The sequence below is a fragment of the Adiantum capillus-veneris genome, chromosome 5 (assembly GCF_014529385.1).
Source record: "Adiantum capillus-veneris isolate H3 chromosome 5, ASM1452938v2, whole genome shotgun sequence".
NCBI classification, from domain to species: Eukaryota; Viridiplantae; Streptophyta; class Polypodiopsida; order Polypodiales; family Pteridaceae; genus Adiantum; species Adiantum capillus-veneris.
The window spans coordinates 69,090,272-69,162,360 of record NC_140935.1 but is presented as its reverse complement, the minus strand read 5'-3'; the positions used below and the strand labels follow the sequence as shown (position 1 = coordinate 69,162,360).

At 44.0% G+C, this 72,089-nt stretch overlaps 1 protein-coding gene and 3 pseudogenes across 1 annotated transcript; all 4 read left to right on the top strand.

Annotated features, from left to right (window-relative positions):
* Nucleotides 1-17,434: 17,434 nt before the first annotated feature.
* Nucleotides 17,435-17,812, top strand: LOC147457495 (non-specific lipid-transfer protein Lac s 1-like). The gene has a single exon (XM_086513326.1). It carries the CDS (start codon nt 17,435-17,437, stop codon nt 17,810-17,812), a length of 378 nt encoding a protein of 125 aa, XP_086369452.1.
* Nucleotides 17,813-18,316: 504 nt separating this feature from the next.
* LOC147457494 (large ribosomal subunit protein eL32z pseudogene) lies at nt 18,317-18,765 on the top strand (annotated as a pseudogene).
* A 13,216-nt stretch (nt 18,766-31,981) lies between these two features.
* LOC147457493 (uncharacterized) lies at nt 31,982-44,421 on the top strand (annotated as a pseudogene).
* A 306-nt stretch (nt 44,422-44,727) lies between these two features.
* LOC147457492 (uncharacterized) lies at nt 44,728-46,083 on the top strand (annotated as a pseudogene).
* Nucleotides 46,084-72,089: the final 26,006 nt, after the last annotated feature.

Genomic DNA, 72,089 nt, shown 5'->3' with positions numbered 1-72,089 from the left:
AGGTGACTTGTGTATTTTGAGTTTCTATCATTTGATCTTGTTTTAGAAAGTGTTTCAGTGTGTTTCCATTGCCCATTTTGTGTACATTGTAAGAGGGTACTGTGGTGAGAGGTCTCCCACACCCTAAGATAGTATGTGTGTTTTGGCAATGTTTAACATTCACTAAGCATTGAGTTAGTTTTGTACAAGCTCAATGATAGTATCATAAAAGACCATCTCCATTTCCAAGTCACAAATAAGGTATATGGGACGCATATCTAACCTCAACATCCTATCTTATTGTAGTATTAGCGAGAACCACAATTAATTTTTTAAACCATGGGAAGAAGCTGACTCGACTAGTGCATAGAGGATACAAGAGGTTGTCAATCTCTTGGAAAATAACTACCAACTCGCATCTAACTCAAGCTACACTTAAGTGACTGAAATCACCAAAAGCCAATCGCTCATCGGCAAGAAAATCACATCCGTTACAGCATCAAATGACATCCAAATGTAACGAAACTTCTAGGACAAGTTTACAAGACCTAAGCACACATGCCTATAGCCTCAAATCCCAATTTAGCTCAAGTTCCAAAATCACGATTATTAACAACAGTGGATTTTTGACCTAGTCATTGTTGACCCAAAATACATATAAATGCTTAGCAATGATGCCCCAATATCCTGCCTATGCTTAGTTTTCAATTAAAAAGTGTAAATTCCTAATTATTATGAAATTAGGCCGCGGGTCGGCGACGCCAAAAGCTACGAAATATGGTGAATGGCTTACGTCAATGCTAGAGCTCTTACCTGCGGTTGCAGTGCAACAAACGCATTCGCAGTGTGACAATCGGGGAGGGAGTAGGAAGCAGGAGAAGGAGAGAAGTGAGCGCCGTTAGCTCACGCTGTGTATTTCTTATCCAAAAACTTGTAAAAAACTTACAAAAATTGGCTTTTATACCTTAGCCAAGGTTTTTGGGTGGTCAAAAGTAATAATCTGGAGTTCTACCACAGCTGGGAATTGATTGGTTGATACAATCTGGAAGCTTGTAGCCCCAGCTCATTAATTACAAAGTTTAACAAGAAAATAGGAGTTACAATACTCCCAATTTATCAAAATAATAATTGGTTTACAAGGAGAACTCCGAAAAATGGTGTCCGCGTTAGCTTGCTTCTAACATTCCCCCCCTCCTCACGTGTGTCGTCCCTTGATACAGCTTTATGGGCTGAAGTAGTCTTCGGGTTGACGGCGGGCAAAGCGGTCTTTCAGTGCTTTCAATGCCTTTTGTTATTTGATTTTGCGTTCTTTTTCTGGCACTTGCAAAAATTGCATGGTAACTTTGTTTTTTAGTTCCATCGCCGAGTATCCTATAAATCTTTACGTGAGGTTTCTTATCACCGACACAAATATCTTAATTCGCCAGGTGAAGAAGCCAGTGTAGAATGCCTCTTCAAAAGCAAGCATATTATGCGAGGGCAAGAACATGCAACGTGCATAGAATCCATAAATAATTTCCTATGAGGGTTTCCCACTTAGATCATAGCAAAGGCCTTTGTTCCCTTCCAAGAATGAGAGCCAGGGGGCTCCTCTCTACTCAGGATCATTGAAAACATGTATGCAAGTGAGTAGCATCGTGCAGATCTTATATAGCATTGCACATGAGAGATATGGCAAAATCTTGAAGAATGTCATGGCACCCGTTAGGGTTTTCACGATGTATTCTTCTATTGCTTGGCCTCTCTTTGGAGCTGGCAGCCTAGGAAAATTGAGCCATGTTGGCCTTTTCTTCTGCAGTGCTTCATGTGCTTTCCATGTCCTTACTTGAGGTACAAGAAAGAATGTCGAATCTTTCTGGTAGGCCGCAGGTGCTCTTGTGAACTGAATCAGGTATCTTGGATTCTTGTTCAGGCAGCTTAGCCTCCACTTTGGGTGGTCTTTATCTATGCCATCTTCTTGCATATCTTTGTATAATCTTTCCTTTACCTGTAAGAGTTCTACCTTGATGAGAGGGTATGGCAGGGATTGTTGGTGCCATTGAGCATTGATTTGATTGGGAGTGAGTTGAGTGACGTTGACAGAGTGTAAAACTCTCAACTCCCAATCCATAGCGTCCTTCCACTGTTCATATTCCTCTAAGGTGATCTTCTCTTTCACTGCGTCCTCTTCAGCCTTTGACAGCTGGACCATTGGCACTATATCTTTGTTTGTAATTTGGACCTGAAAGTCTTCGTCACCACTCGGCTCTGCTGTAGACTGCATCTCAAAGTCAGAAAATGAGACCGAGGGGATGTCCATTTGGGGCGTCTCTGAAGTGCCTGCCTCTTCTTGTGTATCAGGATTTCCATCTCTGAGGAGTTAATTCATCCTTTTCAGTTCTGCAATTTCCTTAAGGAGTTCCTCCTGTCTTTGGACCCGCATCAGTGCCAGGTCTCTGCATTGTGACTGTTCAAGATTCAACTCCAATTCTAAATCTCTGTTTTTATTTTCAAGTGCCTTGTACACTTCATCTGTTCCCTTGATCGAGGCCACGGCTGGATTTTCTCTTATTTGCCGCAAGAAAGTGGCCTGACCATTGATTCTTTGTTCGGAATAATGGAGAGAAGCGTTAGCGACATCTAACTGTACTTGAATTTTTTGAGCTGATAGAGAGGTGGTAAGAAGTTCGTTTGTCACTTCTGTTAGCTGCTCATCTTTCACTTTGCATACATCAGCTAACTTAGTAAGGAGGTCACCCAACTCCTCCATTTCCTTTTGTTGTTTTTGTCCCTGGCTATCTGATGCTGTTCTGCTTCAGTCTTTAGCTCTTGTACTTGCCTAAGGAGATCAGTGATAGTAGCCATCCTGTCGTCGAGCTCTCCTTGAAGAGCATCAATGACCATTTCTAATTTTTTGGCTTTTCTACTGCGGTCGAAAGCTGTTGAGCAATGTTTCTCCGTCATGACTTGCATCTGCCTTGCATACTCGTTTACTTATAAAACCACTTCGTCATTGGACTGCCACTCCTCCTGTCTTGCGAGTTGTGATGTGCCGGCAGCCTCCTGTGTTGCTTCTTGCTGTGATGGTGGTGATGGTGGTTCTGTAGTGGTGGATGGTTGCTCTTCTCTTTGCCCATCCTGAGGCTTTGATACCTCGGCAGTTTCTGGTTGAGTGAAAATAACATGTGTGGTCTCAACCCTTACCCTTGATTGCAGGCCTTTCTGCCTTCTCAGTCTCGATTTCTTTTTCATGTGCAGTGGTTTGCTCTTTTTCTGTATCTTCCTTTTTTTCAGTTTCATCCGCTGGCTTGTGAGTTTCCTTGGCTGTCTGCTCTGGTTTTGGTTCAACTTCGTTTTCCTCATGTTTTTCGACGTGGTCAGCTTGTTGTGTAGCTTCCGTTTGGTGGGTGAATTCATAATCTTTTTCCTTGCCAGTCTCGGCTTCTTCATTGGTCTCGTGGCCTGGCGGTGATGATGATGGACTAGGCATGGGTTGGTCTTGTTGTTCTGGCGGAGGTGAGGTGGGTCGGGGAGATGCCTCGCTTTGCTCTTGAGTAGCCACTTCCTCAACTTTCTTTGCCGCTTCTTCTACCTCTTTTAGCCTTAAGGCTTCGGCCTCTTGGTACATCCTTTCTAAATAATCTTTGGGATCCTTGGCCTCTTTTCTTGAATGATGCTTCGTTCGAATTCCTTTCAAGCCGATGAGTACCCACTTTTCTGGGTCTTTTCCCTATGCTTGCCTAGTGCGCTGATACGTCCGTTTTTCTCTTTCAAATCTTGCTTGTCTCTGAGTTGGCTCCTCTTGGTGGGATTCCATAGCTTTTATCTTCATCTCTTCCCTCCTAGCTCTTTTTTCTTCGTTGTCAGAGCTTTCACTACTGTGATGCTCTGATGAGCTTTCACTACTGTGATGCTCTGAGGAGCTGTCATCTGATTCATCACCTGATTTAAATGATCTTTTACCTGATCTTATAGCTCTTGGAGAGGGTTGTGCTGCCAAGATCCATGTATTTTGATTCAGGGCAGGCGGTAGGTTGTCAACCATGCCGATGGCATGATAGGCTATTCTTATTAATACTTCTGGCATGCACAAGTATGTTATTTTCCCCTCCTTTTTGGTGGCCTTCAATGTTGTCAAAACATACTACACATGATCCACAGGCTGCCTTGTTGTTGAATTCAGAACTAGTGTAAAAGTGGTGGCCACGGCATGATTTGGTGTCGTGTACCTTGGTGGCCTTTTTGCCAAGAAATGGAAGTGTTCATGGTACAAACGGGCTGGCTCTTCCACCTGTTTCACTACAAGAGGTTGTGTGCTCTTGTGACACTGTTAGCGACGGAAATACACTGGGTTTTTATAACCCCCGGCGTCGCTAAAACCGTCGCTACGAGCGTCGCTAAGAGAGCATCGCTATCTGCGTCGCTATAGGCGTCTCTATATGCGCTGCTATATGCGTCGCTATATAGCGATGCCCATAGAGACGCTCATAGCGACGCATATAGCGACGGTTACACAGAAGACTATAGCGACGCTACAGAGCCATAAATAGCGACGCCCGAGAGAAATTTTTTTTGGTGGCAGGACATTGAATGCCCTGCCACCCATCAACCATATTGTACTTGATTCACTTTTTAAAAAAAGTGCAAGGATAGATAATAGACCCAAAACAATCACCCACAAGACGCATTGTTTGCTAAATTGACAATTGTACACATCATAGGCAAAATGAATTGATTGGCAAATGTAATAATGACAATTGTACAACATCATAGGCATAAAGAATTGATTGGCAAAAGGAACTGCGGTGACAAATGTAATAATATACATGTTCAAAAAGACGTATAAAATCCGTCTCATGATACATAAGCTATGAGAAACCCTAAACTAATGCTATCTAGCTACGGCTAAACTGACGTCGTCTAGTCAGACGTCTCATCGCGTCCAAGCGGCGTATCTGTCGGATTCTGCAAAAAAAGACAATAAGACAGCTTTCAGTAAGTATAAACATATAACAACATTTATAAAACAATACAAAAAATAAAAAAGAGTAAACCCTAATACTAACCATGCTGCTGCGAGAACTGAGAATGTCCATCAGGGCGTTTAAGCCCTTCCTGCCTGCGTACTCGCGCTCGTACGGTGTGGGATCACGTCCTGTCATCGACCACTGTCAAAACATACAAAGATTTCATTATGTTAGATTAAAAAAACTCATAAACCCTAAACTATCGAACATAAAGAGCAATGCGGAAACACTTACAAAATCGGCCTCAAATGATGCCCATCCACCGCTCCCCAAGTGGTGCGAGCTCCTTGCCTCTACTCGCGCTCTGGCTGCATCCTTTTGTTGCTTCCACTTGTCGGGATTCTCGCGCGCTGCTTTCTTCGCATTCTTCCAATCTTATAAAAGAACCTTTCCATACCATCAGATGATCATTCGACTGGGTCAAGGGGGTCCCCAGTAGAGAAATTAGGGTTTTTGAAAAAGGCCATAATTCCGACCTGACTCCACAGATGGCTTGCTAATGAGGTTCATATACAATGTATATGATTGGTTTGGTGAAATCCATCAAGTAAAACCCTCGAAAAGCAAAAGACGGCTCAAAGGTTACAAAGCGTCAAATTCGACATATGAGGCCAAACTGACTCCAAATGAGCTAGAATTGGACAGGTAGCTTCACGACTATGTTACGGACAAGTCCAAAGCCTCACGGTTGACCGACCAACCCAACAGACAAAGTAATCACAAAAAACGGTGATTTCAGAGTCGATAGAGCACAAAGTGATGCCGGCATGACCAAACTTGACCAAATTCAATTTAGGACTTGTATTAGGTGTATGAAACATGTTTATGTCAAAATTTGTGAGATTTGCAAAGTTTTTGTCACTGTAGTAAATAATCGCGATTATTTACTTTTGCATCAATTTTTCTTGGAAATTGTCAATTCACCTCACCTATCATGTGTACACGCCTATTACATGCCAAAAATAAAGTATGAGCCAAAATGACCACCCATTACTTGCAAAATTGCCAAAAAATGCAAAGAAGTCTATGTAAGTCAAAATTTGGGTTATGAAAAAATTTTCTTGATCCAAATCACCTCATAATTCATACCCAAGCTCTATACCATGCCTAGAACGAATGCATGCCAAAAAATGTCAACTTTGGAAGAAAAGTTAATAATCATGATTATTTACTTTTTGATCAAAATTGGGGAATCATGATATTTGGCCATCATACATCCAAAGCACATGTTGTGATAAGCCTACTAGCCAATTTTGAGTCAATTTGGAGTTCAAAATCTCAAATTTCCGTTATATCTACTGTTTCAGAGACCTAAAGCCAAAATCTGGTACCATTTTCAACCTGTGCATCCAAATGAGCCCATATTTTCCTCAAAGCATGTAATTGGCATATACTTCAAGCCTATAAAGCCAAGTTTGCAAAAAAGTTGAAATTTTTCCCAACTGTAAATAATCGCGATTATTTACTTTGGTTGCAAATTTTTGTTTTGACCATACAGTTTTGTTCCTTGCATGATTTTATGCATCTTTGCTTGTTCAAAACTTGATTTGAAGCAATTTGGACCAGATTATCAGCATTTCAGTCTCAAAGGACATTCCAAAGAAAAATCCGACAAATTGGCAACTTTGCACTCTATTCACTGAATAGGAGCAATGCAAACCGCCGAGAAGGCCAAGAAGAAGTTAAACCAAAAGGAGAAACTCCAAGAACTGCCCCCGTATCAAATGGACCCCGAGTCAGTAAAGGTGGCAAAAGCATCCTACCTTTCTAAAGAACAGTTGGAAGAGCACCACACCACGGTCTTCACTAGGAAGATTCAAGAGTGAAGACGGGCATCAGGTGGAGTTGCAGCTCTTGCCGAAAGAGGTCTATGATGTAGCTGCAAAGCCAGAAATCAAAGAGGCTAACCGCAGGTTGGGGCTCCGACATTTTTATGAACAAGAGCCTTGCGGAGTGGACTTTCAGAAAGATTACAAGCTTCTGTCCACAATCAAAGAAGAGGGAACCGCCCAAATATTAGACAACCAAGGAAACAAGGTCGAGGTTGTAATTACAAAAGATATTGTAGCAGAGGCACTTAGACTGCCCACTGAAGGGATGACCATGCGGGCAAGAGACAGGAAGACAACGGGCACATTTACCAAGGAAACAAGTACGGCTACATTTGTCGATCTCATCCACAAACACTACAAGAGGCTATTCATATTAGCGACGCTCACACAGCGACGCTCAAAAAAAAGTTTCCCGGCGTCGCTATGAGCGTCGCAAATTTACAAAGAAATTTGCGACGCTCATAGCGACGCCGGCTGGGCTAAAAAAATAACCGAGCGCGCCCAAAAACTCAGATCTCAGATCTGAGTTTTTCGGCGCCCTCAAGCAAGGAGCAGGTAATGCTCTCCCTCTCTCTCTCTCTCTCTCTCTCTCTCTCTTTTTCTTCTCCACACACACACACACACACGAGGAGAGGAAGGAGAGCCAGGTATGCTCCTTCCCTCTCCTCATTCTCATGTTCCCTTCCCCTCTTTCTCTCTCTCCCTCTCTCTCTCTCTCTCTCTCTCTTTTTCTTCTCCACACACACACACACACACACGAGGAGAGGAAGGAGAGCCAGGTATGCTCCTTCCCTCTCCTCATTCTCATGTTCCCTTCCCCTCTTTCTCTCTCCCTCTCTCTCTCTCTCACACACACACACATACACACACACACATAGTGTTTTTGAGAGAGAGAGAGAGAGAGAGAGAGAGAGAGAGAGAGAGAGTACAAACAAAAACAAAAACGCACACACACATACATAAACAAAGAATGCACACACACATTGAGAGAGAAAAAGAGAGAGAGAGCATGCATAAACAAAAAACGCACGCATTGAGAGAGGAAAAGAGAGAGAGAACATGCATAAACAAAAAACGCACACATTGAGAGAGGAAAAGAGAGAGAAAACATGCATACAATCCAAAAAAACGCACACACATTGAGAGAGAAAGAGAGAGAAACTAATTTAACGTCGTAGGAAACTAATTAAAATTAAAAGAACTAAAGATCTAGCCGACGAGGAGTTGAACTCAAGACTTATTATTCAAGAGGGAAATGGCATAATCAATCTATCATACTTGGCATGGGTGATAGAAAGGTTATACCATTTATCTCTTTTTATTGGCACACACATCCACACACGCGCACACACACAAGAAGAAGAGAGTTATAACGTCGTAGGAAACTATCTTAAAAGACGTTAAACATTAGGTTATATGTAGACTTACATTAAATTAGATTTAGGTTTATTTTTAACTAGATTTACGTTTATTTACGCTAGATTTAGATTACGTTATATTAGATTAGATTTAGGTCTCCATAGACTGCGATGCGTGCATGAAGCGGGTGAAGAAAGCCCTCAATGGAATATAGGGTATTGTTGCCTTCACTCATGGTGGGCTCCGTCGATCCAAAAGTACTGGTGAAATGTCTTCAGAAGATAGGGAAGAAGGTGGATCTTCAGGGCGGCAAGAGTCACTACATCCCCGACACAATGACCATCTAGACAACCTCTAGTCATTCAACAGCAACTTCAAAGTTAGTAACAAGAGCAAGAACGGTCTAAAGGGCCAATTGCTGTCGTCAGATGTGGATGGAGATGAGGCAACGTCACCGCCGGAAGTTAACTCTCACATGTTCAGTGATGAGAATGCCAACTCTTGCCGAGTTATGTGAAAAATTATGTGTTAAATCAGTTTTAAGGTTCTTATAATCCGTGTTAGTTTAGTTCTTTGTTTTTAATATAACATAATATATTTATGTTAGATTTAGATTTATGTTATATTAGATTAGACTTAGGTTTATTTAGGTTTACCCACACACACACACACACACACACACACAAGAAGAAGAGAGTTTTAACGTCGTAGGAAACTATCCCAAAAGACGTTAAAGATTAGGTTAGATGTAGACTTACGTTAAATTAGATTTAGGTTTATTTTTAGTTAGATTTACGTTTATTTCGATTTACGCTTATTTACGTTAGATCGAGTCCATGCAAGAATTACTTAAGGTTTAGGGTTTAGAGTTAGACGAACAGTGAAAAGATCTACTGTGAAAAGATGTTAAGATGCTGTGAAGTGCTACAGCTAGAGAAGAGGCAAAGGGGTTTTGTCCACTACATGCAGTATCATGTAGACGTGGGTGTGTAGATTTCTTGTACCCACAAATATAGGTATTGACCAATAAAGACGAGATTATAACCCGGTGGTTCTAATCTCCGTGCACCTCTAGACCGAGGTGTGCGGGGATTGGACATGACTAGAGAATGTGAGGTAAAGAGAGAGAGAGAGAGAGAGAGAGAGAGAGAGAGAGAAAGAGAGAGAGACACAGAGAGAGAGAGAGATAAGACGAAGAATGCCAATAGAATATTAAATTTGTTGTCCAGGTTATAAGTTTTTTATCCTCATTATGAGTAGCGACGAGGATGTGGGACCGTCCAACCGAAACACCTATCTCTCAACGAGGGTCTTATGTCCTTGTAATCAATGCAAGCATGCTGTGCGACGGACAAGACGTGTTTCTTTGCAGCACGTTCGTGAATTTGGCGAGTTCGATCCATCTATTATAGATCGAGTTGTTGCCAATTATAACTCGTCGGACTCTGACGCTGGCCAACAAGCAGCAATCTTGCAACCCAATAGACGTGTTCGTAGGCGCTTTGGTCAAGCAGCATATGTGAGGCCACAAGATGTAGCCTCTGACAGCTCGGGGGATGATCATGCAGAGCACATTCCCAACGAGGCAATGTTTGAGCCCGAGATTGATGAAATGATCGAGACGATCATGGATTCAGAAAGGCTTATCTATGATGATATGAAAAGTGAAGCCGATATGCCATTGTATAATGGAGCACGTATGTCTAGATTGAAAGCACTCCTGGTTCTTCTCAACATGCAGGCAAAGTTTGGATGGAGTGACACTAGCGTCACAGCGCTTTTCAGGTGATCTATTACAATTAGTTTACTTTAATAAAACTCTAAATGTATAATGATCTGATAGATTTTTACACGACTGTATCATATTTTTATGTTGTGTAGATTGCTGAAAGAGCACATACTACGAGCTGACAATGTGATGCCAGATTCCCGAGATGAAGCAAGAAAGATTTTGCGAAACTTGGGGATGGATTACAATTCTATCCACGCTTGTCCTAATGACTGCATTCTTTTCAGAGGGGAATACATAGACATGGAGAAGTGTCCGAAATGTGATTCCGAAAGATATCGAGTAGATCTCCACGGGACAAAAATTCCACAAAAGGTTTTGCGACATTTCCCTCTGCTTCCTCGCATCAAGCATTTCTTCGAATGTAAGTCCATGGCCGCCCTAGCATCATGGCATGAGGAGAATAAATCTTCGGATGGTGTGCTACGAATTCCTGCAGATTGCGTAGCGTGGAAACATCTTACAGTGTATGGCCCGTTGTCATCGTCAACTACAACATTCCCTCGTGGTTGACTACGAAGAAGGGGCACCTATGTCTAAGCTTGATTGTGCCAGGGCGATATAAAGTGGGGAATATGGATGTGTATCTTCGTCCACTATTGGAAGAGCTACAACAATTGTGGATTGGCATAGAGGTGGTGGATATGAGCCGATACACAGGACGACGGAATGCTTTGATTAGAGGCATTCTAATGTGGACCATGCATGACTATCCCGGGCTAACAGAATGCTCAGGTGATCTATTGACACTCCTCACTCAGACAATGTAAATCTTGTTTTTTCCCATAGTTGATCTATTATCATGTGTATACATGCAGGGCTTCAAACAAGCGGATACAGAGCATGTGTCACATGTGGACCTAGACTGAATGCACGTAGGGCACCCTCACTGAAGAAGCAAATCTACGAAGGTCATCAAGCGTATCTTCCAGAGAATCATGTGTTACGCGACGGCTTTTTGGGAAGAGAGCCACCAAGGATGTCTGCACAAGCATGGTTAGAGCAGAAGGAGATGTGCGATGACGGATTGCCTCCAGGGATGAAGAGACTATCTCTATGGTACGAGTTACCATACTGGCCCCGACTCATGATCAATCACTTGCTCGATCCAATGCACATATTCAAGAATGTGGGTAATCTACTATGGGACCATCTGACTGGCAAGAAAGATACTTTGGGAGCCAGAGTTGACCTTAGAAATGTGGATCGTATGGAGCAATATTGGCCGCAAACAGCGTCTGATGGATCGATAAAACTCCCTAAAGCACCATGGATTTTCACAGGAGCCCAAGAACGCAAAGTAAAAGAGACCATTCGATCTTTGCGGACCCCCACTGGCGTAATGCACTCGCTCCGAACGTGTTTTACTAAAGAAGGAAAGCTTACCGGTTTGAAGTCACACGATTGGCATAAAATGTGTCAGGTACGTTCATAGTGGACTTTAATATCATTGCATAAAATGTGGACTTTAATATCATTGCTGCACATACTTTACAGTTTATTTTACCGGTTGCCATTGAGGGATGTTTGTCTCTCGACATCCGTAACACAATCTACAAACTTGCAACGCTGGTGCAATGGATCTCACAAAAGGAGATCAACGTAGACTCCATACCTTTCGCCAAACTAAATGCTGCGGAGCTTGTGTGCATGTTTGAGAAACATTTTCCTACTACAATGCTAACCATTCAGGTGCATCTTCTTGTTCACATAGTTGATGAGGTGGAAATAGCTGATGAGGTGCATCTTCTTGTTCACATAGTTGATGAGGTGGAAATAGCTGATGAGGTGCATCTTCTTGTTCACATAGTTGATGAGGTGGAAATAGCTGATGAGGTGCATCTTCTTGTTCACATAGTTGATGAGGTGGAAATAGCTGGCACAGTTCATTCCAGATGGATGTTCTTCTTAGAGAGTTTCATGAAAACGCTTAAGGGATATGTGCTTCAAAAGGCACGTCCGGAGGGTAGCATGGCAGAAGGTTGGTTGGTATCAGAGTCCCTAGTGTACATTGGAGAGTGGCTAGACGGATTTGATAAATCCCGGGACACGCTATGGCGAACCATAGATGATGAGCGCATATCAGGGATTGTCATGGGCAATCTCGGTGTTGAGAAGAAGATGACGGAAGATCTAGAGGCTAAAATCAACCGATTTTGCATGCTTCACAATCCAGTGATGCAAAAGTGGATTTCACAATATGAGGATGCAAAGCAAGAGCGACAAAGGGCACGGATCGAGTGGAGACGGGGAAGACGACCACCGATGCACTATCCAACGGTTCTGGAGAGCCTACCAACCTTCATGAGCTTAAGATGGTTGCACAACCAATTGAAAAGCGCACAACAATGCGGTGACGAAGTGACTGAAGAAGAGTGGGAGTACTCTCGGGGTTGCGCGACCAAGGTAAGTTTGCAATGTACGACTAGCAAGTGACTTTATTTATAAACGTTTGAACGGCCACTCATAATCTTTGTTCGTTGTAGTATAAGTCATACACAACAGCATGGTGTAAAGGTCGATATTTTAGGGTGGAACGAATCGACAAAAAGCGTTTTACTCAAGATTGTGGAATCATGGCAAAATTTGAACAGTCTAGTCGACGACGTTCCTCTGATGCAGATCCTGTGGTGGCAGAACTCACTTACTTCGGCACGCTGCAAGAGATTTTGAGGATCGATTACAGAGGATTTTTTGTCGACTTGTTTGACGTGCAATGGTTCAAGATAATCATGGAGGGTCGCAACGCTACTGTGCGTAGAGGAGAGTCTGGTTTTCTTGAGGTGGATTCTACTAAGAAATGGACTGACCTAAGAGACACTTTCGTACTACCCGAGCATTGTGAACAAGTAAGTATGTAAATAGTTAACATCCCCCTTTTACAAGTTATGTGCTTGAAAGCTCTCATGTAAGTTATGTGGCTCTGGCAGGTAATATTTCATCCTACAAAGTCTACATCAAACTGGTGGTACGTCATAGAGGTAGCCCCTCGTAGTGCAAGGATGTATGAAGGCTACCATGTGCCAATCACAACGACATCAATGGAGGAGATCAGAGAAGATGCTCAATCAGAAGCCGCTGCGATGGTGCCAGACGAGCATCAAGATGCTACTACTCTATATGGGGTGCATGCAGAGGAGCTACAAAATGAAACAGAGGATATGTGTTTAAACGGAGAGCTCTATATAGATATAGGAAGTTATGCTGAGTTATGCGAGGATGAGAGAGAGATCTCTTAAAGCCACAAATATTGTATTTGAACAATTTTGCTTCGTGTTGTAAAAGCTCTGGCTCTCTAAGTACCTTCCATGGTGTATAACGCTCTTTTCTACTCGCGCTCACATCTTTTGATTGAAAATTCTGAGTTTTCGACTTGCCTCTTCTATCACTCAATTCATTGCGTCATTGTATTTATATGCATCATTACGTCATTGTATTTAATGGTCTTTGCGTCATTGTCTACTCTATTCATTCAATATTAAGTTTAAATATTCGTGTGTTTAATGCAGGTATGGATGATGAGGAGTTTCTTTCTTCTTTGTCACCGCAGCAGAGACAGTGGTACGTGGAGCGTCATCGCTCTGGCGCATCATCGCGCGTTCCTACTCCATCCGCATCTCCCTCTCTTTCGGAGCATTCGGCGTGCTCCGAAGCTTCGGCGTCGACGAGACGAGCTTCACACTCGTCTAGACACCGGCGCTCTAGTGGTGGCGGTGGCGGTTGTTGTGGGGATTCCGCCACCGATGCCTCCACACCGCCTCGTGTTCGACGAGGCTCTTTACCCTCCCCTTCTTTGCCCACCCCCACACCAGCCACAGCATCGCCATCTACGCCAGGTTTTGCACGGCTGACTGTTCCTAGAAGCTACACACCTCTACCTACTCCGCCAGGAGCCACCCCACTCGACACTCCTCGCTTCGGGGCCCAGACGCCGGTGGAGACACCTGACGTCCGTACCCCCATCGACACGCCGCTAGAGACCCCTGCCGGGACACCCAGGTTCACGCGTCACCGGCCAGAGGGCTTGCCTTACTCCGTCGACATCAGCGGCGGCATCATCATGGATGATGACGGCAAGAAGGTGATCTCGTGCATGCGTGGTCTTTGCTCTCAGCTGTTTAGACACTACATACTAAACAAATGGAGTGAAGTACCAAGTGATTTAAAAAACAGAGTCATCAGCATACTTCATGATGAGTTTCTCGTTCCAACACGGGATCAGCGCTTCAATGAAGACCTGATGAAGATTCGAATGCGCGAATACTACAAACACAAGCGTTCCGAAGTGCAAAAAGCAATCAAGAATGGGTGGAACACGCCAGATTGGCTGGCCAAAGGGCATGCTATGGTTCAAATCCCCTCCGATTTGGTCAAGCTGGCAATCCGCTATGGTCAGTTTTACGTCGTAGGTCTTTGTGCACTGCTCGATTTGTAGAATTTTTTCTAGGGCTTTAGACTAGCTACCGGCCGTACAAAATGGATCATTGATTAGTAAAGAATTTACCCCTCATGTCTCGTGTGAGACGGCGCTGAAAAAGTTCAACTGTGGGTCCAAAAATGTCGCGCGAAAGAGGCCGAAATGCTCTCTTTGCAAAGGCTCCAAGTGGAAATGAGGTGGTTTTAGCCTAGGCTGGATCTATACCTGGACTTCCTTAACCAATTTTCCCTAGATTCTCCCGTTAGTCCTATGGCCGTGAATCTATGTTACGCTCAAAAATTTCCAAAATCAGATTCCTTAGCTCATTCTGCAAGAATTTTGCAAAAGTAGGCTTGGTCGCCTCATTTGGGCTTCCCGTTTCCATCTTCTGATTTTGTTGAAAATTTTTGTGCTTGTCCGCCTTGTCTTTCTGATCACCATCATGTCTTCCATATTTCCATCTGAGCTTCCCTGCTGTTTATTATTAATTTTTGACCTTTTTATTTGAAAAATCAAAGAAAATAGAAAAATGCTCTAAAAGTAAAGTGAAAATCCAATAATTAAGAAAATCCCTTGAAAAACACAGCTTTATTGTTTTTTTGTTGGATTTCTCCATTTTTAAGCCTCCTTATCAACAAAAATGATGAAAAATACCACAAGAGGACTATTTTTTATGATTTTTTGATAGTATATACACTATTTACACTCATCGGGAAGATATTATCAGTGAATTTTCCCTTGTTGATGATTTATAAGGGCATTATTAGGTAATTTTGCAAAAAATCACACATTAACATGGAACTTTTTCCTCCCTCTCCAACCATTGCCCTTAATTACTTAGTACTTAGTACCCTTCCACCCCTCCTAGATGGCGTTCTCTGGGACGACTGTGCGTATGGGTTGAACAGTTGTGTCTATACATAGCCGTGATTGGCTCTACCATGATATGAAGATCAATGCAATTCAACTCAATATGCTGTGCAAGAGCTGGGTCATGAGTAAATAACTCAAGGGTTTCCAATGTCGAGGTTTGCTGATGATGTCTTCCAAAGAGCAAATCTTGTAGCTTATGTGCTCTCTCTTTGATAGTACCATCAGGGTGTTTTAGGACACTGATTGCTTGAGTTGTTGGTAGCACATTAGATGGTTGCCGAGCTTTTTCTCGCCATTGGTATCTCGGTCTGCTTGGTGCATGGTGTTTTAGAGTCTGTTGAGATTTAACTCGCCACTATTTGTTTGGTGTCGTGATGTGTGAAAAAGATAAGTGCTCCTTTTGCTTCCAAACCTTTTCATGTTAAGTTCCTTGTTCATAGATGCCTGATTTTGTGCTTGAATCCTTGGAACTGTCTTCTGTTTCTTTGATGAAGTTTTAGGCACCTAGATCTAATTTGGTTTATCCATAAGTTGTGCTTTTGGTACCCAAATTTTCTTGACTCTTTGCATGCTATTTGTAGCATTTGTTTGTCGAGGGGATGGACAAGATTTGCTTCGTGGATTGGTCGTCTGATTGCATCTTTTCCATTCCTCTTTGCTTGGTGCAATAGGAACAATGAGTTGCCCTCCTTTAAGTGATAGCTTTAGCTGATTCGTATCCCAATATGGTACTGCTTTGTATGTACGCATCCAAGGAATGCCAAGAATCATCGTCTCATTCATGTGTTCATCTGGCAAGCATACAAATTGATGTGGATATGAGCATCCATGTACTACCACGTTCAACTTGACTATGCCCAATGTTGGAGTTGGATTCTTGTTGCATCCTTTGATTGTCATTTTGGCCACTTGAAGACGCTAATATATCATTTCATCTCTCTCTCTCTCTCTCTCTCTCTCTCTCCCATTGTATGAGTGATCACACAGATCCCACAAAATACTAGCTAGTAGCACTCCCAAATTCATTTTTTAGCATCTCTTTTTGTACCAAGACATCGTATTAGATTCACAAGTTTGTGTCCCTTTGGTCTCATAGGTCATTTTGGCCAGTTGCAGATGCTATCATTTCATCTCTCTCTCTCTCTCTCTCTCTCTCTCTCTCTCTCTCTCTCTCTCTCTCTCTCTCTCTCTCTCTCCTCTCTCTCTCTCTCTCTCTCTCTCTCTCTCTCTCTCTCTCTCTATCTCCCATTGTATGAGTGATCACACAGATCCCACAAAATACTAGCTAGTAGCACTCCCAAATTCATTTTTTAGCATCTCTTTTTGTACCGAGACATCGTATTAGATTCACAAGTTTGTGTCCGTTTGGTCTCATAGGTCATTTTGGCCACTTGAAGACGCTAATATATCATTTCATCTCTCTCTCTATCTCTCTCTCTCTCTCTCTCTCTCTCTCTCTCTGTCTCTCTCTCTCTCTCTTTTCGCTTACCAGGCTTAGGGTGGGTCGACAAACTTGCCTCTATGCGCAGGAGATCAGAGCACCGGACTTCGTGCACCTTCGATCGCGCATGCTGATTTTAAAACGCCACGCTGAAGCTGCAGCCTGCTGACCCTAATCGTTACTAAATTATTGAGTTTTTAAAACTCTTCAAAAGCTCAAAAGCAGCAAGCTGCGCCAGTATAAGTGATACCCGTTTTTAAAAATCTTCAAAAACAAAGCAGTAGCACCCGACGCTACTGCTAAAGAAAGAAACGTAATCTCTTTTTGGCGGGTCCCTCACTCCCCTCGTGCATAATGATCACACGGACGTTCAATTAGATTTGCAGCGGGCTCAAAAAAATCTCACTCTCAACTGGCCGCCCTGGCGAACTGCAGCACCAATTAGCTGGTCTTCTCGCGAGCGCAACCTCTGCTTATACGTCGTCATCCTGCAGTGGAGGCCATCGACCTTGCAGCGCAGTGGCCATCGATCACGGGTACACGCCATGTTCGTTTTTTCTGTGCGCAACTAGCTAACTCAACACGTGAAATGAAATGTTATATTAACGTCTTCAACAGGCCATAGTGACCTATGAGAGAGAGAGAGAGAGAGAGAGAGAGAGAGAGAGAGGTGGGCATTCGTGTGTGTGTGTGTGTGTGTGTGTTAGAGAGAGAGGGGAGTGGAGAGCCTCAGCGAGGATGGCAAGGTGTTGGATGGTAGTTGGGGTATTCCTGGTAGGGTTGCTGATGATAATAGGGAATAGGGGCCAGGTGGAGGGAGCCGTCGATTGTAACCAAGTAATAGGAAACATCGCTGGCTGCTTGGGCTACGTCAAGTTCAAAGGTGCTGCCCCTTCTCGCACTTCTATGTGTTGTACGGGAGTCAAGAAAATTGACGCCATGGCCACCACGCAGCCCATCCGTCGAGAAATCTGCACCTGGCTTCAAAAGACCGCTGCAACCATCTGTGGTGCCAAGCATGCCTTCAGTGCTCCCAGGTTCCTTGAGCTATCATTCTGCTGGGCTTGTCTCATACTAGAAATAGTGGATTTCGCCTGGCTTGTGTTGCCCGGCTAGATCCCTTTGATGTAATGAGACGCTTTCTAATCTACTTTGTCTCCAAAAAAAAAAAAGAGAGAGAGAGAGAGTACCCTAAACAGGACTTGGAGAGAGAGAGAGAAAGAAATGAAATGAAAGGATATATTAACGTTTTCAACAGGGGATAGAGAGAGAGAGAGAGAGAAATGAAATGAAATGATATATTGTACTCTTCAATAGGCGCGCGCGCACGCGAGAGAGAGAGAGAGAGAGAGAGAGAGAGAGAGAGAGAGAGAGAGAGAGAGAGAGAGAGAGAGAGAGAGAGAGAGAGAGAGAGAGAGAGAAATGAAATGAAAGGATATATTAACATCTTCAATAGGCGAAAGAGAGAGAGAGAGAGAGAGAGAAATGAAATGAAATGTTATATTAACGTTTTCAAAAGGCCATAGTGACCTATGAGACCAGAAAGTTACAAGGTGGTGGATCTGATACAAAGTCAGAGTAACAAAGAGAGAGGAGGTGTGAGAGGTGGGAGGTGACAACGCTAACAGCGGCAGCCATGGTGACCCCCCTCGTCAAGCCCAGGATTGTGAAGAAGTGTGTAAAGAAGTTCAAGCGCGCCCAGAGTGATCGCAAGATCTATGTCAAGCCAAGCTGGCATAGACCAAAGGGTATTGATTCACGTGTCAGGAGGAAATTCAAAGGGTGCATTTTGATGCCTAACATTGGGTATGGCTCAAACAAGAAGACAAGGCATGTGCTACCCAATGGTTTCACGAAGTTTTTGCTGGACCTTCTTATGATGCAAAACAGGAAGTTTTGTGCTGAGATTGCTCACAATGTTTCCACTTTGAAGCGGAAATCAATTGTGGAGCGAGCCGCTCAGCTCAACATTCCAGTTACCAATGGTTCTGCCAGGCTTCGTAGTCAGGAGGACGAGTAGGTGATGCCCGGTCCTAATGATCACAGCATTAAGGATGCGATAGTTTAAGAAATTTTAGAATTGTAATTTTGTGTTTATGATAGCCATGCTCTGTTGTATTGGTTTTGGAATATTCAATATCAATGATCATGTTCTCGAAAAAGAGAGAGAGAGAGAGAGAGAGAGAGAGAGAGAGAGAGAGAGAGAGAGAAAGAGAGAGAGAGAGAGAGAGAGAGAGAGAGAGAGGGAGAGAGAGAGAGAGATGAAAATGAAATGAAATGTTATATTAACGTCTTCAAAAGCCCAAAGTAACCTATGAGACCTCCTCTGTTTTGAGCTTTCTCATTCACCAGGTCGTCTCAATGTCATTATCATCTTCACACAGAACTCAGACGAGGAGTCAAAACGATGTGTATCATATGCATATCAAACTGTCCAGAGAATACAAGCCCCTCTAGAAGAAGAATAAGCGAGGCATCCTTTCCAAATCTTCAAAAGAGAACTTCAGACTTCAAGGTAAAAAAAGCGTCGATCTTTGGGTGGATGGCAGGATGTATCCTGAGCATCTTGTCACCAACTCAACTCCACTGTTCAGAAACATAACGTCATTGCTGAACTACGTAGGAGACGGTTATTCTGGTTTATATGGCTACACCAAGCATTTGGCGGCCAGAAATGATATTCTTAAGCTTGAGAGAGACCTTGCACACAAAGAAAACATTTTCTTGAAGCAAACTGTGACAGAGTATGCTCAGCAATTGAAAGGCAAGGACAAAAGCATCACGCAGCTCACGCAGGATCTCAGAGAAAAAAAAACTCTCTTGGATCCTCGGTTAAGAGAATGACGCTTACGAGACATTGAACAGCTGAAGGTTGTTTCTGGGGGTTTGAAGAAGAGGGTTAAAGCAATCAAGTAAGATTATCATTCAAGCAGGTTTAATTCATCTTTACATTTATAGTTTTATATCTTACTTTTCATATTTATGCGTAGATCGTTGCTACATCCTCAGTCAAATATTGACAACAACACACCAACTTCTCCAATTCCTTATGGTCTCATACTAAAACGCAAAGATGTCGCCGGACTTTTGGACGATAAGCGCTACTGCAAGATTGTTGCTAAGCAACTTGACAATCTTTTGAAACAGAATCAACTCCAAGCACGTGATGTTCAGTCAATTCTGGATGAAGCTGGAATATCCAACAAAGGTTATTCTGCAATTTTTAGGTATGTCTGGTGTTTGAATCAATTGTCTTCACCTGTCAAATCAAATGCCTGCAAGTTTTAGGTAAACTTGGAAATCGTCCATTTACTTAATTTTTTGTTTACAGATCTATGCAGCAACAAAGTAAGAAGTTCAATCTCAAGCACACGTTGCTGCCAAATCCTTTCTCCATTCGAAAGACAAGACTGGAGGTCAACCAGGAAGTGCTTCGGACATTGGGCACTCCTTTTCACATTGAAGCAATGTACAGATCGCCATCAGCAGAGGAAGTGGTCTATGAAAAATACAATAATATATTTTATGATTTAGTAGCTTTGCAGACATATATTTTTCAATTGTAGAGGAATGCAATGGAGTTTTGAAGTTTGTGCTTAAACTGGATGAGTGTGAGCTAGTGAAAGAGACAAAGGTTGAGCGTGTCACAATAACACTTATGAATAGAGCATTAGATGAAAGCATTGTTTCAGACGACCCTAGAAACTTTAGCGTGCAATCCAAAAACAATATTTTCTTATTAGCCACATTCAAGGTTTGATATCAACAAGTTTTTGCTTTAAAAAATGGTTAGACATGTTTCATTTGATTGGTTTGGTTTTCCCATTTCAGGTGCCTGCAGAGAATTTTGATATTCTTAACTGGGTTTTCCATCAAACAAGTATTCCTGAAGTCATAAGCGAACAGAGAAATGGAAAGACACTCGATGTATTAGGCATGGGTTCATACACAGTAGAGTGGCATATGGCTGGAGATCTCAAAACCCTAAAGTGTATGTACAACATCTCAAAAGGAGAAACAAGTAGAAGCCCTTGTTTGTATTGCATGGGAGGATTCATTGGTCTTGACAAAAGAAATTGGAGGAGAGCATGGGACAGGCACTTGCAGGACCTTAACTTCCGCCCAGTGTTGGATATTCCACTATCCAGAGTACATATTTGCACGATGCATGCACTCTGCAGAATCATTGAGAAACTTATGTTTCTGTACATTTGTTTTTCATGGACCACTCGGTTAGCATCAACAAAACAAAGGGCTATATTATCATTGGAAATAGTTAGATATGGGCTTGCATGGAGGACATGTGAAAATAGAGCAGGACGAGAAGAGGTCTAGGAATGGTCGAGATGTTCCAAAGAAGTTGTCTATTGGCGGTGTGAAAGCCCGTCTCTTCTTGTCGATGCCAACAAGTGGCAGACAACGCAAAAGCCAAAGTGCTCAGGAAAGGTTGACATTGAGATACAACCAGTGGAGAAACCCGCACAATGCAGTGTTTGACCACGCAGACACTGGTGCAGCAAGGACTCACAAAGCGAACGTGTTGAAAAGTTTGGATTCCATATATCAAGTTTTGTGAGCTCAATACTTGGAGAGATACTGACTATGCATTGTTTCAAGACGCTCTGGAGACCTTCCACAGGTCTTTCATAGCTGCATGGACAAATCAACAGATAATCATTACATGGTATATTACTTTATTTGATAAAATTGTGATTATATATTTACATATAAACAATAGGCTGGTCTTTTTTGCAGCATACCATATGCAACCACATGCCTTGGTTTGCTAGGCAGTATGGTAGCTTGGCTATATGGTCTACACAAGGTATGGAGAAAACTCACTACCAAGCCCGTACTGGCTTTTTTAGCCACACTCGTCACGGAGGTGGTGCAAACAAAGCCAACAGTTTGGAGGAACTACATCAATGGACTTATCAAAACCTTATGCATAGAACACACCGAAAGGAATGTATCAAAGACAGTCAGATTGGCCAAGCAGTGAGATTAGCAAGCAAACAATGGAAGAAGGAAATATGGGAGGCATCTTTTGCGGCATCGCCACATGCAGAGTGGCGACTTCAAAAAGAACGCATTGGCAAAACTTGGACAACTCCGACCCAAGTTGTTTGAGGCTTCCTAAAGATAGCACATTGTAACACAATATAATTTTTTGTGCCAAGAGAAGACAACCAATCACAAAAGTGAGAAACATAATGTACTCATTGTTTTGATAGAAAATGTACTATTTTTTGGCATTGACAATATACATTGGAGCTTCTCTATTCTTCATCTTCGTCAGGAAAAGTTACAAAATATTCTGGCCTTTTTGCCTGCTGTGTGTTATCGTCTTCTTCTTGCCTTGGTCTTTTGCAACCTAGTCCTGTAGGTTTGTTTGTCGACAGTACATTTGTCTCCACCTCCACAGCCACAAGAGACATTTCTTCAGTAGGCAGATGCGCAATTGGTTGTTTATTGCGAAATATAGCATGCTTGTCATACTCTAGTAATTGCACAGGGTCAGTGATTCCGCATGCCAAACCATATGCTGCTTGGGTCAAAAAATAGTGACTACGCAAACCATACATTTTTGGCCCTTGGCCAAACATATACAATGCAGCCTTTTTTTCTAAAAGAATTATTTTATCTACGTTCCACCTAATGACGGCCCCTTGTAAATATCTTGAAAGTGTCTTCAACGTCATCAAGGGTAGCTCCGTGTTGTCATTGGAGAAGGACGAATGGAAGACCAAAAAACTCGGATACTTAAGATTCTTTAAGTATTGGCCGAGAGAGGAATTCTTCCCTAAATCTCCCATGCCTCGTCCACGAGGGCGAGGAATGAAGGTATCATCATAGACCACCAACTGCAACAAATTAAAGTTATGAAATGAGATACGTAGAAACCAAAAAGGTAAGGCAAAAAAAAAACATTACCTTCTGGTTTTCATCTTCATCAAGTAAGTCCTCATTCCATAGGTTGATGCCGCCCTGACCTCCAATGGGCGCATTGGAGGTTGAGGCCAAAGATGGATGAAGAAGTGCTTGCCTTACCCATTTCTTTAATCCCTAGCTTTTTTTGCACTTCCATGAACTCCTTTTCTGTTGGAAGCGTGCGCTTATACCTAGCAACATCATTGTAAATCATCACAAGTGCACTTGCGGGGTCAACGAACTCATCCTCATTTACATGGGCATCTATAACAGAATACTTGTCGTGCTCAGGGTCAATCACAGCATCATCCTCTTCAAGATTCTATGCCACAATGGCAAGGCAATAGTACTCTTGAAGGTCAAAAAGCTCCATAATGTTGTTAAGCATGACATACTGCAAATCACCAATAGGTATGGTAGGTAGAACACTAGTAGGCAAAGCACCCCTCCTGAAGCTGGACTCCCTCTGAAACCTGCAAGGCAAGGCTTCCCCGAGACTTGGGCTCTTGACCCTTCCCAGTCTGATCCTCTAGCGAGGCCTCTGCAGCATCAACATGCTCATCCAAAATTAAATGCAAATATAAAATAAAACCTGCATAATATTCAGCCACTCGACACTTGCAGTTATGAAGTGTACACTTGTAGTCTGTTATCTGCAAGTGCACTAGCGGCTTAAGGCAACTCCTAGAAAATATGTGTTTCTTAAAGGAGTCCAAATTGATATCCTTCATGTGAACAAAACGAACTCCTTGTATCTCGACAATGCCACCGGACGTTTGCTGCTGGTACGTCTGCTCAAAACCTGATAGGTAATGTTGCGCGGAGACAATCCACTCATGCAAAGAAAAATTTGGATTGAACATCGGCCCGATCTCTATCTCGCGCTGCTGAAGCCCAATGCGGTATAGAAAATGAGATAGTTTGTCTGGGGGGGCATCCTGAGAGCAAGGCACTTCCTCCTCTGCTTCAACATTGAAGGGGTCCATAACGGAAATTCAAAAGCGAAGATAGACGAGAGAGCACAACATCCAAACAAAGGGCAAATGGGGGAGAAAGTCATATTTATAGGACTCTCGAGGACATTGATGACATCGATTGACGTGCATCATGCGACAGTCGTGCATCATGCAGTCGCCGTGATGATTATGCCACGTGTCAGCCGCCGTGGAATGCTCACGCCACAACGCAAAACTGGTGCCGCCACTCCACAAAAGCACCGCTATCGCGTTTTGGCACGACAGCTTCTTGTTGCGTCATAACGCAATACGGCCAATCTAGAGTACTCAAAAACGCCCCATATCGTGTTGTGACGCGACAAATTTTTGTCGCACCATAGCGCGATACTTGTGGTCAAACTAACCGGGACCTTACTTATCGTGTTTTGACACGACAACATTTTATCTTGCCACAATGTGAACACTGCAATTCAAAACCATCAGGGTCCGCCTCCTCGCGTTGTGCCGCGACATGCCGTTGTTGCTAGGGCAACCCATTGGGGCGCTTCTTTGCTCGTCGTGCCACACCGCGAATAGGCAGTGCCACTAATTTTGGCACCACCAATATCGCGTTGAGTCGCGATGTGCCACGTGGTGCGTAGTCGCTTATGAAATTTAATTGTATTTTGCGCAGATCTGTTCGGAAGCTTGTGTCTGCTCTTGAAGCTTTAATGCAAGAGCAGATATATGATAATCTTACGATTATTAGTTGCAAAGTCCCTAAGCAGGACGATGCCTACTCTTGTGGATGGAGGGTTTTAATCAATGCAAAAATTTTGTTAGGGGTCATGCTTGCTGGAAGTCGTAGAAGTGTAAGCATTTGACACTTGTTTACAGATTTGTATCTTAATAAGTTAGTAGCTATGTTAATAGACATGATGTTCTTAACGCTAGTAAGAAATTTGGCAGATTATTCAAAGGCTGATGTTTCTTCGTTTAAAAATAGAATGATTGAAAACGTGATCAATTGCGCGACCATGCGTCCAGACAGAGCACGTGATGCTTTTGTCCCGCCAGCACCAAGGCCCACGCCTAGGCCTCCGCCGACAAGATACCCCTTGTCTGCCATACCAACATAAGCACATATCAATATCTCCCCAGATGCCTCCCCAACCCAAGCTCCCACCAGCTCTCGTCCTCAAGAAACAGCTCCAGAACCCTCAAACCCCCCACCCAGCACCTCTCCTACTCATGAAGCAGCTCCAGAGCCCCCAAACCCCCAAGCCACCACCTCTCCTCAACCTCAACCAACATCCCCCACATCACCGCACGCACAAGATTAGAAAGAGATTATGAAATGTACTTTTGACAAATTGATTACAAGCAATGGATCGAAATTTGACTTTTGTTTTGATTATGGTTTAAAGTTTACAAAATGCTGTGTACAGCTTTCCAAAAAAATGGGAGAGTGAGGATCCAATGGTGTTTGGTAATGTAGAGAGCTGCCTTTGTCGAGTAATCTTTGAGAATAGTATTTGAATCATTGTGTATAGTTAGTTCACTATTTCAAGTTTGTCGCTGGTACTCTGTGCACAAAGAGTCGTATTTTCTTGTCTGTGAGGTACCTGCAATGCAACGTACGTGATAAGACATTAGGATACATGAGCACGATAGAAACATTAACGTATAAAAGTAATACATGTAGCTTAGTACCTTTCGCATGTTACACTTGAAAACAAATTTTGAAGGCAAATTGAGATCGGACTCATTTAACAGATCCTCACGAACCTGTCTTAAAGTGACATTTGATCTGACCACAACAACTGTAAGCAAATAATTTGAAAACCATATCTCGATGGACATCAAGGTATTAAAAGCATTGTCACTTAAATCTTGATCCATAGCTACCAACTGACCATTCACTCGAAACTTTGCACAAAATGCCTTCAGAATCATTGACATCCCAATTATCATCCAAAAAATCAAGGCAAGTTTGGGATTTGCATATGAACATGGTTTCTGTTTTTCTAACCTCCTCATCGTGGAAGAAATCTATAAAGACATGTAATGGTATAAATAGACTGACTCGTACTTGCCTGCTTGCAATATTTGGTCGCAAACACTTCAAAATTTCCTGATGAAGCTTGAGTCTAAAACACTCAAAGGTTTCTGAAGTTGGAACTGGCCACTTTGGGGAATCTTGTTGGGGAAGAGGGAAAGGTTTCAAAGTGCCAAATCCATAGACAGAGCAAGGGGCGTTGTAAAAGTAGTCGTAAAAGAAAACTCCCCTCTCTGCGAGAGCTCTTCTCGCACTAGTTCTGTACATAAGTTCTCCCACCGAAGCATGAAAAGCATCAAAAATACCAATTATGCACTCAAGTGGTTGCCAGTCTTCTTTGTTAGAAGGATAAATATCTGCAAAAACAAAAGATAAGAGAATGGTCACAAGAAATAGTCAACAAAATAACTTGAAGGATCTTTAGCAATATAGTAGTCACACAGTTTGGTCTATGAGTAGGAAACCCCAAAGGTGACTGTTGTAGTCGTAGTTCGGAGTGCATATATGCATGCTCAATGAGCACCTCTTTCACTGTCTTTCCCGTTTGAGACAAGCAAAAATCTTTCACACGTCCTTTGTAGCTGTTGATGAATTCATTTTCGATCCGTTTTCTTCTTATTGTTTGAAGCAGAACCCAACTACCAATGGTGACTGTGGTAGACATCCAGCGACCATGGTCTAAGTCAAAGCTGTTGAATAGTTCCACAAATTTAACAAAGGCGGATGGTCGTCGTGGTCGTCTTCCTTCCATCTCTTCTTCTATTAGCTGCAAAGTGACACTATGCAAAAACGATAGAAGAAAAGAGGCTCACTGAAAAGTGTTCATCAAAAGGTGTGCCTCATTCAATGTGAATTATGGCACATTCGGCGTTCGTCGGCCATGGCAGGGGAATAATTTGCACAAATCGCATCGTATCTTCTTATTCAGATCTTTTTAACAGAAAAAAAGTCTTTTTGAAAACGTAAAAATTTGAGATAAAAATCAAATAAATTGGAGCTATCGTTGTGGTGACTCAAACTCTATTGGTCGAACAACATTCTCTCTCTAACGCCAAAAAGTCCTTTTTTGAGTCCAAACTTTTCCTAACGCTTACCCAAAATACAGCCTTCACAAACATGTTTGACAGGTGCTTCAAGAGGCGGCAAAGAAGCAACCATATCAGATTTCTGCAAACTGACAAAATTCAGATGACCAAAACGTGCATGCCAAAGTTTTGCATCTGAAATAGCCCTTCAATCTGCAACAGCATTTGCAAAATTTTATCCACGCTTGTCATACAAAGTGAGCTTATACAGCCCACGACACAAAAGGCCAGATGCAACAATTTCATCACCAAAACTGAGATCATGAACCAAAACAATTTCATCACCAAAACAATTTCATCATGAAGTGTACATCTGTCATCCATAAATTTGACTACAAGTCCAAGTCTAGCAAGTGCGGATACAAACAAGAGATTCTTATTTATCCCAGGTACATAAAGTGCATCAACAAGTGTGAAGGAACTGCCATTTGCAGTAGTAAGCACAATCTTCCCAACTCCCTGAACTGGATAAGAGGCATTGTTGGCACAAGTGACGTAATTACCATGAGGGACATACTCGAGAGAGGTGAACAATTCACGATGTGAGGTAATGTGCTTTGTAGCACCACTATCAAAATACCACACATGTGAATCTACAACAACTGACAAGCATGCATCATGGACATCAGGATTGTAAGTGCACACTGCACTAAAAGCCCATTCTACATCGACATCAGCATCACAGTCTCCTTTCACAGAAGACTCAACAATGGCTGCATTTCTAGTGGAACCAGAATTTGTAGTGGAACCACCCTCTTTCTTCTTAGCCTCTTTGGCCCTCAACTTAGAACACGACTTGATCAACTGATCATTAGCTTTACAATAATGGCAATGCATATTCTTCTTGCCCTTATCACCAGAATTTCCAGAAGAATTGCTGCCAGCAAAAGCATTAGGAACAGAATTTTTGCCACTTGCAGTAGAACCATAAGAAGTGGCTGCGTTACTATTATTACCCTTTCTTTGAGAAGCAATAAAAGACTGTTCAACTGCACGCTTCCTAGTCGTGTTTTTTCTAGAAAGTGACTCTTGCAACAGCAATGTGCATAATGCATCAAACTTGATAACTTCAGGATTTCCTTGGGGCATAAGTCTCCAAACACTAGCAAAAGTCTGGTAGGAATCTGGTAAGGCATCAAGAATAGTTTGCACAAGGGAACTGTCTGAAATGACTTCACCTGCAGAAATAAGTTGCTCATATATATCCTTGACACTAGCAAGGAAAGTGTCCATATCATCTTCCTCATGCATAATCTTTGACTCCAACTCTTTACGCAGCAAAGCAATTTTAGCCTCATTGCCACTTGCATAAAGACCAACCAATATATCCCAAGCTTGTTTTGTAGATTTTGTTGAACGGATGTGAGGAACAATGGTGTGCTTCATGGACAACGCAAGTAATGCATGAGCCTGCGTATCCTTTACATCCCAACGAGCTTGTTCTGCCGTAGGCAAAACAACTCTAATAGCAGCAATCCTTGCAGCAAGACCTGCAACATCGCCTACATCCTCAGAACCAGGACGTACATCAATGCCCTGCAGAATGTTCTAGACACCCTTTGACACAAGAACATGTTGCATCATATAAGCCCACATAGGGTACTTGTCCCCATCCAACCTATCCTCAACAACAAACATCTTGAACACCTCTGTGTTGTTGTCAGCCATGGTAAATGCTGCACCTGATGTGAAAACTATCCGAAAATAGGAGAAACGGAGCGGGAACAACATGTGCTATATAGCACAAACCGTAGAATACTATGAGGCACTTGTTATGCAAAAAACGGCACTGACTGAAATTCTCCACAAAATGACGAAATAGCCTGTGCAGTACTACCTGTAGTGGAAATGGAGGCCGAAATGAGCCCAAATCAAAAATCTGAGCAGACCGAATTCTACGAGCCTTCCCAAAATTTTTGTCGACTTGAGAACGCTTGCAAAAGCTCACTGAAATCGGAGAAAGTGAGCAGGCGTGTGTTGGAGCAGTTGGCGACTAAGCCCGGGAGGACGCAACCTGCTCTGATACCAATTGTTGGAATTAGGGTTGCAGAGAAATGCATACATCTTGGAGAAGATGAAGGAAGCTCAAGGCACACAATAGAGAGTGTGTTACTTAGTATGCGATGGAAAGATAGATAGTCCTAGAGTGATGGGCGTATATACAATGCACGGGGGAAAAAACCTCCTAAAGACGGAAAAAATGCCCCGATGGTCCTAGTGTGTTCACACACATCACTACCACATGTATATGGTAACAGGAGCCTTTGTACAACCTCGTTCTTTGTGTCACCCCACCTTGAGACTTTGCTTGCCCATCCCGAGCGTCGATCCCCTCACTGCCCCTCATTTATTGTCGGATGTGTCATGTTGTGGGGGCCCTGGCGGACTGACTCGCAAAGGACACCGACAACGTGAGCCTTGAGGTAACTATCATCATCAAATTGGGAGCACTAATTGTTTAAGTCCCAACCTTGCGAGTCCATGTCCTACACACACACACAAAAAGACACACAAGTGTTCCAGATCAATTTCGACATTATAGAAGCTCGTAACAAGCACAAAAGACGGTAAAATTCTTGAGCAAATATCATCGTGAGAGGAACATTTAAGCCACACTAGAACATGTAAATCGTGAGACACTAGTATAGCTTTGGAAACTTTCAATAGTGCTGCATGGAGAACGACGCATGGATATCAATGAGAACATGTCAATTGCAGTATAAGCAACACTTTTTTTGTGATGTTCCTGCTAAGACCAAAGCTACGAGCAAAATCTCACGCGATGTCCATCTGACTAGCACAATGCATCCAACAATATTACCTTATACTCTGCTAACTATTCTTTGGCAGCTTGTAGTAGTGGTGCACAACCGACAACACATGAAAAAAATGTCAACAGTCCAGAAAGGCATGGTAGCTAACACTATTTTTTATGTTTTATTTTAATAGAGAGTATAAGAACTTTGAAACACACACACCCTATATACAATGGTTTCACAGGTAGGGAGAGAGGCATCCCATCACACGCCCACATCCAACCCCCCAGTGGAGGCATAGGGGAACAATCCCTAAGGACTTAAAACATGTCTTCAGACAGCCAGGGAGGGATTGAACCCAAGAACTTAGTCACATACGCTATGACTCTTCCAATTGAGCTAGCACTATTAACATGACACAATTAGCCAAAACTAGAGTCTTTGCCACTCAGATGATGCAACGAAAACAAAAAACTTATGCTTTGCTGCAGTCATTAAATGCCACAAAGAAAAAGACTCCCCATATGTCAGTTATGTAGCAAAAAATTACAAGAAACAAACCTGCGATTTAGTTGCGACTGATGAATTTTCTTGGGCAAGGTTTCAGAAGAGAGGAGGTGGCAAGGGAGGGGGGTTTGCCGCGCATAGAGAAAACGGTGCCAGTTGATTGTGGGTCGTTGTGTCTCCACGCGTTCCTTTTCCTCCATTATCGGGCTTATGCATTGTTGGTTTTTAAAATTGCGAGGGTGCTCCACCCCCAAGGCATGGTGTGCGCATTTTTTGGCCTACCCCAAAGGGGTAAGGCCATAGTGATTTCCCTTTTTTGCTAATGAAAATGGAGTTAATTTTTTTAATTCATAATTTTTTAATTGGCAGATGAGGTAGTGGGTACTCATTGTTTGTAAACACCTTATACACTCATCCTCACGAACAACACTCATTGCAAGACGACACTCTATGCTCAATACTCTCTCTCTATCCCTTTCCTCCTCAGCCTCTCCATTTTTGCCGCTTCTCCATTTCTCTCGAATGACGTTGAGCTTTACCGTGGGTAATGTTTCATCATTGTCTTTAGAGCAGTCTACAACATTAAATATTCTCTTCTCGCTATCTTCAGTGTTTTGCATTGCAGGGCAAGCTTGCTAGGCGCCCGCTCCGCAGGCAGAGAGAGAGAGAGAGAGAGAGAGAGAGAGAGAGAGAGAGAGAGAGAGAGAGAGAGAGAGAGAGAGAGAGAGAGAGAGAGAGAGAGAGAGAGAGAGAGAGAGAGACAGAGAGAGAGAGGGGGGGGGGGGGGGGGGGGGGGGAAGGAGCACTAGGCAATGTGGCAGTAAATGGTCTGCGAGGGGGTCAGAGCAGGAATGATCCAGAGTGTTAAATTTATTAGCAAGAGAGAAGCCGAACCTCTTGCTATCGATACTAGCAGCCATTGTAGTCCGATCCAGCCGAACCACTTGCTATCGATACTAGGTGACAATTCACGCAAGGGATGAACCTGCAGATTCTATAATAGGCAGTGCCTACAACCGGCCTAATTGTTGTATAAGCAAGTGTTTGCCTTTGACTTCCAACTGGTTATATCCTCTCGAGTCTCGTAGTCTTCATTTCTAGATAGGGGGCCTGGGCCTCGGCCAGAGCTGCCTGTGAATTCTACCAATGTGTTGCACTGATGCTCCTGATCCTATATAACAAACCATGTACCAGTGCTCTCGCCTCTAGCACCCTGCCTTGCGATCATAAATTAGGGAGTAATGGGTCTCACATACACACACAATACGCACGTGATTGGGCAAGATTTGGTTGCGTTTTATAGCTGGCTCTCAAGCACTAATTGTTTTTTAATGGTCTACTTTGTAGAGTTCAAAAGAAATGCATGGAGTCAATTTCAGCTTGCTTTAATTGATCTGCTTGACAGTGGTGGCCACCTTCGTATGGACGAAGTACCAAGTCGTGGTCAAAGAATGGAAGTGTCTTGTTAGTTTGGAGCAGGACTTATTAATTACTATTAGAGGTTACTTTGGAGGCACAAGTGCATGGGCACCATAGATTTTATTGCATCATCTACAAAGTTCCTGCAGAGTAGTTTCATGTCTTGGCTTTTTGTCAAAAGTGCCGCACTGCAGGGGGTTGGAGAGCTTGTGAGAGAGTGGTTGACGTTTCACGTTTTGTTTGAGGGTGGGCTTGCATTTGGTGTCGTAGGAACAATACTCTCTCTCTCTCTCTCTCTCTCTCTCTCTCTACATATAGGAATGCTTATGGGCAGGCCTTGTGATTTTATCACTTTTTTTTTTCTTGTTAAAGGAAATTCCACATGAGAACTAAAAAACTCGCAGCACATTGCCAACTTGTTGCCAGCTCATTAGCTGGCATCGTTTGGGCCATTGGTCCGCCGGCTAGAGCTTTCTCACACACACACAGACGCGCTTTCTCAGCGGCGACTGCCAAATTGTCAATGGCTGTTTCTGTCATGGTACAGGGGCGGCCTGCTAAATATGATTTAATACGATAGAGGATGAGGACGAAGCATCATGACAACTTTCAAACAGTACCAGCCGCGTCACCTGACTTCTCCTCTTCCTCCTCCTTATCATGAGCTAGAGCTCTCTCTCTTTCTCTCACACACACACACCCCCGCACGCACCAACAGATGTGCTAGAGCTATCACAGACACGCGCACGGCTTTTAGATTTGATCTGCAATTTCCTCTGCACTCATGGGAAACTACGATGTCTTTCTCAATCACCGGGGCCCCGATGTGAAGAAGAGCTTCGTGGACCACCTCTTTGCATCCTTTGAGGCTGCAGGCATCCTCCACTGCTTTGTCGACTACAAGAGCATCGATAGTGGGGAAGAGAATTGGGATGCCATAGAGCATGCAATTCACCACAGTAAAGTACACATCGCAATATTCTCTCCGGGCTATGCCGCCTCTTCCTGGTGCCTGAGGGAGCTTGTCAACATCCTTGAGTGTCGCTCCAGTGGACGGAGCCAACTCTTCTTGCCCGTCTTCTTCAATGTTTGCCCCAGTGACCTTCGCCATATTGACTCTTCATCTTCCAAGAGTTGCTACTCTTCAGCTTTTCTTAAACTTGCCGGGCGAAACGACTCGCAGGCAATCCAAAATTGGATGAATGCTCTGAAAGAAGCATCCATGATCCATGGCTGGACACTTCAGGATACTGCTCAAGGGTAAGCGATTTTGAACCTCTCTCTCTGCAGGAAATGGGCGAGTATTGTTCTGATCTACTAGTTTGATTTGACAGGTTTGAAGCACGCCTCGTAAAGCTCATTGTTTCTGAGGTGCTTAATGTAATAAACAGAACTATTTTGGACATAGCCAAGTACCCGGTGGGAGTGAATGAAAAGCTACAGTTGGCGTTGGATCTCATGCAAATCAACAAGGCGCAGAAAGGGTTTCACAAATTGGGTATCTATGGCATGGGAGGAGTGGGGAAGACCACTTTGGCCAAATCCATTTACAATGCCATTTGTAATGGAATTTGCCTATTCAATTTGAGAATAGCGCAATTTAATGAGAATACTTTCAAGAAATGATTTTGTGAGCATAGCGGGTAGACATAATTGAAGATAGCAACATAATCATAGCAATTAGTTAACTTGGCATAGACAATACTTTTGCAAGAGAGAGAGTTTAGAGAACATGACAACAATTGAGGACCGGATTTATGTGGAGCCGGTCCCCCCTCCAATAGGCATTTGTATTATGATTTCTCCCATAAAGAGAGACTTGTTACAATACAGTCTTTGTGTTCCTTGTGACCTAGGTGATGCCATGAAGATGGAAGGCTTCATGCACCACAAACATAACATAAACTTGAAGAAAGCTTTAACTATCCCAAGCCTCAGTCCCAAGACCTCAAACACCTTCGAAGGTGGAGAGAGCTAGCAGGGAATGAGGGTAGGGAAGAGGAAGAAGAAACATTTCGTAAGAGAAAGAATTAGTTCCTCACTTATCATACTCTTGTTGCTAGCATACATAATAGCATAGTAATGAAGAAGAAGGAGATGGCAAGCTTAAGCATTGAAGCATGGCTCTTGGTTGGATTTGCACTCCATAGCCAAGAGTGTTGGTGTAGGCTCTCAACCTCTACTTGCTTGGAGAGGGAGCTCTTGCACTTTGCATAGCACACAATGAGAGTGATTGTGAGTGTGTGTGGGTGAGTATACCCCCTAGGCACCCCCCTAGCTTGCTTGGGTCGACCCCCCCTTGTAGCTCATGCCTGAAGCTCATTGGACCCCTCCAGGCCTAGCCAATCACAAGCAGGAGCCATTACAAGCAACATGGGTAGCCTTGGGACAAATGTCCCCCTTTCCCCTTTGAGAGAGAGGACTTGATAAATGCTAAAACAATTAGATAATTCATGTAATTTATCATTGGACCCCTTTGAAGCCTAGCCAATAGGCTTCAAGCAACACATGAAGGTAACATGGGTAGGGGCCTGACATGTGTCCTTGCTGCCTCTTCAAGTTGGGGCTTCCCTTGTGTGTGTGAGTGGGTGTTCTCTCTCTAGCTCTTAGGAAAAGGGCTCGCCCCCCCTCTTGTAGGAATGATTTTGACTTTAGGTGATCAAGCACCTTACTCATCAAGCATGACAAAGCACTTGAACTAGGGGGTGTTCCCACAAGCATCTTAGGCAAGCTTCTCAAGGCACCTCAAGTACTTTAATCATGCAGCAAGTCAAGCACCTCAAGCATGGAGCCAGTCAAGCACCTCAAGCATCTTAATCAAGCACCTCAAGCATGACAAGCACCTCAAGCAGGACAAGCACCTCGAGCTTGGGCCGGGTTCCCACCTCAAGCTCAGCCCTAGCTCACTTAAGGTCAAAAGGACTTTTACACACATTTATTGGAGGTCTTCAATGAAGCTAACCCTAAGGTCTTATGCTCCATTGGTTAGCCTTGCTCTTTGATAGACCATCTCCCTTTTGGGCCCCTTTACATTGGCCCCGTGTTGAGATAGATCTAAAAGCACATACCTATATCTTAACACTTGTTCCCGATTATTCTCCCACATTAAGTGATCAATTTAATATGAGAAAATCATTTGGGTTAGTTAGATATTAGATTTTATGACATTACCTCTCTCTTGAAATCATAGTCGTCCTCGACTATGAGGTAGAAGAGATAAAGTCTTAGTCATTAGTCAATCGTACTTAGCGGGTAAAGGATCCCTTTTTACCCTACGACATCTTTCCAAGATGGATGACTAATCCATTTGGTGCTTGGGAGACATAGCTGCTGCAAGCATGTCTGCTCTTTAGTCCATTTCATTCTCCCAAAGTAGAGTGACAAATTCTACTTGGTGTTTGAGAGACGTCGTCATCACAAACATGATTCTAAGCATGCATACTAGTTAAATTTGTGCACAATTAAAAAGAGGACTAGTCATATAAGACAAAAACATGAGTTATTTAAAAAAAATTGTACATTTGCTTACTCTAATGTAGCATTGTAAGCATTGACAAGGTTCATACTATCCTTAAGTTGTACTCCTTGCATCCATTTAGCATCTTCAAAAGGATAATTTTTGAACTTAATAAGATACCGTCGGATAATCTTACCATGTCGTAGTACCTTGTCTTCATGCCGAAGGATAGCTTCGGGTTGTAGCATCTCTTCTTGGTCTTCAACTTCGGGAGGCTCTTCAATAATTGGTTCAATTGGTGGCTCTCCTTTGTAGGACTTAAGTAAGCTTACATGAAAGGCATTGTGTATAAGCCAATGGTTGGGCAACTTGAGTTGATAAGCCGTCTCATTGATAGGCTTCAAGATTTGGAAAGGACCATAGTGTCTTTTTGCTAGTTTAGCATAATACTTTTGATGGCCCGTAGGATTTTTGCCCGTCGTTTGCCTTAATCGAGCCTTAGGAAACTTGAGTAAGACCCAATCATTTTCTTTGAACATTAAGGCTCTTCTGTGCTTATCAGCAGCAGCTTTTTGCCTTTGTTGAGAGATGGCTATAGCCTCCCTAATCTTTTGAAAAGATTCTTGTAGGTCACGGCTATACTCATCGGCGGCGAAGATCTTCCCATGTACTTTCAGTAGCAAGGGACTTTTAGGTCTTCCCTCTATGATCTCGAAAGGTGCTTTGCCCGTAGAAGTATGTACAGTATTATTGTAGGCATACTCTATTAGCGGTAAATACTTTTCTCATTGTGAGCGTTGATCTACTTCGGTAACATAAGTCTTGAGTAGATCGAGTATCGTAAGATTGGCTATCTCACTTTGGCCATCCGTTTGTGGGTGATAGGCCGAAGAGAAATTCAATCTTGTTCCTAGATTTTCAAAGAGACCTTTCCAGAAATTACTTGTCATTCTAGGATCTCTATCTGACACGATGGATGTGGGTAATCCATGGTGTTTGAAAATCTGAGATATGAAGAGAGTTGCCATTTGATGTGTCTTAATAGTCTTTTTGACAGGAATAAAATGTGCTTGCTTGCTAAACCTGTCGACTATTGTCCATATTCCTGTATTCCCATGGATAGACTTGGGTAATCCAAAGATGAAATCCATGGATATACTCTCCCATGGTGAATTTGGAATAGGCAATGGCTGGAGTAATCCAGGTTGCTTCCCTCTATCATACTTGGTCTTTTGGCATACTACACATTTTGAAACATACTCTTGTATGTCCACTTTCATGGTAGGCCAATAGAAATACGTCTCTACTCCTCGGAGAGTAGGTTGAATACCTCTATGCCCTGCATATGGAGGAGCATGGGATTCATACATAACCTTCTCACGAAGGGAATGGGTAACACATAGCCTATTGCCGTGGAGAAGATAACCATCCTGCAAGGTGAATGGTTCCTCTTTCTTCCCCAAAGCAAGGGCTGACATTATGTCTCTAAAGTCAGGGTCAGTAGCATACTCATCTATCATATAGGATAGATCATTGTGAGTAGCTATAGACACCGCATTAACTTTTGGTCGTCGTGAAAGTGCATCGGCAACTTGATTGTGCTTACCAGCTATGTGAGCAATATGGAAATTAAATTGCGAAAGAAAATTTGCCCACCTCATTTGTTTGTCGGAAAGCTTGGTTTGCGTCATGAAATACTTGAGACTTTGGTGGTCGGTTCGTAGGATAAATGGAGTCCCCAATAGGTAGTGCTTCCATGTGTCTAGGGCATGTAGAACAGCTAAAAGCTCTTTCTCATAAATGCCCAAGACTCGTTCATCACCATTGAGCCTTCGGCTCTCATATGCTATGGCATGCCCTTCTTGAAGCATAACTGCTCCAAGGCAATCACCACAAGCATCACATTGGACCTCAAATGGCTTTGAGAGATCCGGAAGCACGAGGACTGGTTGGGAAGTAAGCTTCTCTTTGAGTTTTTCAAAAGCATTTTGCTCCTTAGCAGACCATACAAACTTAACGTTCTTCTTGGTTAAGTCGTGTAGTGGTCCTGCTACTTGAGAGAATTTTGCTATGAAGCGTTTATAGTATGCACACATACCAATAAAGCTTCTTAGCTCATGTAGATTCCTTGGGTTAGGCCATGATTTTATTACCTCTAACTTTGATGGATCCATACGAATACCATGGTGAGAGATAATATGGCCTAAATATTGAATCTCTTGAAGGAAGAATTCACTTTTCTTTTGGTTGAGAAAAAGTTTGTTCTCCCTCAAGGCTTGAAAAATCACTTGGAGATGTTGCTTATGTTCCTCCAAAGACTTGGAGTAGATGATGATATCATCGAAGAACACTCCAGTGAATTTTCGATATGGTCTAAAAATTTTCTCCATCAAACGATTGAACGTAGCTGGTGCATTAGTCAAGCCAAAAGGCATGACTAGATATTCATAAAGACCAAATGTTGTGCAAAACGCGGTCTTTAAGATATCCTCATCCACTATCCTTATTTGATGATAGCCACTCTTAAGGTCAATCCTACTGAAGTAGGTAGAGCCTTGTAGCTTATCAAACAGATCTTCTACCCGAGGTACGGGAAATCTGTTTTTGATAGTGATATGGTTTAGTGCTCGATAGTCCACACACATACGGTATGTACCATCTTTCTTTTGCACTAAAAGGACTGGAGAACAAAAGGGAGAGGAACTAGGCCTCACCATCCCTTTGTCTACCAGCTCTTGTACTTGCCTCATGATCTCCTCTTGTTGAGCTTGTGAGACTCGATAAGGAGGTTTGTTAGGCGGTGAGTTTCCTGGAAGGAGCTCAATACGATGGTCATCATCCCCTCGTTTTGGAGGTAGGTCCATAGGGATATCATCGATGAACACATCTTGGAATCCTTTTAGAAAAGTAGACAAGTCTAACTCTTCTTGATTCCTATCATTTTCATTTGATGAAACATTATTAGCTTTTAGAGACTCTTTGACATAAATCATGTACGCAGAAACTGAGCTCTTCATTGATTTATCAAAAGAAAGAGGATTTACAAGTGGAATAGTGCGACCACGCTCACTAGCATCTATATATATGTTCTTTCCCCTGTAGGTGAAGTAAATTCTCCTTTCAGGGAAATTCATGTTGGCAGCCATGCGATCAAACCATGGTGCCCCTAGGATAACATCCTGATGTTGGAGGGGAGAGATGAAGAAGTCTTCTTTGTCGACATAGCTTTGGACATGAAGCCTCAACTTCCCAATCAAGGGAGTAACGGAGGCTTGTTGTCCCTTGAAAGCTGCATCAACTGTTACTATATCTCCCATCTCAAAAGCTTGAATGCCCAACTTGGTGGCCAACTCTATTGATATGAAGTTGAGAGTAGAGCCAGGATCAAACAAGATGAAGGCATCATGCTCTCTTACCTTTCCCCAAGCATAGGAGAGTGATGATCCTTTGCAATGAGCATCCACTTTTGGAGCTTTGATGGTGGAAGCCCTAGGAGTCTCATTGCGAATATTCTTCTTGGGGCAAGAACGATAGCCATGTCCTTGCTCCCCACACTTGAAACACTTATGGTCCTTGCGAAAAGCTTCAAGCTCTTCAGGAGAGAGTTTGTTTTTACCTTTGTAAACTCCCTTCTCCTTGGACCGATTGTTGTTGTTGTTGTTGTTGTTGGAAGTGCCTTGGGAATTATTTTGAGCATTGGATTTCCCCTTTGCATCATTTTTATCTTTGTTTTCCATGGGCTTGACATTACGTCTAGCCCCTTGATGGAAATTGATGCGTGAAGCAACCATGGTGTGGTGGATTACTTCGGTAATAGTACCGGGCCGTTGAGAGTTGATATATTCGGCCATCTCTTCAGGTAATCCCGCACAGAATTGTTGTCTTTGCTCGGCAAAGTCTATCTTTTGAAAGACAGTAGCTTTGAGATGTAAATCCCAAAACTTATCTACATACTTGTTGATAGACTCATGAGAGAGGAGCTTCAAGCCGCGCCATTCGGTAAGAACTTTATCTTTAGTATCGCTTGGAAGAAATTGCTTCATGATGGAAACTCGTAGAGTTTTCCATGTCTTTGGGGCTTCTCCATTGCCACGAAGGCTAGCCCACCATTGACGAGCTGATTTTTGGAAGTGCATAGCTACATGGCGTAGCTTGGAGGACTCTGTGAAGCCCTCGTCGCCAAAGGCCGCATCAAATTGCTGGATGAAGGCCAACACTTTATCGGTAGCACCAAAGGTGCCATCGTAGGTGAGAAAAGAGATACTCTTTCCTCCCTCCTTGAACTTCTTTAGCTTTTGTGACCTTCGCCATGCAGGAAATGATTTGCGATGCCCTCCCCTCTTGTATTCTCTAGGAGAATAGCCATAACTTTCATCGGAAGAGAAGGAAGGTGAAGAAGAAGGAGAAGAGGGTGACCTCTTCCTAGCCCTTTTCTTCCTTTGTTTCCTCTCTTGCCTTTGAGAGTGATGAGGAGAAGGACTATGGGTTGCTCTTTTCCTCTTGAGAGGAGTAGGCGATCGTTTAGACCGCCTTCTTCGTGGAGCCACATCTTCAGAAGAACTTAGACTTTCATTGCTTTCTTTCTCTTTGGATTCCTCCTCTCGAATGGGAGAGAGTCTTCTTTTGCGGGTCTCTTCAAGAGGCCTCCTAAGCTCTCTCTCCTCTTGGAGAGGAAGGGAAATTCCATAGGCACGAAGTTGTTGAGTAACTTCGGCTTGCAAGGTAGGGTTGCCCATAGCTTGTTGCAACCTAGTCACAAGATAATTCACAAACATGGGAGCATCATCATTAGCACCTTCATGTGCAAAATCAAAGCTATCAATGTTCATTCTACTCTCTTGATTATTGTCAGCCATGTTAACAAAATTTTATGTATGTACTTAGTGTATGCTTTGGCAATTCAAAACCTTAGTTGCCACTCCTCTTAGCCTTTGAAAATCGGCTCTTAAGTATCTACACCCACGGCTCAAAGTGGTTAATTATAGAGAATAGAGGAGTAGGTCTAACATAGCAGAGTTGCCAAGGGCTAGCTCCTTTCGGACTTCTTATGGCTCAATAATGGTAAAGCCGTAGGCAAGTCTAAAAAGATTCCATTATTAAGTCCAAAGCTCCCGAGGTGTGCACCATCCCCCACATAGTGGGCTTAACAAAACCGGTATTAGATCCCAGTTCCACTTACTCTATTATAATTAACAACATCAACCATTTATAAGCTACTTAAGGACCTCTCTTCTTAAGCAAGAAAAGAGAAACCAAATGCTCTGATACCAATGTACAGGAATTTGCCTATTCAATTTGAGAATAGCGGAATTTAATGAGAATACTTTCAAGAAATGATTTTGTGAGCATAGCGGGTAGACATAATTGAAGATAGCAACATAATCATAGCAATTAGTTAACTTGGCATAGACAATACTTTTGCAAGAGAGAGAGTTTAGAGAACATGACAACAATTGAGGACCGGATTTATGTGGAGCCGGTCCCCCCTCCAATAGGCATTTGTATTATGATTTCTCCCATAAAGAGAGACTTGTTACAATACAGTCTTTGTGTTCCTTGTGACCTAGGTGATGCCATGAAGATGGAAGGATTCATGCACCACAAACATAACATAAACTTGAAGAAAGCTTTAACTATCCCAAGCCTCAGTCCCAAGACCTCAAACACCTTCGAAGGTGGAGAGAGCTAGCAGGGAATGAGGGTAGGGAAGAGGAAGAAGAAACATTTCGTAAGAGAAAGAATTAGTTCCTCACTTATCATACTCTTGTTGCTAGCATACATAATAGCATAGTAATGAAGAAGAAGGAGATGGCAAGCTTAAGCATTGAAGCATGGCTCTTGGTTGGATTTGCACTCCATAGCCAAGAGTGTTGGTGTAGGCTCTCAACCTCTACTTGCTTGGAGAGGGAGCTCTTGCACTTTGCATAGCACACAATGAGAGTGATTGTGAGTGTGTGTGGGTGAGTATACCCCCTAGGCACCCCCCTAGCTTGCTTGGGTCGACCCCCCCTTGTAGCTCATGCCTGAAGCTCATTGGACCCCTCCAGGCCTAGCCAATCACAAGCAGGAGCCATTACAAGCAACATGGGTAGCCTTGGGACAAGTGTCCCCCTTTCCCCTTTGAGAGAGAGGACTTGATAAATGCTAAAACAATTAGATAATTCATGTAATTTATCATTGGACCCCTTTGAAGCCTAGCCAATAGGCTTCAAGCAACACATGAAGGTAACATGGGTAGGGGCCTGACATGTGTCCTTGCTGCCTCTTCAAGTTGGGGCTTCCCTTGTGTGTGTGAGTGGGTGTTCTCTCTCTAGCTCCTAGGAAAAGGGCTCGCCCCCCCTCTTGTAGGAATGATTTTGACTTTAGGTGATCAAGCACCTTACTCATCAAGCATGACAAAGCACTTGAACTAGGGGGTGTTCCCACAAGCATCTCAGGCAAGCTTCTCAAGGCACCTCAAGTACTTTAATCATGCAGCAAGTCAAGCACCTCAAGCATGGAGCCAGTCAAGCACCTCAAGCATCTTAATCAAGCACCTCAAGCATGAAAAACACCTCAAGCATGACAAGCACCTCAAGCAGGACAAGCACCTCGAGCTTGGGCCGGGTTCCCACCTCAAGCTCAGCCCTAGCTTACTTAAGGTCAAAAGGACTTTTACACACATTTATTGGAGGTCTTCAATGAAGCTAACCCTAAGGTCTTATGCTCCATTGGTTAGCCTTGCTCTTTGATAGACCATCTCCCTTTTGGGCCCCTTTACATTGGCCCCGTGTTGAGATAGATGTAAAAGCACATACCTATATCTTAACACTTGTTCCCGATTATTCTCCCACATTAAGTGATCAATTTAATATGAGAAAATCATTTGGGTTAGTTAGATATTAGATTTTATGACACCATTTACAAGGAATTTGATTGTTTTTACTTCATAGAGGGCGTGAGGTCAGAAGCTAGAAGCTATGGGCTTCGAATTGTGCAAGAGCGTATGCTTGGTGCCCTGCTAAAGAGCAAAGAGACAATCCCTGTTTCCAGTACTTCACATGGGAAGCAAATGTTGAGAGAACGCCTCTTGAACTTGAAGATCTTGCTAATTCTCGACGATGTTGATGACCGGGAGCAGCTTGAGGCGCTCTTAACACCCTTTGATTCATGTTGCCTCAAGGATGGTAGCCAGATTGTGATTACAACACGAGGAAGGGGAGGAATGGGGTGTAAAGTCTTTTGCTGGCATGGATTTTCTACGGTTTCTAGTGCTATCTGGGAATGGCCACATCACAGGGAATTTCAGCTTGTTTCCCAAGGAGCTCAGATGGTTTCAGTGGCACATGTGTCCCCTTGAGTTTCTTCCTTCTCAGCTTACACTCAGTAAGGTTGTTGTCATGGACTTGAGCAAGAGTCAGATATCAAGCCTTTCTCAAGGTGGTCACAGGTTTGAGGTAATAGCAAAGCATGTGCCTTTCTCGTACTCGTTTTCCGAGAGGTTTCTTGTGGGATTGTTGAATGATAGCTTATTTTGTTTGCTATTGGTTGCTTTGCAGAATTTGCGGGAACTGATACTCACTGAATGCAAATTTATTTACAAAGAACTTCCTGATTTCGGTGTCTCTTGCAAAAACTTAGAGAAGTTGGATCTATCTCATTGCGAAGACCTAAAGAGTATACCGGAGAGTATCGGTTGTCTCATAAGCCTCACACACCTCAACCTCTGTTGGTGTGAGCAGCTAACGGTGCTTCCGGAGTCTATTGGCAGCCTCAGAAGCCTCACACGCCTCGACCTCGTTGGGTGCGGGCAGCTAACGGTGCTTGCGGAGTCTATCGGCAGCCTGAGAAGCCTCACACGTCTCGACCTCACTGTGTGCGGACAGCTAACGGCGCTTCCGGAGTCTATCGGCAGCATGAGAAGCCTCACGCGCCTCGACCTCGATGGGTGCGGGCAGCTAACGGTGCTTCCGGAGTCTATCGGCAGCCTGAGAAGCCTCACACGCCTCAACCTTGGTAGTTCTTCTCGGGGGCTAACGGTGCTTCCGGAGTCTATCGGTAGGTTGAGAAGCCTGACACGCCTCGACCTCTCTGAGTGCAACGAGCTAACGGTGCTTCCGGAGTTTATTGGCAACCTCACAAACCTCACACGCCTCGAGCTCCGTGTGTGCAGCGGGATAACGATGCTTCCGAACTCTATCGGCAGGCTCACAAGTCTCACACGCCTCCACCTCAGATGGTGCGGGCTAACGGTGCTTCCGGAGTCTATCGACAGCCTCAAAAGCCTCACACGCCTACACATTGAGGAGTGTTGGGAGCTAACAATGCTTCCAGAGTTTATTGGCAGGCTCACAAGTCTCACACGCCTTTGCCTCCTTGGATGCTCGAAGCTAACAGTGCTGCCGGAGTCTATCGGCAACCTCACAAACCTCGCGCTCCTTCACCTTGATGAGTGCAGGGAGCTAACGATGCTTCCGGAGTCTATCGGTAGCCTCACTAGCCTCACACTCCTCAACCTCTCTGAGTGCTCGAGTTTAACAGTGCTTCCGGAGTCTATCGGCAGCCTCACAAGCCTCACACGTCTCGACCTCGATCGGTGTTGGGAGCTAACGGTACTTCCTGAGTCTATCGGTAGCCTCACAAGCCTCACACTCCTCTTCCTTCATGAGTGTGAGACGCTAACGGTGCTTCCGGAGTCTATCGGCAGTCTCACAAGCCTCACACTCCTCGACCTCGCTAGGTGTTGGGGGCTAACGATGCTTCCCGAGTCTATCGGCAGCCTCATAAGTCTCACACACCTCGATCTCGGTGGGTGTTGGGGGCTAATGGGGCTTCCTGAGTCTATCGGTAGCCTCACAAGCCTCACACGCCTCGACCTCGGTGTGTGCTCAGGGCTAATGGTGCTTTCGGAGTCTATCGGCAACCTCAGAAGCCTCACACACCTTGACCTCTGTGGGTGCTCGGGACTAATGGTGCTTCCCGAGTCTATCGGCAGCCTCACAAGCCTCACACACCTCGATCTCGATGGATGCTCGCGGCTAACGGTGCTTCCGGAGTCTATCGGCAACCTCATAAGCCTCACACGCATCGACACCGACTTCCAGATGCTTCTCTATGATAGTTCTGATGAGTGATTCAACAACTATTATTGACACTAGTACGGCCGGCCGCCTTCGGCGGCCTCTCTCTCTCTCCCTCTCTCCCTCTTTATCGCGTGCAAAAGGGCTTGTCTTTGTTTTGGACTTTAGCTTTCAGGTCGCAGATTGTAACATGTGTAAAGGGCTCCCCCTTCCGCCATATTATGTTAGTAGATATTTGCATTCTTTAATTTAAAATGTTCAAAAAGATACACTACCCACACTAATACCTAGGGATGAATCTCATTCGAATTCTAGCTAATTCACACCCTTTTCTTGAAATCGACCAGACATACATATAATATGTGCCTACAATTGTTAAAAAAATAAAGTATTAGCGGAAATTGATTATGGTGAGTTCAAAACTAAAAGAAAGGGAGGAGGGAAGGCATGGGCTGTGTCACTTTGTGTGAGCATTGAGCAATACGACATTGAGGCCAGTTGGGAAGCCAAGTATTGAGGGCGATTGGGCAGCACCATGGGGGCGACTTGTCTGGATGATAAGACAGCTTAGGATAGGGCAAGTCAAGCCTGAAGGTTTCTTTTTGGCCTGCTCAAGAAAGGCCTTAGTGTTGGGCTGGGTTGGGCGTCCTTTGACGGATGGCGTCCACGTGGACGGCCAGTGGGCTTTGTGTGAAGGCGGGGGCTGCAGGACGACATGACTCGATGCGATAGAGGAGGAAACAACGGCAATCTGCTGAGGAGTGCATTAACGCTGTGGAGAAGGCGTGCGAGTTTACATCATTGTCACCTAAGGGCATCACAGATGAGAAAAGAGTTGCATCTTGCCACCACATCGACATGGATCCACATGGTTGTGGCGATGCTTCTTTTGAGCTGTGATAGTGGTACCCAAGTGAGTGCCATCACAGACCCTAACGACATTGAAGCCCTCAAAGAAGTGAAAGCCAGCACTGATACGGCGACAATCGATGCAACATCGTGTGTTGGCAGTTGGGGATTTCAATGTAGACCCATGTACAAGCAGGTTTGGAGAGCAATTCACATGTGGGATAGACTTCACAAGTGGGGGACATACATCATTATTGCCTAATGCATCGATGGATGCTTATGAAAGAGTCACAAGCTTGCAGTTGGACGATGCTGGCTATGCAGGGGTACTCTCCCCTTGGCTCGGCAACCTCATTGGTCTGCGCTTCTTGTGCATGTCTGGGACAACCTCATTGGTCTGCGCTTCTTGTGCATGTCTGGGAACACACTCGGGGCTCAAATCCCTGCTTCTATCGGCATGCTTTCCCAACTCATGATGTTTGACCTTTCGTTCAACAATTTGAGTGGATCCATACCTGACAGCATTTTGATGCTTCACAACTTACAAAGTCTTAACCTTGCGCATAACAAGCTGGTGGGCTCAATACCCCCCTTTCTGAACAAGCTCTCCTACCTCACAGAGCTGCGGCTCGAAAGCAACCAGCTAAGTGGGCCCTTCCCTGATCTTCGGAAGTTGGGTCTCTTACAAACGCTAGATGCGTCCGACAACCGGTTGTCAGGCCCGTTCCCAAGGCAGCTACCACCCTCCTTATGTTCAGTGTGTTTGAGAAACAATGAATTTTTTGGCAAGCTACCCAAAAGCATAGCAACCCTCAACCAGCTTAATCTGCTCGATGTAAGCAACAATGCATTCATCGGGTGTGTCGGTGATGCTGTGTTGGCTCATCCAACATTGCAACAGCTAAATCTGTCAATGAATAAGCTGAGCCAGCTGAGGGCACATCCAAAGCATGTTGCGAAGAGCCCGATAGTGGCGTTAGACCTAAGCTACAACATGTTATCATGCCCTCTCCCCAACATTTTTGCAGGGATGAGAGAGCTGGCCTCACTCTCTTTGCGGTATAACTTCTTTCATGGGCTATCCCACCAAGTTATGGGGTGAAGGCAATAGCCAATGCAGAGGACATGAAGCTGCTTGAGACTCATGCTGGATGGAAATTACTTGACAGGGCCACTTCCAGCACCTTTTATGCACGTGGATTCGGATCACTCCATGTCCGCAAGCTTTGTGGACAACTGCTTTGTGAATTGCCCACAAAAGTTCACGTTTTGCTAAGGTAAGAACCAGAAGGCGCAGACATTATGCCGGCTCTTCAATTCATCACCGTGATGAAGGTCTTGTCCAGAAGCTTGTGCTTGCACTGTTGGGGGGACAAACAAGAGCTAAAAAGCTTTGCTTTTAAGGGGAAGATGGGATTTTCCAAATGGCATCAATGAGATTCCCTATGCAGGCAGAGAACCTTTAGTCCTATCATCTATGTCATCACTTCTTCCAAGCACGTAGTGGATGCTGAGAAGCTCTAACGAGCCACATTATCAGCCTTGGATTGAAGACATGCTTGAGTTTGGGTTTTTGGCAGGAGGCTGGCATGTGCATTGAGCTTTACTACCATCAGTGTGAAGCTTTGCTAGGTTTTGTGCCTTCCTTAAACAAATGTTTTTTTCATCTTTGATTGTTCCTTAAATTGTTGATTAAGTCTGCTTTGAGCAAATGGGGCATGGCAAAGATAGAAGGATATTTGTCTGGATGGGTTTCTCTAGAAATAAAATTTTGTAGTATTCCTCGCGGAATCTTTGATCAAATTTTCCACACAAACACTCAAGTTGTTAGCAAGGACTCCATTGGCATCATTCAGACTATTTTGCCATCCGGAGCAGGCATCTCTGATGCGTCATAGGATGGGAGAAAGTGGATCATTAAGGAGCTATAAGTTTGGAAGTTGTGAAACATTGAAAGTGTCTAAACCTTGTGTGATCTCTCTTCACACACCATGCCTTTTCTTAATGCAAGCAAAGATTGCGAATTGGCGTTGAAAATAAGTGCTTCATCTCTGTAGGCCATCGTGACTCCTCACCTTGTTTTCTTTTAATTGGAGTTAATTCACTCTTTTCCTAAAATCGGCCAAACATACATACATATAATATGTGCCTCCAATTGTTAAAAAATGAAGTATTAACGGAGGATGCTTGGATTGATTGTGGTAGCTCAAAACTAAAATAAAGGGAGGAGGGAAGGCATGGGCTGTGTGTGAGCATTGAGCAGTACCACACCGAGGGCAGTTAGGAAGCCAAGTATTAAGGGTGGTTGGGCTGCATCGTGGGAGCGACGTGTCTGGACAACAAGACAACTTAGGAAAGGGAAAGTCGAGGTTTCTTTTTGTTCTTTTAGTCGGAGAGTTTTCTGTGTTGACAGTTCATTGACACAGAGACTTGTTGCTGACGAGGTTGCAAGTTTTGGATCTTGCGATGAATGATGCAGGGGGATTTTTAATCCAAACATGATCGAGCTTTGAGTTGTACATAGTGGTTACATCATGAATTTGTTGTGTGTAGCCATGTGCCTGGAGCTTCTCCTCCAAGTAACGATATTGATTGTTTGTGGGCTCATTGTCTACATTAAATTTTCTCATGATGACACTCATTTGGGTAGGATGGGATTGTTGCAGCAAGGTATAGAGTTGTGTGACCAACGCGGTTGAAGATGTGTTTGGTGATTTGTAGACGCATATGATTTACCAATCAAGGTGTTCATGAATGGCTAATATAACTTGAATGATTTCTATCCTGGAGCTAATAATGTTTTTGCAGAGTGGAGCTTGATTCTAGGCTTGTAGTAGATTGAAACACCTATTTTGTTGTGGTGATGGACATGATGAAACTTTGGTGCAAGATAATTGGAAGGATTTTTAGAACTTGTAAAATTCAGATCGTCTTTCATATGTTTGAAATATTGTTGGATCAAAAGCTACTATGTTCATTGTCAAGCCTTGTGACCTATGGATAGTGCGTGCATTCGCTGCTTGTATTGGAAATTGAGTTCGGGAGACAGTGTTCAATGTATTTTTACAAATTGGAAATTCTTTTGTTGTTTGAAAAATTGATGTCCACTGAGGGCCAATGGGAATCGTATTAAGGTGTTGGTTCACATGTTGTTGTTTGGAGCCTGTTGAGGAATCAAAAAACTCTATCCATGCAATAGGACAATTAGCTCTACTTTCCACAAGTTTCAGAATTCCATCTGCGCCATTCACAAAACCATCGAAAATATCGATAGTGCCACCGCAAATCACAACAATCATTCCTGCTTTAAGATCCAAGGTTGAGGACAAGCCTGTTGTGTTTTGTGGGTTGTTTGGAACAACAAGGTTTTTTGAACAAGTTTTATCGTGGTTGTCTCTCGCATGGATTATGTATGCATGAGTAGGCAATTCCTACTCTCGCATGGATTATGTATGCGTGAGTAGACAATTCCTAAAAAACAAGTCGATTATGTGAGTCCTTCAAGTTATTGGTGAAGTATAAATGGGGTGTTGTCAATTTGTTAAAGACTTTTTTGGTATGGTTGGTATTCAAGAGCAACAAATCCTCGGTTGTGTGTTTTGCTTTGCATATTCTATTGAGAACTAGTATGTGACCCGCGTGTTGCTGCGGCCAAGAAAAGCATGGCAATTGGATCTCTCTCTCTCTCACACACACACACACACACACACACACACACACACACTAGAAACGTAGTCCTTGGAATCACTATAGAAAGATAACAATGCATATGTACGCTTTCTCTCTATATTTCTATCTCTCTAAAAAAGCCTGATAATTGGATCTCTCTCTCTCTCTCTCTCTCTCTCTCTCTCATATATACACACACACACACAAAGGAATAGTAGTCCTCGGAATCACTCTAGAAAGATAACAATACATCTAAATGCCTTCTCTCTATCTTTCTCTCTCTCGTATTAGATCTTGAGATCAAGACTCATCAAGTAGGTCTTTGATATCTCTTTTATCACCTTCTTTCCTCCATTTCTCAATTCTTTTTAGTTGAAGACTTGCTCAATAGCTCTCTCTCTCTCTCTCTCTCTCTCTCTCTCTCTCTCTCTCATAATAAACACATGGAATGCTTTTGGAGTGTTTTAGCCAGCACTCACTCAACGATACTGAATTAGAAACATAAAAAATACAACATTGCCATGCTCCAACTTTGCCATGGATGCAAAAAGAATGACACTTAACATCACAACCTTAACTTTTAAATTGAAAGACCACCTCCAAAGTTCAAACAAACCACAAAGTTTAGAAAACCTAAGTCAAAGTTAAGAGAATCTAAAAAGTGCAAAGAAGTTTAGTGCAAAAACCTTTAAATTTTATAGTAGATTTGTCTCTAATTTTTTTTTGGAAAAAATCATAGTATAGATAAATGCTCGAAAAAACCTAAATCTAGTGTAATCTCACCCTACAAATTTAGAAAATTATCTCTATACGTACAAAGTATTAAAAAATTGAGTGTAAAAGCATTCAAATATAATAAAGTTATCCCTAAAATTTCTCATATCTAAGTATTTCATGTTTTTGAGAAAAAACATTGCGCCTTAATTCGATTTAATGTAACCCCTTTTACAAATTTTTATGATTTGTCTCAAAAATTCTAATTTGCCTTTAAGCGGTTGAAGAAATCTAGGCTATGTGTAATCCACCTAAAAATTTTGAGATTTACTTTTAAATTCTACCCGAAGGAAACCAAAAAGCTCACAAAAATGTAGCGTAAAAACCTTCAAAAATATCGAAGAGTTGTTGGAGTTGCCTCCCATTGTCTGTCTTTGCCATCTGTTGAGGTGCGCTCTTACCTTGGGTATGCACGCTTTCTGCCTTGGATTGATTGGATGGAAATTTTTTATTACGTCGATTCTCGATTCTGTAGATGTCAATTGTCAATTTTCGATTCTCGATTGCAAATTTCATCGATTGTTGATGTAAGACCAACGTTTATTCTCCCTCCACTCTTACTCTAGTTCCGGTGTGAGAGCCCTCTCTCTCTCTGTCTCTCTCTCTCTCTCACACACACACACATACACACACACACACACACACACATACATAGAGCATGATTGGCATGGACCATTCTCTATTTCTCAGCACACTCATCCACACATAAAAGTATAGAATGGTTCTCTCTCTCTCTGTCTCTCTCTCTCACACACACACACACACACACGTACGCACGCGTGCACACGCACATGTACACACACAACGTGTCTAAGAGATCCACAACAAATTATTAGACTCCCATGGATGAATTGTCGAGCTCATTGCACTTCATTAATGCAATCAAATGTGGAAGACCTCCGCAATGCTCCAATACCACAACAAATGGCATGCCAACTCTATCTCTCATACACACACCTGCAACGGGTCTCTCTCTCTCTCTCTCTCTCTCTCTCTCTCTCTCTCTCACACACACACACACACACACACACCCACTAACACGGATGTGCCGAGATCGAAGATCATTTACCGCATAGAAGGTTCATTGTGAAAGCGTGTTGAGAGAGGTTCATTGTCCAAGCGTGTTGAGAGAGGTTAATTGGGCGACATGTTGTCGTGCAGCTCCGCTCCCATGTAAAGAAAGATGCCAAAAAAATGCACATTAATTTTGTTTGAAGCTTATATGTTTATTGAACAGTGATTAAGGGCTGGTTGCACGCCGAGTTCAATGCTGAATGTATGTCAAATGCGGCTGAAAGGGCCAAAACAGTGATTAAGGGCTGGTTGCAGGCCGAGTTCAATGCTGAATGTATGTCAAATGCGACTGAAAGGGCCAAAACACGCCTTAATGATGCTAAAAAGTGTTATTCTTGAAGTGAACACAGATGGGGTATTGTGCCCTAAAAATGCAGTGCTCGATGTGCTCTATCGGCCTGTCTTTACGGCTCGTTGATTGGAGCTACGATGAAGAAGTTATGGCAGTTATGGCAGCTGAGGGGATAAAAATGAAACGAATGCATCAGGCTGAAGTGCTCACTTTGTGGAGCATGTCGGTCTTTTCAGGACAGAGATCGGGTTTACGGTTGCCAATTTATTGATTGTTTAAGATTTACCGGGGACCGGTTCCATACCAGTCTGGTCGGCTCGGTTGGAGTGCCAACATTGCAAAATGTGGTGTTGTTATGAAAGCACAAAAATTTCTTGTCAAAAATGTCGTCTTTTGGAATGCAATGGTTGCGGGATGAGCCTAACAGAAGCAGGGCCAGGAAGCTGGTTATTTTCAACAAATGCAAAGGCGACGGCTGCAGAAAGATGTTGTTAACCGCAATGCTTTAATCAGTATGTATGCCAAATGGGGAGGTGCCAAGGTTGCCGAGTGTTTGGAATTGCCTTGGCCGATTTGTATGCCAAATGTGATGCCTTTACAAAGGCCGACCGCCCAATGGATAAGCTTGGGGATGCTTTAGTCGAAATGTATTCCAAAAATGGTGCCCTCAAAAGGCCTCTCATAAGCCATAACGGCCGGCCGCCCAAAGGCCTTAGCAAGGGCCACAATTATGTTGCCCGATAGCCGCCTAAGCAATGCCTCCAAGTTCGCCCGATGGCCACCCAAGGCAATAAGGAGCCGCCCACCCAATTGGGTAAAGGCCGGCCAAAGCACATAACCTAAAAGGCCACCCGGCCATTGGCCAAAGAGGGCACCCAATTAACTTAAGTGGGAAGCCAAGGTAATAGAGGGCATGGCGTAGCAAGGCGTGTCGAACAGCACAGCACAGAGAAGAACAACGGTCATCGCGCGCGCTACGGCGCTGGGACGGGGTTGTCGCAGAAACGGGAAAGGATGACAGGGCCGTCGTGCACATATTCGGACCATCCGTGTCGGATTCCGCGCAAGTCGCCACGTCAGCAAGAGGCCGGACCCATTAGCAACATCGCTAATGGGTGCCTTGCTTTTGTTAGCAAGAGGAGGCCCATGCAAAAAAAGGAGTAATCTTCTCCTCATATTTGGGCAGAAGCTCTTCTTCTCCTCCTCCTCCTAAACTGAATACTTTTAAGCTCCATCTTCAAAACTCCATAGCTTTAAGCTCTTAAGCTTAATCCACGCTCTTAAGCTCTATCTTCTTAAGCTCCATCTTCGAATCTCCATAGCTTTAAGCTCTTAAGCTTAATCCGAGCTCTTAAGCTCTATCTTCTTAAGCTCCATCTTCGAAGCTCCATAGCTTTAAGCTCTTAAGCTTAATCCGGGCTCTTAAGCTCTATCTTCTTAAGCTCCATCTCCAAAGCTCCATAGCCTTAATCTCTTAAGCTTAATCCGGATTCTAAAACTCCTTATGCTTCTCCTCTAAATCTTCAAACTTGCTTAATCCTCGTAAGCTTAAACCCCTTCATAAGCCATAATCGAAAGCTCTTAAGCTATCAAGAGCGGAGTTAACCCTCAAGCTGAAATTTTTTAACCTCTTTTAATCTAATCTATCACCATAAGCTAAGCCTAATCGAGTTTCTATCGCCTAAACTGAGCCTAATCTTCTAAGCTTTCAATACCCGAGTCATAAGCTCTCTTAAGCCGTCTTAAACCTTCCCTAAGCCTCATTAGCCATTCGAAATCTGCTTGAAGCTTATAAACCACTCAAAGTGAAGAGTAGAGGGCAAGTAAGCAGAATTTCATCAATTTCTTGTTTAAGCACCTGGTTTAAGCCAGATTTTTTCTTGTAAGAGCATTTAAGCTTCCATTAGGAATTGATTATTCATGGATTATGTGGATTAACTGGAAATTAGATGGACTTCTTGTTTTGAATACTGTTGTCGATAATTGCATCTATTACACCTTGTTTCCCGCACCTCTCACAGCTAGGACCCGGTGCCCTCCCAGGTCACCTTTCGCACAATTATCCCCCGACAACGTAGAGGGTAGTTCTTCATGGCCTTCAAAATGCAAAGTAGAGCTACTCTTCAAATGGCTTTTAGAAAAGAAGTAGTTAGTGGTCACCCTTGACATTTGAGGACTGAAGTGAAACTCCATGGCCTTCCCAAGAACTTTAAATAATATAAATGTAGATAGAGTACTTCTTTTTTGACTTTACATTACCAAGACTAAGTTTTAATCTTTTGACTTTACATCGTCATCAATCAATCAGAAAGTCTTTTCATTTTTTACCATCTAAGTACTTAACTGTTCTCTTTTGCATTTCAAATGAAATGTTTCCAAAGGTTTTCTTTGAAATGAACTAGAGTGTGACACGTGGAGGCTCTCTCCTTGTGCCGCTTACCTTGGTGGGACACGTTGATAGGAGTTTTTTGGTTTGAAGTTTGTTGGCCCATTTTATATGGTGTGCTCGCTTTTTCCACTTTTGAGTGTGCTATGGTTGCTTGTACAATGCTAGGCAATGCCAATTTTTAATGTGTGCTCTTGGCTATGATCTACAGCTCCCCACTTGACCAAGTTTTCAAAGAATTGATGCACTGAGTGGCCGTCATTGTCTATGCCGACAAAGCTCAAGACGGTATGCATGATTCAGCATTATGTGCAATTTTTATATAACGCCTCAATGGAGAGAGTCTGCCTTGGCATCACACTCCATTGTTTGTGTCCGCCTGCCGATCATCTTGTAGAGCTGACTAAGAGTGGGGAATCATTTGGTTATCCGAAGTTGGACCTACGTACATTGGTGTGCTTCTGGGCATTGGCACTACCTACGATAGAGACAATAGTGAGCTTGATGAGCTCAATGCAGCTACAACGAGGAGCTCATGCACCAAATCAAATGATAGCAATGCTTGGGTGGGAATCAAACCTTAGTTAAATAAATAATAAGGAAGGCAAATTGAGTTCTTTTTAGCACTAGGTTGGTAACCTAACAGGACATAAAAGTGTCATTTCAGAATTTTGAAAAAAACCTCCAAAACCATAGTAGATCCACTCGTTTTGTAAAATCCTTTCATGAGGTTATAGTTCAAGGTCTACTACACATGGAAAAAATAAGAAACTTGTAAAATTTCTCATCTTTTGGTCACACCAAGCCTCCAAAGTTGATGGACCAGTGCGTTTTCATCAAAACAGTCATTTCTTACGTTTTGTTGCATAAAAATAAGATTAGGGATTTTTGTAGGACTTAAGATAAATTCCCTAATTAACTTCAATGGGTTGGTGATCAGAACATATGATTGCTTCCCACTCACTATTTTTTGTTTTGCCAAAATAAATAGGTACAAAAAAGTTGAATTTTTACCATTTTGCAAACCTATCATCAAAGTTTCTATAGCCATGCTCAATACAAATAATATCTGCATGTTTTCTTAGTTCCCTATTGTCCTTTATGTTCATAAGGAGCCATGGAGCATGTCAAAAGAATAATACATTTCTTACCAAGGGGAATCTTGGGGACAAAGATGAAGTGTTAAATACAGCAAACATGAAAAAACTGGGTTCAACATTATGAGTTGTAGAATCCCATAGAAACTATTCAATATCTAGCCAAATTTGATCCTTATCACTAGATATGGTTACTACCTACAAAATGCATGTAGTTGTCACAAGAAACTAACAATATTGAAAAAGCTATACTTGATATACTAGAATGTTTTGTTTTCTTCTATAATTGAAAAAATCAACCATCGCTGTGTACTATGCAAAATAGGGTATTAGGTGCCCCAAAACTCAAGGAATATTAGCTTTATGTTACAATATGCGACATAGAAAATAAAAAATGCATTTGGATATCATGAAATACACCAAAAAAATCATAGAAGAGCTAAAATTGGCTAAAAAATAGGATTTGACAATTTTTGTAATTTGGTCATAACTTACAACTTTAATATTTATTTCTCCCTAGAAGCATCAGGACATGTTGAGGACTACTAAAGATATTTCTCTAGCATTATAGACCTCACAAACATGAATTCTAGAGTGGTATAGTTGCAAAAAGTTGAAAAAAGCCAAAAACAGGACCCGTTTTTTCACACAGTTTAGGTTGTGAAATGTTGTGCAAGGACGATGTTAAAGATGGAATTGATATTCCAAAAAAATGTCGAGTTTTTTTCAGCTCATGAGACAAATTTCTAGATAGATAGCACCTCAAAATCCATTTTGAAACTCTTGACATAGTTCAAGGAAAATGGTCACTTAACAAGACATAAAAGTGTCCCATTACCAACCTAGTGTTAAGGTCGACCATAATAATTGGAGGCATGGCCGCACATGAAGAGAGGCGGCGCCAGAGAAGGAAGGAGATTTCATCATGGGCTGCGATGCTGAGGAGGCTCTAGAGGACTGAGAGGGAGCTAGTCAAAGGGGTGGAGTAATCGAGGAGGAAGTGGCCGCGAGCTTGCCAATAGAAAGGAGGGCGGTTACACAGAATGAAAGCAAGACAGGGGGAATGTGGAAGAGAGCAGACTGCAGGGGCTGAGTAAGAGGAAGGTGGCCAAGTGTGCAAGGCCGCAACCTGGAGGAGCAAGAGAGGGAGCGCCCTGAGCTAGAAGAGCAGCAGGAGAACTCCGTTCAGAGCTGGGGCCGTTCAGAGAAGAGATCAGAAGGCAAGGTGGTGGCCTTGGCGAGCACGTGAGAAAGGCCATGAGTTGTAATTAGCAGGAGGGGAGGCTCTCATCACATTACAAGGGGGAGGCGAGCTCACAGGGAGATGATAGATAATAAAGAAGAGGCCAATCATAGAAGTAAGGAGGCAGGAGCTGCAGAGCCGAGGAGAACCAGAGAGAATGCATCATCATGTCTACAAGGGCTGGCCATGTAGAGTGAGCACGTCGAGGGGCAGGCTAAGTTGAGGTAGAGAAGAGGCTCTCAAAGCACCAAAGGGAAGAGAGAGTGCCGCCATGCTACATCTAGACTGTAGGAGGGGAGGTGAGTAGATGAGCTTAGGCCGTGAGCATTAGGGTAGGTGGAGAGCTTCAGAGAAAAAGGTGGTATTGGTGGTGCCAATGTGTGGAAGGAAGCCACTACAGAAGTGAAAGAACCACTAGAGCTTGGGGTAACAAGTGGTAGTTGCATGGGCTAAAGGATAGCCAATTGAAGTGGGAGGAAGGGCCTGTCGAGTGCAGGGCTCAAGAAGAAAGACGCAAGGGTGCTCCAAAAACTCGCATATGATAGATGCCATCATTGTATTTAATTTCTTTGGTGATTTATGGTTTTGTTTGGCTCAAAAACCCTCACTTAAACCCAGTGGATGCCAACAAGAGCCTTAGAGTGATAGGAATGCTCGAGCTCTACTATTTATTTGGATGCTTGATGACGTGGGCGAGCTATTGGAGGTAGTATTTTGTTCTACCCTTTTTTCCTATGAACGTCAGAGACGTCCGATCACCCATTACTTGTACACACCCTATTCTTTACTAGATATAAGAATAAGGGACTCTCTCACACATAGCGTAGAGCTACTCCACCCACATCCTATGATCTCTTTCTCTCTCTCTCTCTCTCTCTCTCTCTCTCTCTCTCTCTCTCTCTCTCTCTCTCTCTCTCTCTCTCTCTCTCAGGCTCTCTCTCTCTCTCTCTCTCGCCTTCTCATTCTTTGCACACACACCGCATTTGTGCACTCACAAATTGGTATCAAAGCTACAGCTTGGTGATGGGTGGCGGGGAGCACGATGGCTTTGGGAGCTTCAACGTGATAGCTCACTCACTCTTGGCAGTGGAGAGATCAAGAAAGATTGAATGCTTTACGAGAATACAATGGGAGCTTGTGAGCTCATCTGAGAGTGATGTATGCTCTTGTGGAAGCTCAGAAAGGAGTGTGGAAGATTGTGTGTAAGTGAAAGTGATGTCCTAAAAATTGTGTGCACAGTAGCACTGCCTTCAAATTTGTCTTCCTGCTTGTAGAATGCAGATCTAAGTATTTTGTCCTTGAAGCCCATTTGTTTTGACGTGGTTTACAACTTTGCAGAATAATTTTTTTGCAAATTCCTCATCGTTTTGCTAATATTTAGCTCAGACTAACTGTATACAAAAATTACAGGTTTTCTATTTTTGCATAATGTGCGAGTTTGATGCACTTCTAGAAGTACGGGAGGTGCTCCAAGTTGGGTGTATAAATTTTGAGCTGAAGATGAAATTGCAGCTTATGCAAAACTATTTTGAGAGTTTCTGGTAGATTTGGGCAAAGAGTCACGGAGGGGTTTACACACTATCGAAGCGATTTCTTGAGAGACACGGTTTTGGAGCACAAAGGTGGAGCTTCTTTCATAGTTTCTCATAAGATACTTTGGAAGTGATTTTGTGCTTTGATTCATGGTATTTGCGAATCAATTTGCATATGGTTATGGTGCATGGTTGATGCCCACTATACATGCATTTTGGCGAGCACTTTCAAGTGCCGGTGAGCTCCCTTGAGAGCATTGTTTTTGCATTGATCAAGTTTTTGGATTGCAAATTTTTTGGGGCTTGTCTGTGTGCGGTCACTCCGTTTATGTACGTTGAGTTCGGGTGCCCATTGTATGTGAAAATGTGGAGCCATTTTGGCATTTCTACTCATTGGGATTGAATAGTGTTATGGTTTACGGTCTAGAGTCCTCTTTTGGAGATTATAGTGGTCAAGGTTTACTCCCACTTTGCCATGCTTTTGGTTCACCTTTTTGTCAGTTTGTAGTGGGTGAGAGCTTCTCCCACTTTGGCATCTTGGATGTGGTTTTATGGGTGATATTTTTTTCCAGTTACAAAGGAGAATCTGTTGAATTTTTTTGAGGTTTTATGGGTTTTGTGATAGGTGCTAGAGAGTTGTTTTAGCCACATTTTGGCTTATGCCTATGAGGATGATCATTTCGCTTACACTCTCCTTGCTTATGGTCACTATTTATGCATGATTAGTTTTTGGTTTTGGTGGTAGGTGTTAGATCAGCTAGTTTTTTTTTGTATTGTGTTGAGCGGTTATTCTCTTATGGATAGTGCATTTACACTTTGTGTGGGCTGATCTATAGATGTATTTTTCACTCAGTTATGGCACCTTACAGTGGCAATTTTTCATTAAATACACATGTTGCTGTATCAGGAAGATCTCAAAGGCACAGACATGTGGTTTGATGTCATTGTAGTAGACCAAGACACATGAGGAGGTGTTGTTTTAGGCATTGGAGATAGCAGAGGATTCCATTGGTTGCTGATGAGAGTACGAGTGTGGTAGAAATTTCTACTTCTGCATGTTCACCTAGACGTGCATGGACTTTGTCTCACGATTGGCAGCTAGACAATAGTTCTTTTTACACCATGTTACTCCTCGTGCAAGGAGTGGTTTAGCACATTTTTTTCTCTGAGATAGGATGGTGTTCATGGTGTGGGTGACATTCATCTACGTTTTGCCAGTGGGAGAATGCTTGTGCTCCATGATGTTCAGTATGTGTCTGATGCTTGTAGGAGTTTGATGTCTATCTCACAGCTTATAGATCATGGGTATCATGTTCAGTTTACTGATGAGTCTTACTTGATGAGGAGAGGTTCACTTATGATAGCACAAGCCCATTCTGGTGCTTGTTTGACTCTTCTCTTTGTTCTTTGTGTCAGAGATGCCATAGTCACTCTGGGTCCATTGCCAAGCAGACATTCACAGTCTAGGACGGTGCATTTTGCTGATGAGCAGCGTTGGTGCAACCAAAGTTGATCCGAGCTAGAAAGTGATATATGCCAAGAAAAGAGTGCAGGAAAGAGCTCGAATTATGGAGCATGTCTGTCTTCTCGGGATGCCAATCGGAGCTCTGGTTAGCAAACTATGACCATTTGAAATTTCGTCGGGGGCCGGATCTCAGGCGGTTTGACTGCATTGGAAAGCATACTTGTGGTGATTTTTTGGTTCTTGCCAGGGTTTTGAAAGATGGTATGTAGCATATGGGATATGCAGGAAGAGACAGCATGCCATTCCGAGGTCGGAGCACGGAGAAATGACCGATCAAAATTGGTAGTGAATAGTGGAAGGGCAACTGCAGATGATTTTTTTTTCATTTTGGAGGCCTTGGTTCGAGCGTGCTGAGGGATTGAAATGTGGAGACAGCAGGTGCAGTCGGAGCCTGGTGGTTGGGTTTGTAGTACAATGATGACATGGAGGGGCCGTAAGGCCTTGTGCCCACGCCCACTAGGGCCGAGTTTTTGAGGGCAAAAGCCCCCCCCCCCCCCTCCCCCACCCGCAATAACGACGTTGCTATTGGCTAGGGGAGGGTTCCCACCGTACATGACACTGAGCGAGGGAGAGAGAGAGCCCAAGGAGGCCGCCAGGTAGGCCAAGAAAAGGCAAGGGCAAGGAGGGAGGCCGGGACCAAAAGGGCAAATGAGGAGAGAGAAATAGAGAGAGAAGTAGATTGGTGGGAGCCGGACAGAGGTGATCAAAGGTGAGCCAAAGGGGCAGTGCAAGGCTTGACTAGCCCAAAGGGGTAAAAAATGAAGGAAAAATAATAATAATAAAAATGCCTAGTGGGAAATAGCAACATTGCTAATGCCCCCCCCCCCCCCCCCCCCCCCCAAGTGCAAAGAGAGCAGAGAAAAGCAAGGTGGTTACCTCCTCCCAAAGTTACCAACTGTAAGTGCCAGATAGGCCAATATGAAAACAATTTCCAAAATTGAAGGCCCCTCCCTATAAAAGTCAAATTTTAATTAAATTAGGGGCTTTTTTTGTGCCATTTGAAGCCTGCAAATTGGAGCTCTTTGATCAAGCTAATGCCTTTGTACTTTTTCCTTGTAAATGGCCATGGTGATGGCAGTGCAAGCCTTTGTACATGCCTCTTGAAGTGCAATCAAGCCACTGCTGCCCCATCTTGTTGTTGTTTCCCCTTCCCCCCTTCTCTTTCTCCTGCTCTGGTGTTTCCCCTTGGTGCCGGCAGTGTAGAAGTGTGTGCCCCCCTGGACCAACGGTGTTTAGCGTGAGAGAGTGAGATAAAGCAGCTCTATGTGTGTGTAAGGGTGGAGACAGACCGTAGCTGTAGGTGTGCATAGTGTGGTGGATTTGTGGAGTGTGTAAGTAGTGGAAATTGACCAAGCAGTGGTCTACTAGGGTATAGTGTGTTTTTGAAGAGGATAGGGGTGTTATGGATACCCTGAGCTATAGAGAAGACCTGGTGTTTTTGTCGGGTGTGTTCCCCCATTCCCCCTCTCCATCTTCTTGTGCCCCCACTGAGGAGCGTACTAATGCTCCTAGACAAGGTCGAAGTGGTGATTTTGGTGATGCCAAAGGTGCGGCCTTTGAAGAGCAGGTGCTGCTAGTGATGGCTTGGACGGGACACTACAAAAAGACAGGTGTTATCGACGCATATATAAATGCGACCCGTCGCTATGCGCGTCGTTATGAAACCAGTCGCTATTAGCGACGCGCATAGCAGAAAAAATTTTCTTGGGCAGAGGGCAGGTAGCCTGGCCTGTGCCCAGTTAAAAGATGGACACAGCCACAGCCAGACTTCCTGCCCTCTGCCCAAGAAAGCGAGCAGCACCAAAATATCAACCATGCTCCCGCGGGCAGAAATTTCGGCAGAGTTCCCTTTGTTTTTACATAAACTTTTCAAAAAAAACCATATCATGTATACGCCTCCTACATGCTATCCATGTAGGATCTCACATGAGATTTAAGGCCAATGAAAGACAACCGTACCAACTGAAAAGCATAGCCATAACTTAAAAGCATAACCATAACTTAAAAGCATAACCATAACGAACCATAACCATAACTTAAAAGCATAACCATAACTTAAAACCATAACCGGCTATAACCACTTTGATCAAAACCATAATGCAGATAACCATAACCATAACAATGACAATAATCATAACCATAAGAGAAACAATAACTGTCTGAACACTAACTGTTTGTACAAAAAAGAGACACAGAAGCGTGTCTGTGTCTCACAAAGCATATAGATGAAATCTGGTCCACTAATGACTAGGCGTCGCACCCTGCACATAGGACAACTCAGAAAATTAGTATTGATATTACTTCACATATATTGACTTAATTAAATCAACTCACATATATTAACGTCTCACCTCAAGCGATCAGCAAGACTGTAAGGCCTCCCAGTCTACAGACTCTCCTGAAGCTTCAAGATCATTCAGTACTTCATAGATACCTCTGCGATATCCATCTGACTCCTCCGCGCATGATGGAGCTCGATGCATCGCAAGATTCTGCGTTTATACAGCAATCAAAGTAATAAGTATACATGATTCATCGCGTTTTAAAAAACGCCATAGTTAAGATTGGATTAGAAACTCACAAACTCATAGCGAAAGGTGTCGAAGCCTCCGCTGCCAAGATGAAATGTCCCCCTAGTCATCTGTCGTACCTGCGCGGCCTCACGCTGCTGTCTGAACCGCGTGGCCGCTATCCACTCATCCTCCCTGATCTGCAGCCACGTCTCGTGTGGGATGCCCGAAGGCTTCGGCGAGCCGGTCCTGAAAGCTTGTCGAGCTGCATATCGTCAATGTTTGATGGTGTCCCGTGCAACACCCTTGATCCACCGCTCCGAAACAACAGAAGAACCCGGAGCAGGCTGGTACTCTCTTAGGATGGTCTCCACTATGTAAGTGACTTTTTCCTTGTCTTGCTGATCCCAAGACGTCAGAATGCTGGTCGAAACTGCAGCTCCACGAGCTGGCGAATCCGTTGTCGCATCTCAGTGCCGACTCTATCCATGTCAACAGAACCATCTCCCCGTACAGTATAGAGCTTGGAGGCACTAGGATCGTGTGCCCCCCAAGGTGTCCGAGGTGTGCCAAGAGGTGTGTCGAGAGGTGTGCCTGGGTAAGACGGGGGTCGTGAGCGAGGAGGGGTCGAAGCATCTGTGGACCCTCCTCCACAGCAACCACCACCTCCACCTGACGATCGCCGAGATCGGTGAGTGCGCCTGTGCTGCGGAGATGAGGACGTACCCGCCTCTGCCCCACCCCTAGGTGTCGAAGCGGCCGTGATGGGAGAAGAAGGCATCGTACCCATAGGCGTCATGAACCCCGTAGGCGTCCCCCCCCTAGGCGTCGGTCCCTCGGGTGTGAAGCCCGGAGGCGTAGTACCCGTGCCTCTGGCTACCCAGTACTGAGAAGCCTCTGCCATCTGAGCAGGCGTCATCCGTGTAACGAAGCCCATGAATGCATCTGCACTCATGGAAGCGGGATCTGGAATCTCGTCTATCATACTAAATGAACCTGCACAAAGAAAGTAAAATAAAGCGTCAGAACACAGTTGTTTAAATTAACTTTAAGCTTAATTTTAAATCAAAGTCTTCACACAAACACTTACAAGCCTAGGCCTCGACGAGTGAGGCATCATCGATAAGATCTTGCACCGTATCATCGTCTATCTCTAATTGCAAACATAACTCTGCCCCAACTCGTTTCGGCAGATTGTCTTCATCCATTGCATCTTCATCTACAAGTGTCAATTATGGCTCGTCTGCGTCATCCCTCGTATATCTGTCAGCTTCCTCTGCCATACCTTTGTCCATCTCATCTAATGTCACAGTAGTATGGATTTCGTCTCACTGACTTTCCTCCAGGAGATCTTGTCATTCAAATACTTGTTTATTTCTTGGAGCAACCTGAACCACAAACCACCATTGTCGCTCTCGAGGGTCCGGTACAAAGACCACTTGCTCGCAATGTTCGGGGAGAGCAAATGTGTCGCTCGCATATGTCCAAGTCTTTGTAGAATCTATTTGCACAAGCTTGTGTCCATCTCTGCGTACCGTTGCATTGCGACCTAAAGTAATCACCTTGAACCACTTCACATCCAACAAAAACATCTCAAACCGCCTGAAGCTTACTTTCAGGATATCTGACACCAGACCACAGTAATCCAGGTTGCTAGTGCTCTCATTCGTGTCTCTAGCACTGGCCCTGCTCTTTTGCATGAAACTAACGATTACCCCACTGTCAAACGTGTTTCTTCTGCTGTCAATTTGTTGTGTTCTGAAATGCTTTCCATGCGACCACAATGCCATGTATGTATGATACTTCCAGTCACATCCAATAGCCAGCTCTTCCTCTTCTAGAGATATGGGTTCTTCGATCTGTCGAGCTGCTCTCATTGTCTTGTCCAACCATGCCATTGTAGAGAATTCAGGTAGAGGAGCGAGATAGTCTGGCAAGGGTAAGCCTCTAGTCATTCGACTTCGCTTGAAATCCTGTCGCTCTAGATTGCATCTCTCTTTCTCTTCTTCGTACCTTTCAAGCCATTTTTGCATCATGCAAACTGCATCAATGGAGTTAGCCCTTGCAACTGCAATAGATTCCTCTCGTATCTCCTTGGAAGAGATCCACCACACTAGCTCTGAAATCTTGTATATGCAGGTCCGCACTTCCTCCGTTAAACACCCCTTAATTGCAATTGGAAGAATGAATTGCAAGAACTTATGCCAGTCGTGCGATTTCAACCCTGACAGTTGATCGTCACGGGTGAATGCTGTCTTGAGACATCGCATATATCCTGTTGGCGTCCTGAACTTTGAAATCACCCTTTTCACTTGTCGCTCTTCGTTTTTTAGCAATACCCATGGCGCTCTTGGAAGTTTTGTTTAACCAGCTGCATTCGTGAAAGGCCACAACTCTGGCATCTTTCCAACCAACTGCAAATCATCTCGTGAAGCTCGATTGTCTTTCATTCCCATGATTGTCTTTTAGAGGAGCTCTCCTACATTCTTGAATATATGCATTGGATCCAAAAAATGGTTAATTAGTAGATCACCCCAGTACGGCAACGTATGGAGAATGGACAAACGTTTCATTCCTGGAACAGGTTGCCCCTCATGTTGCTCCCATCGGCGACGCCACTCTTGTACATGCATAGGACGACATTCAATGCGACCAAGCTGGCCTTCGCGCAAGTGATGGCCATCTGGAAGATAACGGTGGTGGCCTTGATAAATTGTCTTTCAAAGAGAGGTAGAATATCTGACATCCAAAGACTGCCCGCACATTGTATCTCGAAGTTGTTAGTCCTAATCAGGCCAAGGCAAAGGGCTTGCGAATAGCGAGAATTTTGTAAATCAATAACCATTACCAGAAGCTTCTCCGTATCCTGGCCAATCATGCATAGTCCACATAAGAAGTCCATGGATCCTTGCATGCTGTTGTCCTACTGGTTCAACCGCATCTGCTATGTCGATCCCATGCCATAACTCCTGGAGCTCGTCAACTAGTGGAGCTAGATAAACATGCATGTTTTTTGCCTTGAACTTACCAGGTACAATCAAGCTTAAAATCAAATGACCCTTCTTGATAGCAAGCCACGGCGGGAGGTTGTAATTGATAAGGCACACAGGCCAAGTGCTCCATGACGAGCTTCTCAAGCCAAATGGATTGACTCCATCCATTGCCATGCCCAAACGCAAATTGCGTGGTTCACTCTTAAAATGTGGCCAGGTATCTTCAATGTGCCTCCAAGCCTTCGAATCGGCGGACACCCTAAATGTTGCGTCAGTGGATCTATTCGTAGAATGCCACCGCATCAACTTTGCAATGGAACCACAACGAAACATTCTTTTTATCCTGGGAATAATAGGGAAATGCCGCAACACTTTATCTGGCACTGTCTCGCCAACTGCATCTTGTTTGTAGCGCATTGCTCCGCACTTAGGACACGACAGACAATCTGTGAATTCATTGCGAAAAAGAATGCAATCATTTGGACATGCATGAATCTTGTTGTAGTCCAAGCCAACTGAGGTCAGAAGTTGCTTTGCGTCTGGCCTAGAGGGGGGCATTTCATTGCCAGCTGGGAGAAGTTGCTCCCGCAATAACCTGTTTAAGCCACATTAAATTAAAAAGCTCTCCGAGCACATCATTGTTGCAATCGGAAAATCTCTTTTATAAATTACGTACCTAAACAAAGCAGTGACGCTTGCATCTGACCACCCGTACACTGACTGAAGATTCAAAAACGCCAGACAAGTACGAAGCACAGATATTTTGGCGCCTTCATAGATTGGTTGACGTGCCAACTTCCTCAACATGTCTTCAGGAGATAGGCGCACGGCTTCTGGTGTTGCTTCGTTCGCGTTCTCCTCGCTTGTCTGGAAGAAGGCATCCAACATCTCCTCCATGCCGTCGTCTTCTATCTGTAAGCCCTTTTCTGCTTCCATCCGTGGCTCTATATTAGTCGGACCTTCACGCATAATATTTTTTCTCTCTCTCTCAGATGTAGGTCCAATGTCGCGGAAATCAATCCCCGTTCCGTAGGAGTCGTATCGCAGATTCTGTACGGTTTCTCTAGCAAACTCTCCGTACTTGTGCACATGCTCATTACATATCCTACGCTTGCGCAGGATTTGATACTTGCAGAGCGTGCACGAGCATGCAATCTTTTCCTCCATGTTAGTTGATGACGTTGCCATCTACAATGATTATGAATGTTGTTTTAATATATATATATATAATATACTCCTCACAATGTAAACTACCTCGTATTCTCTAGTCTTGCCCAATCTCCGTACACCTTGGTCCAGAGGTGTACGGAGATCAGGACCACCGGGTCAAAATCTCGTCTTTATTGGTCAAATCCTATATGGGTAGACACATACGTGCACTCCCAGGTGTACATGGAAATGCATGTAGCAGACAAAAACCCTTTGCCTCTTTTAGTTCCATAGTTTCTTCTCTGTCTACGAACCCACCTGCCTCCATTCCGAGGTAGCGTGTCAGAGAAAGCTTTCCAATGCCACACTTGATGAAAGCACAAGCCATGGAAGTTCTCAGCCCAATGAAAGTTTTCTACCTGATTGTAAACCGGACGGGGCCTCCATGTCCAAGCCAAAAGATAATGTGGAGATGGATGAGCAACTTGAGAAAGATTCATAAGCCTTGCATGGTTCTTGCTTAAAAAAGCGATCTCGATCTCTCGATCTCACTCTCACTATCTCTCTTTCTCTCTCTCTCTCTCTCTCTCGATCTCGCTCTCGCTATCTCTCTTTCTCTCTCTATTTTCTTATTTTCCTATCTCTCTCTCTCTGTCTTGCTCTTCACTTCCCTACCTCTCTCTCTCTCTCTCTCTCTCTCTCTCTCTCTCTCTCTCTCTCTCTCTCTCTCTCTCTATCTCTCTCTCTCTCTCTCTCTCTCTCTCTCTCTCTCTCTCTCTCTCTCTCTCTCTATATATATATATATATATATAACTCTCTTTCTCTATCTCTCTATTTCCTATCTCTCTCTCTCTACTTACCTCTCTCTCTCTCTCTCTCTCTCTCTCTCTCTCTCTCTCTCTCTCTCTCTCTCTCTCTCGCTCTCTACTTCCCTATCTCTCTACTAATCGAACGAGCGACTGAGCTAGGGAGATCTAGACGTCCACGACTGCGGAGGACTACACATGCAACATCGACAGAGGCTGCATCAGAGGATCTAGCTAGGTCACTTTGGCTCGACAAGCATAACGCCCGGTCAGACTACTGACCATGGAGGAGATTGATGAGATCCGCTTGCGACAGCTGCTAGATCTCCTATGATCTACCTATCCCAGCTAGCTGGCCGTTTAACCGTTTAGTCCATACCCAGCAGTTTAGGATTCCATAATATTTTATTTTGTCATCTTCTTACTCTGACTTTGTATCAGATCCATCACATTGTAACTTTCTTGTCTCATGTCTCATAGGTCACTTTGGTCTTTCGAAGACGTTAATATAACATTTCATTTCATTTCATTTCTCTCTTTAATGATTTTTCTTTAATTTTAATTTCCTAAGCATACATTAATTCTCTATCTCTCTCTCTCTCTCTTTGATTATCTACACACTTCTCTCTCTCTCTCTCTCTCTCTCTCTCTCTCTCTCTCTCTCTCTCTCTCTCTCTCTCTCTCTCTCTCTCTCTCTCTCTCTCTCTCTCTCCCTCTCTTTCCTACACACACCTCTCTCTCTCTCTCTCTCTCTCTCTCTCTCTCTCTCTCTCTCTCTCTCTCTCTCTCTCTTTCCTACACACACACACCTCTCTCTCTCTCTCTCTCTCTCTCTCTCTCTCTCTCTCTCTCTCTCTCTCTCTCTCTCTCTCTCTCTCTCACTCTATTTCCTACACACACACACACACCTCTCTCTCTCTCTCTCTCTCTCTCTCTCTCTCTCTCTCTCTCTCTCTCTCTCTCTCTTTCCGACACACACACACACACACCTCTCTCTCTCTCTCTCTCTCTCTCTCTCTCTCTCTCTCTCTCTCTCTCTCTCTCTCTCTCTCTCTCTCTCTCTCTCTCTTTTCTACACGCACACACACATCGCTCTCTCTCTCTCTCTCTCTCTCTCTCTCTCTCTCTCTCTCTCTCTCTCTCTCTCTCTCTCTCTCTCTCTCTCTCTCTCTCTCTCTCTCTCTCTCTCTCTCTTTCCTACACACACACATACGATGTAGAGAGAGAGAGAGAGAGGGGTTGGGGGGGGCATAATACCTGCGCAGCAGGTGGAGGCCAAGATTCGAGCAGAGCGCGGCGAAAATGGCCCTTGCTCGGGGGTTTCGCTTTTTTCCCCCAATTTTTTTTCCGTCGCTATACGCGTCGATATACGCGTCGCTATACGCGTGGAAAGCGAAGCCTTTCCACGCGTATATCGACGTTCATTGAGACGCCTATATCGACGCATATGACGACGCCCGCTAAGTTGGTCGATATACGCGCGTCGATATCTCCATGTTGTGTTGTAGTGGGATTTCCCATTTTCAGTGGGGTTGAAGATGTGGAAACTTGGCTCCAAGATTATGGATTGTTCATGTTGGAAAGCAGGTTCAAGAGAAGATGGTGCGGTACAAGTGTTCCTGATCCTGGTTCGTGGTAAAGCGAGGCTATGGTTCGATAGCCTTGGTGATGAAGAAAAGGCAGATTGTGAAGCCCTGAAGGCCGCTTTTTGAAGAAGATTTGTAGCGGATACGCAACTGGATGAAGTAAAGTGGAAGCTGGACGGGTTGAAGCAAAGCTTGGAGGGTGATTTTCACGCGTTTGAGTGGGAGTTCGAAGCCCTTGGGGGAAATTAATCGAGGTAACTGCTGCAAAAAAATGCCAGTTTTTTAAAGTTGAGTAAATTCATGGATTGCCTGCATGAGTAAGTGCGAGATAAGGTGGAAATAGATGGCTCGGTGTCGTATGAAGAGGTGGTAGCTCCAGCAAAAGGGCGGACCAAAAGTATGTTGAAGAAACGCAAAGCTAAGTAGGGTTTTCAAGGTGCAGTGATGCCAAGGTAGTGTAATGCGGTGGTAGCTGAGCCACCAGTGGTGCAAAGAGAAGTGCAAGTGCGAGCAGAACCTAGGGTTCTTTGGCTACAGAGAGACAGAGTGGTTTCTATGCCGAAGATGCCGGCTAGAGCGGTTTCAATTGTGGAGGAAGTGCAAGTTATTCCAAAGTGGACAAAGGATGTGCTGCCAAGTTTGAGTGCGGTTGTTGAAGCTCCATTAACATGTGGTGAAGGTCAAAGAGTGCGGTTTGCAGACCAGGTTGAAGCGGTGAAGCTAGAGGAGATTCCTGAGCTTGAAACAAAGGAAGAGATTGAGTCGAGTGACAGTATCTCTATGGATGCAGATACAAGCTGGGAGACAGAGTCATATCAATCCAGGTATGATGAGTTTGACCTCTTACATGTGAGTGGGGAATCATTGAATGTGTGCGAGGAGCAGCATGAAGTGCAAGCCGAGATGCCTAGTGGAGACCAAATGGAGCAAATGAGACCTACATGTGGTGAAAAGTAGGTAAGGGTGTTGTGTGGTGCCATGCTAATGGCCATGTTGGTGAAGGTAGCTATGGAATATGCCATGGTGGTGCCCCAGGTGCAAGGCTTTGCCAAAAGGCATAAAGTAGTCGTGCCTATGGAAGAAGACGAGGAGGATGCAATAGAGAACGCGTTTCTCTCTTCCATGGTGGAGCGTGATGCAGCAGTAGAAGGGCTGGTGGTTGAAATCGACAAGCAAGTGGTGCTTATCAACCTTGAAGGGCCAGATGAAGAGGAGGAGCTCGATGATGCGAAATTGAGTGCATGGCAGTTGAGAAGGGCAGTGCGGAGTCAAAGATAGAGGTGCTTCATGCAGTCAGTGCACTCTATGACAGGTGATGTGGATTCCAAGGTGGTGTCCAAGATTTCTAAGGAGGTCTATGAGTGGTGGTTGAAAGGGATGATGATAAAGGCAGCTGTGCAGTGTGCCATTGATTCAGGTACAAGATCTCCTAGATGAGGATCTAGCTTTACATGGATGGGAGGATGGGCCAGGTATGTCAAGAGTGTTGGATGAACAGGATGGTGAGCACCATGGTGCTCTATTTGGTGTTCTTGGGGGTGCTTTGTTGCGAGTGGGCAATTTGCCAATGAGTGCCTGGAGTGGTAGAAGTATGATGTTGGCGGTTTGGATATGCAACCGGTTATGTGCCTTGGTGTGGCACTATGCAAAGGTGTTGCAAGTGGATGGAGGAAACCAATGCAAGGTATTTGACCTAGGTGGTGGATGACAGGTAAAGCAAGGGGTTGGGAAACCCACTTAAGCAGTAGTGGCGGGTCACAGATGCTAATTTTTGTACATATGCTATGTGTTTTTGTGGTGTACTTAGAGTTTGTCTTGGGTGTGCAGTTTTTTGGTGCAATAAGCCTGTATGTGGTTGAACATAGATTTTCAATGAGGGGGGGGCAATGATGGTGCATTCAAAGTTGGTCTGAGCTAGAAAGTGGTCTATGCCAAGCAAAGGCTACAGGTAGGTGCAGTGTAGAAGGCTAGGGCAGGTACCAAGGTCCTGGGCAGCCAAAGGGTAGCGGGAATGTATGTCTTAAAGCGGTTTTTTAAGGCCAAAAAAGCTTCAAGATGAGCCCAGATGGGATATCAGGTAAAGGTGTCCAAATTGCCAAGTCAGTGCCCTAAAATGTAGTGTTCGATGTGCTCTAGAAGCTGGTCCAAACGGCTCGTCAAACGGAGCCTCGGTGTGCAAGATACTGAAGCTTAAAGTTAGAAGGTTTAGCAGATCCCCGATGTGCAGGGCAGCTAGCGATAGGTGGCCTAGGAAAAAATCAGCGGATAGATGCATAGAGCTCAAATTATGGAGCATGCCTATCTTCTCGGATTGCCAATTGGAGCTCTGGTTAGCAAGTTATGACAGTTGAAATTTCGTCGGGGGCCGGGTCTACGACGGTTTGACCGCATTGGAAAGCGTACCTGTGGTGATTTTTGGGTCTCGCCAGGGTTTTCAGAGATGGTATGAAACATATGGGATATGGAGGAAGAGACGGCATGCCATTCCGAGGTTGGAGCACGAAGAAATGACCGATCAAAATTGGCAGTGGATAGTGGAAGAGCAACTGCATATGATTTTTTTTGTTTTGGAGGCCTTGGTTCGAGGGTGCCGAGGGATCGAAATGTGGATATAGCACGTGTAGTTGGAGCCTGGAATGCGGGGTTTTGGTGGGTCTTTACGGGGTGACCATGGGACCCTTGAGCACCGGATGGCAGTTGATCAAGTAGGGCCAAAAAAGTGAAGCTTTTTGTGAAAAGGTGAGGATCTTTTTGAGGCTCAAAGGCCAGAGGTTGTGAGAGGAAGCCACGCGGCAGCCGGTAATGCCCCACATGTGCAACAAGGCCTCAAGCGTGCACGCTATATGGGCGGGGCCGTGAGCCTTAATAGGTACACAAGGGGGAAGAGAGTGGAGCTCCCTCACCCCATGGCGATGGCGGGCTCCTGTGGAGTGTTGCACTGGCGGCGTGAGGCGCACAAGGTGGCGCTGTGGTGCATGGGGAAGAACAGGGGGCATTTTGGCTGGCGTCAGGCGGGGCCTGGTGGTGCAAGCTGGCTGGTTTGTAGTACATTGATGACATGGCAGGGCCGTAAGGCCTTGTGCTCGCGCCCATTAGGGCCCAGTTTTTGAGGGCAAAAGCCCACCCCCCCCAAATAGCGAGGTCGCTATTGCCTAGGCGAGGGGTTCCCACAGCAGATGACAGTGAGCCAAGGAGAGAGAGAGCCCAAGGAGGCGGCCAGGTAGGCCAAGTAAAGGCAAGGGCCAGGAGGAAGGCCAGGACCAAAAGGGCGAATGAGGAGAGAGAAATAGAGAGAGAAGAGGATTGGTAACAGAGGGTCAAAGGTGAGCCAAAGGGGTAGTGCAAGGTTCGATAGCCCAAACGGGTAAAAAATGAAGGGACAAAAAATAAATAATAAAAAATGCCTAGTGGGAAATAGCAACATACCTAATGCCCCCACCAAGTGCAAAGAGAGCAAGAGAGAGCAGAGAAAAGCAAGGAGGTTACCTCCTCCCAAAGTTACCAAATGTGAATGCCAGATGGGCCAATATGAGAACAATTTCCAAAATTAAAGGCCCCCCTATAAAAGTGAAATTTTAATCAAATTAGGGGCTTTTTTTGTGCCGTTTGAATCCTGCAAAGTGGAGCTCTCTGATCAAGCTAATCCCTTTGTACTTTTTCCTTGAAATTGGCCATGGTGATGGCAGTGCAAGCCTTTGTTCATTCCTTCTGAAGTGCTATCAAGCCATTGTTGCCCCGTCTTAGTGTTGTTTCCCCTTCCCCCCTTCTCTTTCTCCTGCTCTGGTGTTTCCTCTTGATGCCCGCAGTGTGGAAGTGTGTGCCCCCCAGACTGACGGTGTTTTGTGTGAGAGAGTGAGATTAAGCAGCTGTGTGTGTGTAAGTATGGAGACAGACCGTGGCAGTAGGTGTGCATAGTGTGGTGGATTTGTGGAGTGTGTAAGAAGTGGAAATTGACCAGGTGGTGGTCTGCTAGGGTGTAGTGTGTTTTTGAAGGTGTTTTCTGAGAGGATAAGGGTGTTGTGGATACCCTGAGCTATAGAGAAGCCCTTGTGTTTGTGTGGGGTATGTTCCCCCATTCCCCCTCTCCAGCGTGACACTTTGCTTGTTGTGCATTCAAGGTCTGAGGATAGACATGTAGAGCAGGACAGCTCCTTGAGTGCATGACTAGAGCGATCACTAGTGGTGGTGATGGATTTTGATGCTTTGCGAGTTAGAGAGGAGAGCAGTGAGTCACATGTGCGAGATAGTGTAGTCTCATTGACTTTGCATACATGTACTTTTGCGGATGAGCTCCAGAGTGTTGTGCATGACATGTTTGTAGGTGCAGAGTTAGAGTGTCCATGCTCTAGCGAGACACAACGGAGTAGTCCTCTTAGGACAAAGATGCCTTCTACCATGGAGATGAGCGATATGGAGTTCTTTGACATGCTCATGCTAGAGGCTCATATGGTGATGCTAGGACATGAGGATACAGTCCCTATGGATGACGAGGGAGTGATGACTACCCTTGAGTCAGGATTGGTGCATCCATATGCGACTATTTTTTATGGTTATGCAGCAGTGAGGGTTGAGATACCTATTTCGAATAGATTGGCAGAGGTCAATGCACATGGCCTTGATGAAATTGGCATGGATATGCTTGCAGAGATTACATGTTCTTCATCCAATCTTCGGAACCCTCATGTACTACCTCTTAGTGT

Excerpts from the sequence above, each read along its gene's own strand:
- LOC147457495 (XM_086513326.1), top strand. The coding sequence starts at position 17,435 with ATGGCAAGGTGTTGGATGGTAGTTGGGGTATTCCTGGTAGGGTTGCTG.